At 44.0% G+C, this 71,430-nt stretch overlaps 4 protein-coding genes across 8 annotated transcripts; all 4 read left to right on the top strand.

The window, feature by feature from the left end:
- The first annotated feature begins 22,792 nt into the window (after positions 1 to 22,792).
- Positions 22,793 to 40,020, top strand: LOC121569382. Its single transcript, XM_041880284.2, has 16 exons — positions 22,793 to 22,907; positions 23,109 to 23,205; positions 23,846 to 24,003; positions 25,209 to 25,297; positions 25,452 to 25,522; positions 25,636 to 25,681; positions 25,930 to 25,982; positions 26,476 to 26,530; positions 26,892 to 27,026; positions 27,281 to 27,375; positions 27,473 to 27,521; positions 27,631 to 27,731; positions 28,021 to 28,107; positions 28,240 to 28,341; positions 28,593 to 28,712; positions 39,165 to 40,020. The coding sequence occupies exons 2-16, from the start codon at positions 23,143 to 23,145 to the stop codon at positions 39,213 to 39,215; spliced, it is 1,275 nt and encodes a 424-aa protein (XP_041736218.1). The 5' UTR covers positions 22,793 to 22,907; positions 23,109 to 23,142; the 3' UTR covers positions 39,216 to 40,020.
- Positions 40,021 to 41,032: 1,012 nt separating this feature from the next.
- Positions 41,033 to 48,556, top strand: LOC121569385 (annexin A13). 2 transcript variants are annotated; one of them, XM_041880290.2, is made up of 11 exons: positions 41,033 to 41,150; positions 42,102 to 42,177; positions 42,394 to 42,488; positions 43,106 to 43,279; positions 43,383 to 43,416; positions 45,119 to 45,198; positions 45,496 to 45,564; positions 45,650 to 45,751; positions 45,972 to 46,047; positions 46,321 to 46,433; positions 46,801 to 48,556. In XM_041880290.2, exons 1-11 carry the CDS (start codon positions 41,136 to 41,138, stop codon positions 46,918 to 46,920), a joined length of 954 nt encoding a protein of 317 aa, XP_041736224.1. In that variant the 5' UTR covers positions 41,033 to 41,135; the 3' UTR covers positions 46,921 to 48,556. The 2 variants fall into 2 exon arrangements, with proteins under 2 accessions (XP_041736224.1, XP_041736225.1); XM_041880291.2 differs by having other exon boundaries at positions 41,034 to 41,150; positions 43,109 to 43,279.
- Positions 48,557 to 50,816: 2,260 nt separating this feature from the next.
- LOC121569386 (annexin A13-like) lies at positions 50,817 to 55,461 on the top strand. The gene is made up of 11 exons (XM_041880292.2): positions 50,817 to 50,965; positions 52,241 to 52,316; positions 52,513 to 52,607; positions 52,883 to 53,053; positions 53,153 to 53,186; positions 53,868 to 53,947; positions 54,245 to 54,313; positions 54,400 to 54,501; positions 54,634 to 54,709; positions 54,852 to 54,964; positions 55,308 to 55,461. Exons 1-11 carry the CDS (start codon positions 50,951 to 50,953, stop codon positions 55,425 to 55,427), a joined length of 951 nt encoding a protein of 316 aa, XP_041736226.2. The 5' UTR covers positions 50,817 to 50,950; the 3' UTR covers positions 55,428 to 55,461.
- A 9,289-nt stretch (positions 55,462 to 64,750) lies between these two features.
- Positions 64,751 to 71,039, top strand: LOC121569383 (coiled-coil domain-containing protein 106). 4 transcript variants are annotated; one of them, XM_041880288.2, is made up of 5 exons: positions 64,751 to 65,232; positions 65,883 to 66,097; positions 66,464 to 66,682; positions 66,906 to 67,115; positions 68,176 to 69,038. In XM_041880288.2, the coding sequence occupies exons 2-5, from the start codon at positions 65,890 to 65,892 to the stop codon at positions 68,553 to 68,555; spliced, it is 1,017 nt and encodes a 338-aa protein (XP_041736222.1). In that variant the 5' UTR covers positions 64,751 to 65,232; positions 65,883 to 65,889; the 3' UTR covers positions 68,556 to 69,038. The 4 variants fall into 4 exon arrangements, 3 of the variants coding, with proteins under 3 accessions (XP_041736222.1, XP_041736221.1, XP_041736219.1); XM_041880287.2 differs by having other exon boundaries at positions 64,752 to 65,232; positions 65,886 to 66,097; XR_006001354.2 differs by lacking the exon at positions 64,751 to 65,232 and adding an exon at positions 70,869 to 71,039 and having other exon boundaries at positions 65,260 to 66,097; positions 68,176 to 68,799.
- Positions 71,040 to 71,430: the final 391 nt, after the last annotated feature.

Genomic DNA, 71,430 nt, shown 5'->3' with positions numbered 1-71,430 from the left:
GTCCTTGTTTTCGAAAGAAAAGCAATTTTTTGTCCATTAAAATAACATCAAATTGATCAGAAATACAGTATAGACATTGTTAATGTTGTAAATGGCTATTGTAGCTGGAAACGGCTGATTTGTAATGGAATATCTACATTGGCGGACAGAGGCCCATTATCAGCAACCATCAGTCCTGTGTTCCAATGGCACGTAGTGTTTGCTAATCCAAGTTTATCATTTTAAAAGGCTAATTGATCATTAGAAAACCATTTTGCAATTATGTTAGCACAGCTGAAAACTGCTGCAGAGGATAAGTTCATTAGAGTTACCAGCCTTAGAAATTGCAGCCCAAATAAATGTTTCACAGAGTTCAAGTAACAGACACATCTCAACATCAATTGTTCAGAGGAGACTGTGTGAATCAGGCCTTCATGGTTGAATTGCTGCAAAGAAACCACTACTAAAGGACACCAATAATAAGAAGAGACTTGCTTGGGCCAAGAAACACGAGCAATGGACATTAGACAGGTGGAAATCTGTCCTTTGGTCTGATGAGTCCAAATTGGAGATTTTTGGTTCCAACTGCCATGTCTTTGTGAGACGCAGAGTAGGTGAACGGATGATCTCCGCATGTGTGGTTCCCACCGTAAAGCATGGAGTAAGAGGTGTTATGGTGTGGGGGTGCTTTGCTGGTGACACTGTCTGTGATTTATTTAGAATTCAAGCACACTTAACCAGCATGGGTACCACAGCATTTTGCAGCAATACACCATCCCATCTAGTTTGGGCTTAGTGGGACTATCATTTGTTTTTCAACAGGACAATGACCCAACACACCTCCAGGCTGTGTAAGGGCTATTTGATCAAGAAGGAGAGTGATGGAGTGCTGCATCAGATGACCTGGCCTCCACAATCCCCCTACCTCAACCCAATTGAGATGGTTTGGGATGAGTTGGACCGCAGAGTGAAGGAAAAGCAGCCAACAAGTGCTAAGCATATATTGGAACTCCTTCAAGACTGTTGGAAAAGCATTCCAGGTGAAGCTGGTTGAGAGAATGCCAAGAGTGTGCAAAGCTATCATCAAGGCAAAGGGTGGCTATTTGAAGAATCTCAAATATAAAATGTATTTTGATTTGTTTAACACTTTTCTGGTTACTACATGATTCCATATGTGTTATTTCATAGTTTTGATGTCTTCACTATTATTCTACAATGTAGAAAATAGTAAAAAATTAAGAAAAACCCTTGAATGAGTAGGTTTGTCCAAACCTTTGACTGGTAGAGTACTTTAAAAATATATATATATTTTACATTTTTTCTTTCTAACCCTACCACCCCTCCCCTAATTGGAGTAAACTAGTGAACAACAACGCTTAGGCCTCTACTTCCAGCTTATGCATACTATATACATTTTATGGACAGTCTATTTTACAATAGTTCTATTGTTTTTGTTTTTCATTCCTGTCCTTCCTCTACCCTCAACCTCTCCCATCTATTTCTGATGTCCATCCGGTTTGATTTCTATTTGCCATATCTTTCAAATTGTGCTCTTTCACAACAGTTCTTAACCTATAACCAATATACGTTTTACGGATACAGTATGTTTTACATTAGTTATCTTGTTGTTATTAGTTGTTATTAGTCCCAATCTTCAGCTCCATTCAGCCCCTCCCATCTATCTCTTAATGCCACCATATTGGATTTCTATTTGCCATATATTTTTCAACTGTGCTGTGATGTTTCACAAAAGTTCTGAAGCTTTATATTCTCATTGTTTCTACAGATTGTAAATTGAAAATATTGTTTTTTTGCTAAAAGTATTATTATATTATTGATCGATTAACTATGACTTTTCAGATCACCCAGTATTGCTATTTTCAGCGTTAGCTCCAGGTAAATATTGCAATCCTTCAGCCATTCCTGGACCTGTGACCAAAAACAAGCTACATATGGACAGTACCAAAACAAATGATCTAATGATTCTGTTTCTTCGCAGCAAAATCTGCATAGCTGGGAAGGTTGTATCCCCCATATAAATAACATTCTATTGGTTGCAAGAATTTTGTATAATCATTTAAATTGAACAATTCTAAGTTTTGAATCCGGCGTCGTTTCAGTTCATAAACCATGTGCCATAGAATCGGTACGTCAAAAATCTCTTCCCAACTATTTTGTAATCTATATGGCACGGCTGTCAATTCTTTGGTCCTTAAATGAAACTGGTATACTTTTTTATTTATCACAATTTTCTTTAACCAATTATGGTCTTTAATGCAGAGCCGACAGACAAGTTCCTTACTTTTTCCCCCTTCCACTTTCCTCTTCCATTTTTGCGGTAATGCTGCAATTAGTTGGTTGTAATTTTGGGTAGAGCAGACATTTCCATATGTTTTTGTTAGCTGCATGTGCGACATAACTCCACCAGTCCTAGCTATGACATCATTTACGAAGATTATACATTTTTTTTTAATTTCTTCAAAAAATCATGTTTTTTTAATCAATTAGTATATTTGAGTTTAACCACAATATTTGTTGTATTATTTGTTCTGTCGTTTCTGGTGGATGAAATAGAAATTGCAACCAACTTTCTATGGCTTGTTTTAGAAATAGTGATATTTGGGAGATTATTTCCTTTTCAAATAACTGAAAGTGAGAGGTTGTAATCTGAATAAAGGGAAAAATACCATTCTTGAACATAGGGTGAGACATTCTTACTAATTTGCTAGAGAACCAGTTCGGATTTAACTATAACTTTTGTATGACTGAAGCCTTTAGTGAGAGGTCTAATGCTTTAATTGTAAATAATTACTGCCCTCCGAATTCATATTCATTATATAAATAGTCCCATTTCATTTTGTCTGGCTTGCCATTCCAAATAAAATGGAATATTTTTTTCTCATATAATTAAAAAAACTGTTCGCTAGGTGTAGGCAAGACCATAAGCAAATAGGTAAACTGGGATATTATTAAAGAGTTAATGATTTTTCCACAAATAGAGAGGTATTTACCTTTCCATGGCAGCAAGATCTTATCTATTTTTGGAAAATGTATTGGAGTGAGATCATTTATTTATTTTGGGATATGTATACCGAGTATATCCACATCACCATCAGATCATTTTATTGGTAAACTACACGGTAATGTAAAAGTTGTATTTTTTAGTGATCCAATACGTAATATAGTACACTTATCATAATTTGGTTGTAATCCAGAGAGGTTAGAACATTTATCTAGATCCTCTATGAGAATGTGGAGGGATCCAAGTTGTGGATTGAAGAGAAAACATGTATCATCAGCGTACAATGACACCTTTGTTTTTAAGCCATGGATTTCTGATCCCTTGATATTATTGTTGGATCTGATTTTAATAGCTAACATTTCGATGGCCATAATAATTAGATATGCCGATAGTGGACAGTCTTGTTTTAATCCTCTTAACAGTTGAAAACTTTCTGAGAAATAGCCATTATTTACTATTTTACACCTAGGGTTACTATACATGATTTTAACCCATTTTATAAGAGATTCTCCAAAATTGAAATGTTCCAGGCATTTATATATAAACTCCAGTCATACTTTATCAAAAGCTTTTTCAAAGTCAGCTATGAATAGCAGGCCTGGTTTCCCAGATTTTCCATAGTTGTAAGGGATCGGGGGTTGGCTGGGTCTAGTCAGAGTCTGACACTTCCCCGATCTACAGAGAGGGGGAGTCATCAGACTCGATCTGGTTCACCTGAGTTCTGAGCACACCTGTCAGTAATTAGTGTAGGATTTAAGGTGTGCTCAGAAGTTCAGTCGGTGCGAGGTATTGTTCCATTGTGACTTGCTAAGCGTTTTGTTCCGAGAGAGAGAGAGAGTTTGTTGTTTTTGATTACCCGTGTATCCGACCAGTGCTTTATTGTTTGACTCCCCGTATTGCTTAACCCTCTGCTTGTCTATCTTAGTGATTACCGTACTCTGACCCTGTGCCTGTGCCCTCGACTACGACTACGCCCGCTCCCTTGGTACCTCTGCCTGTCTATGCCTGGCCCGGTTTTGACCACAGCCCGCCCGACCACGATTAAGCTATTCCCTTGTCTGTACTCTAATAAAGCATCGCGATTCTGCGATTGGATCTTACCACTCTGTCCGAGTATTCATTACAGAATACCTCGCCATTACCATGGATCCAGCGGAATTACAGAGGCGATGGGAGATACAGGAGAAACGCATGGATGAACTCCTACAGCTACTCAACGCTGGTGCAGCTGAAGGCACCCCCCCGAGCACGGTCAGTCCTCGTCCTACACCTCCGATTTCTCTACCGACTAGGTACGACGGGGAACCTGGCAAATGTCAGGGGTTTCTACTTCAGACGTCCCCTGTATATGTCGTGATAATCGTACTATGTTTCCCGATGACCGTAGCAGGGTGGATTTCATGATTTCTCTACTAACGGGAAGAGCACTGGATTGGGCTACTGCGCTTTGGGCAGCTGAGGTTCCCGAGTTGAATGCGGAAGTTCAGTTCAAGAGACTGTTCCAGGAGGTGTTCGACCACCCAGTATCTGGGCGTAGTGTGGGAGACCAACTATGCGAACTTCAGCAGGGCCGTCGCACCGTAGCCGACTACGCTTTAGAGTTCCGTACTATAGCAGCCGGTAGCGGATGGAGCGAGACGGCTTTGCTCACCGTTTTCCGAAGAGGGCTGCGCAAAGACGTACAGACTGAGTTGGCTTGTTGAGGAGATATCACTGCGCTACATGAGTTTATCAAAATAGCCATCTCTATTGATAATCTGATAGTGCAACACAAGGTATCCACAGTCCGGGGAGCCCTCGATCACTGGTCCTCAGCAATCGACAGAGCGGAGGAGAGAATCTGAGGAGGAACCTATGCAACTGGGACGGTCACCTCTACAAGGGTCGGGTGAGACAACAACGTCGGCAAGACGGACTATGCCTGTATTGTGGTCAGTTGGGTCATTTCGTTCGTCAATGTCCGGTACGACCCAAACCGTACCCCAGGATATCGCCTCGGAACTGCCAAACCGGTGAGTGAGACTCCAGTTTTGAACATTACATCTAAACAAATGTATGTGCCAGTTACCTTATCTGTCGGAGAGAAAGTGCGCAGGTTGGAAGGACTTATTGATTCCGGAGCGGCTGCCAGCTTTCTGGATATGGGTCTTGCTGAGGAGTTGGGAGTTCAACTTATCCCAATTCAACCTCCCCTGCGAGTCAACGCGCTAGACGGTGAGCCCATGGGCACTGGGTTCATTACGCACCGTACCGAGGAAATCAAATTACAAGTGGGCTCCCTGCACCATGAGAACATCATTCTGTTCGTCATCTCCACTCCACGGGAGCCGCTAGTCCTCGGCCACCCCTGGCTCGTTACCCATGATCCGGTCATCTCCTGGAAATCTGGCGATATCACAGCTTGGAGTGAGGTATGTAGGGCAGAGTGCCTCATTTTAACTTGCAAAACGTCTACTGTGGAGGATGCGAAGGGTGCGGTGTCTACTGTTGTTCCTACAGAGTACCAGGATTACGCGCAGGTGTTCTCCAAGGAGAGGGCTACCGTGTTACCACCGCATCGGGCCTGGGATTGTGCAATTGATCTGCTATCCGGGGCTACACCTCCTCGCGGACGAATCTACCCTTTGTCACAGCCGGAACGGGAATCAATGAGCAAGTATATTGATGAGGCACTACAGCAAGGGGCCATTCGCCCATCTACGTCTCCCGCCGCATCCAGTTTTTTCTTTGTTAAGAAAAAGGATGGCGGACTGCGTCCTTGTATAGACTATCGAGGTTTGAACGATATTACCATTAAAAATCGTTACCCCCCTTCCTTTGATTCCAGCAGCCCTCGAGCAGGTGGGGCAGGCCTCCATCTACAGTAAACTGGACCTCAGGAGTGCGTACAATCTGGTGCGCATTAGAGAAGGGGGATGAATGGAAGACCGCCTTCATCACCCATCGAGGACATTATGAATATTGTGTCATGCCCTATGGACTTACTAACGCGCCCTCTGTGTTCCAGGCATTCATGAATGACATTTTCAGGGACTTGATTGATCGCTTTGTCATAGTGTACATTGATGACATCCTAATCTACTCTAACTCTCTGAGTGAACATGTGTCCCATGTACGACAGGTTCTGGACCGACTCCGACAACACTCTCTGTTCGTGAAGGCCGAAAAGAGTGAATTCCATGTCACGACGATTTCCTTCCTTGGGGCCATACTCACTCCCGACGGGGTAAAACTGGATGAATCCAAGGTGCAAGCTGTACGAGACTGGCCTCAACCACAGACGGTGAAAGAGCTCCAGAGATTCTTAGGGTTCGCCAATTACTATAGACGGTTCGTGCGTAATTTCAGCACAACCGCAGCTCCCCTGTCGGCGATGACCAGCTACAAGGGTCGTGGTCTGAAATGGACGGAGGGGGCAGTGCGGGCTTTTGAGACATTGAAACAACAATTTACCACCGCTCCCATTTTATGTCAGCCGGATCCTACCTTGCCGTTCATCGTGGAGGTGGACGCCTCGGAGGTTGGAGTTGGAGCCGTGCTATCCCAGCGCCAAGGTGAGCCGCCCAAATCACGACCCTGTGCTTCTTTTTCTAAGAAGCTGAATCCGGCCGAGCAGAACTACGACGTGGGAAATCGTGAATTACTGGCGGTGAAGTTAGCACTGGAGGAGTGGAGACATTGGCTGGAGGGAGCAGCTCATCCGTTCCAAGTGCTCACGGACCACCGCAATCTGGAGTATCTTCACAGTGCTAAGCGACTGAACTCCCGACAGGCAAGGTGGTCTTTATTCTTCACCCGTTTCCAATTCACTGTCTCTTATATTCCCGGGTCCAAGAATTGTAAGGCGGGACGCGCTTTCCCGACGGTTCGAGGCGCTGAAAGACCGGTGGAACCAGAACCTATCCTCCCCATGAGTTGCCGTGCTGGTCCTGTGAGGTGGGCTATCGATGACACGATTCAGGAGAGCCTACAAGCGGAACCAGCTCCTCCAGAAACCCCGGTGTCGAAGGTGTTTGTACCAGCTCCGCTTCGACCTCAACTGATGGAATGGTGCCACACGTCGCTGGGATCTGGTCATCCCGGAATCACTCGAACTACACGACTCATCAGCCGAAAATACTGGTGGGATTCCCCTCACAGATGATGTCAGAGACTATGTCTTATCCTGTCCAGTATGTGCTCAGTCCAAGGTACCTCGTGCACTACCGGAGGGTAAGCTGATGCCATTGCCAACTCCTCAACGACCCTGGTCGCACATTGCAATGGACTTTGTTACCGACCTACCAGAATCAGAGGGCCATACTGTAATTCTCGTGGTCATCGATCGTTTCTCCAAGATGTGCCGGTTGGTACCCATGAACCGTTTGCCTAACGCCACTCAGATGGCTGAGACTATGTTTACCCAGGTGTTCCGGCAGTTTGGTGTCCCGGAGGATATTGTTTCCGACCGGGGTCCCCAGTTTGTATCCCGGGTCTGGAAGGCCTTCTGCGAACGCTTGGGCATCTCGGTTAGCCTAACCTCCGGATATCATCCCCAGGCCAATGGGCAGACAGAACGGCTCAACCAGGAAATTGGGAAGTATCTACGGCAACAATGTTCGCGGCAGCCGCAAGAGTGGAGCCGATTCCTTCCTTGGGTAGAGTATGCTCAGAACTCTCTCATTCACACCTCCCTACTTCTAACGCCCTTTCAGTGTGTTCTAGGGTATCAACCACCCCTGTTCCCGTGGGATACCGCACCCGGGATGGTACCGGCGGTGGACGAGTGGTTCCGTCGGAGTGCGCAGGTCTGGGAGACGGCCCATCAACATCTCAGTCAAGCCTCACAACAGCAAAAGACCTACGCCGACCGACGCCGGAGACCTACTCCCACTTATCAACCCGGGCAGCGAGTGTGGCTGTCTACCCGAGACCTGCGGTTCCGACGGAGCTGCAAGAAGCTCCAACCCAGGTACATTGGTCCCTTCAAGATACAGAGACGTATTAACCCTGTCACCTACCGTCTGTTACTCCCTCGACACTACAGGATAAACCCTACGTTCCACGTCTCCCTGTTGAAACCTGTCCATTATAGCCCGATGTACCCACCTATCGCTCAACAACCTACTACACCACCTTTGGAGGATGAACAGGACACCACCTATACAGTCCACGAGATACTGGAGTCAAAACGGAGACGAGGGGGCATCGAATATCTCGTGGACTGGGAGGGATATGGACCGGAGGAACGGTCCTGGGTCCCTGCTAAGGACATACTAGACCCCGCTCTCAAGGCCACTTTTCACGCTGAACACCCAGATCATCCCGGACCCCGACCCAGAGGAAGACCACCCGGTAGAGGTAGAAGGCCGTCAGGAGCCGGCCCTGGGGAGGGGGATACTGTAAGGGATCGGGGGTTGGCTGGGTCTAGTCAGAGTCTGACACTTCCCCCGATCTACAGAGAGGGGGAGTCATCAGACTCGATCTGGTTCACCTGAGTTCTGAGCACACCTGTCAGTAATTAGTGTAGGATTTAAGGTGTGCTCAGAAGTTCAGTCGGTGCGAGGTATTGTTCCATTGTGACTTGCTAAGCGTTTTGTTCCGAGAGAGAGAGAGAGTTTGTTGTTTTTGATTACCCGTGTATCCGACCAGTGCTTTATTGTTTGACTCCCCGTATTGCTTAACCCTCTGCTTGTCTATCTTAGTGATTACCGTACTCTGACCCTGTGCCTGTGCCCTCGACTACGACTACGCCCGCTCCCTTGGTACCTCTGCCTGTCTATGCCTGGCCCGGTTTTGACCACAGCCCGCCCGACCACGATTAAGCTATTCCCTTGTCTGTACTCTAATAAAGCATTGCGATTCTGCGATTGGATCTTACCACTCTGTCCGAGTATTCATTACAATAGTGTTCTATTGTTTCCAGTACTTGCCTTATATTATCTCCAATGTATCGTACATGTAAAAACCTGTCTAATTAGGATGAATAATGTCCGACAATACCTTTTTAATTCTATGCGTTATACACCTCCCTGACCAAGGCCCTTCTCCCCTGATTGCTCAGTTTGGCCGGGCGGCCAGCACTAGGAAGAGTCTTAGTGGTTCCAAACGTATTCTATTTAAGAATGATAGAGGCCACTGTGTTCTTGGGGACCTTCAATGCTGCAGACATTTTTTGGTACCCTTCCCCAGATCTGTGTTTCGACACAATCCTGTCTCGGAGCTCTACGGACAATTCCTTCGACCTTATGGCTTGGTTTTTGCTCTGACATGCACTGTCAACTGTGGGACCTTATATAGACAGGTGTGTGCCTTTCCAAATCATGTCCAATCAATTGAATTTACCACAGGTAGACTCTAATCAAGTTGTAGAAACATCTCAAGGATGATGAATGGAAACAAGATGCACCTGAGCTCAATTTCAACTCATACCCGCTCTCCTCTCCTTTTCCGGTTCAAGCCCTGGATAGTCGTCCTTTAGGATCCGGAACCGTCACCCACATCACTCAACCACTCACCGTGGAGTCCATTCATCAGGAGAACATTCCCTTCTTCATTACCAGTGCACCAGTCCACAAGATCATCCTTGGCCTCTTTTGGCTTCAACGCCACAACCTTTCCATCTCATGGTCGAGAATGAGAATTACAGACTGGTCACCCTAATGCCGGAGGACCTGCTTCCCTGTCCCCTGTGGTTCCACATCGGTTGAGAGTCCTGTGGTTGCCCTTCAGCCCAACATCCCGGAGGTATTCTCCAAGACCCACGCCACCTGTCTTCCTCCTCATCACCCCTGGGACTGTGCCATCGACCTGCTTTCAGGTTCTGCGCCTCCACGCAGATGCATCTACCCTCTGTCGGTGGCTGAGACCCAGGCCATGGAGGATTACATCCAAGAGGCGCTCCAACAAGGTTCCATCCGCACGTCCACTTCCCCTGCATGGGCTGGATTCTTCTTCGTGGCCAAGTAGGATGGAGGGTTACGTCCCTGCATTGACTACACAGGACTCAACGAAATCAGCGCAAAGTGTCGGTACCCTCTCCCATTGGTGCCGTCAGCCATCGAGCAGCTCTGCAGGGCCCGGTTCTTTACCAAACTGGACCTACGGAGTGCATACAATCTCATCCGCATCCGGGAGGGGGATGAGTGGAAGACAGCATTTAGCACGATGTCGGGTCACTACGAGTACTTGGTGATGCCATATGGCTTAGCCAATGCTCCGTCAGTGTTCCAGGCATTCGTTAAATGAGGTGTTTAGGGACATGCTCGGCCGCCAGGTGGTTGTGTATATTGATGACATCCTGATCTACTCGGCTACCCTGGAAGGTCACATCATTCACGTTCGAGCAGTCCTGGAACGCCTCCTCGCCAACCACCTGTCCGTCAAGGCTGAGAAGTGCCAATTTCACCAGAGGACGGTCTCCTTCTTAGGCTACCAAATCAGCCCGCAGGGTGTGAGGATGGACGACAAGAAGGTAGATAGATGCAGTCAGGTCATGGCCAGTTCCAACCACCTTAAAGGGGTTACAACGTTTTTTGGGGTTTGCCAACTTCTACCGTCACTTCATCAGGAACTTCAGCTCTGTCGCCGCTCCTCTCACCTCTCTCCTTAAAGGAGGGCCCCGAAGGTTGGTGTGGAGCCCAGCAGCCGACGAGGCCTTCTGTCTACTCAAAGGACGTTTAACCTCCGCCCCAGTGCTCAAACACCCAGATCCCACGACATCCTTTGTGGTGGAGGTGGACACTTCAGAGGTAGGCATGGGGGCAGTTCTGTCTCAATGACAGGGTAACCCACAGAAGTTGTACCTGTGTGTGTTTTACTCTAAGAAACTGTCCCCTGTAGAGAGGAATTAAGACGTCGGTGATCGTGACCTCCTGGCAGTGAAGTTGGCATCAGAGGGGTGGAGACACTGGCTGGAGGGTGCCAAGGAACCATTCATCATTCTCACCAACCATCGGAACCTGGAGTACATATGGACAGCAAGGAGGCTGAATCCGCGACAAGCAAGGTGGGCCCTTTTCTTCACAATGACCTATCGCCCAGGTTCTAAGAACAACAAGGCCAATGCTCTGTCCCGTCTCTACGATTCAGGGGAGGGTCCTGTCCAGAATGCGCCCATAATTCCATCCTCTCGAGTCATAGCTCCTGTGGTCTGGGACCACAAAAAACAAGTAATGTTGTTTAATCCCTCTTCATGGTCTCCCCACTGCTCTCCAAGTCACTGAGGCACTCTTCCAGCAGGTCTTCCGGCATTATGGTCTTCCGGAGGACATCGTCTCCGACTGTGGCCCCCAATTCACATCACGAGTATGGAGGCCTTCATGGAGAAGCTCGGGGTCACGGTCAGCCTAACTTCCGGGTACCGGCCTCAGTCCAACGGGCAGGTGGAGAGGATGAACCAGGAGCTGGGGAGGTTCCTGAGGAGTCACTGTCAGGACCGGCAGGGTGAGTGGGCACAATTCCTTCCATGGGCAGAGTACGCCAAGAACTCGCTACGTCACTCCTCCACTGGGTTGACCCCCTTCCAGTGTGTTCTGGGTTTTCAGCCGGCCCTGGCTCCGTGGACCCTGGGCCAGACCGAAGCTCCTGCGGTTGATGAGTGGTTCCGTCCATCATCAAAAGGAACAGGCAGACCCCCACTGAAGTGAGACCCCTGTGTTCCACCCTGGGGATAATGTCTGGCTTTCTACCAGGAACCTCCCACTCCGCCTACCCTGCAAGAAACTGAGCCCCCGGTTTGTGGGGCCGTTAAAGGTTCTCCGGAGGGTCAACGAGGTGACATATAGGTTACAGCTGCCCAGTCACTATCGTATTTCACCCTCTTTTCATGTCTCCCTTCTCAGGCCAGTGGTTCCTGGACCCTAGCTGACGCTGCCCCCCACGACACCCCCTCACCTTGTTGTTTTATTAAACGTTTCACCTGCACCTGCTTCTCAACTCAGTGTCATTGTTACAAATACAAGACAAATTGAGAAAAAGAAATCCAGAAAATCACATTGTAGGATTTTTTATGAATTTATTTGCAAATTATGGTGGCATATAAGTATTTGGTCACCTACAAACAAGCAAGATTTCTGGCTCTCACAGACCTGTAACTTCTTCTTTAAGAGGCTCCTCTGTCCTCCACTCGTTACCTCTACATGGTAACTTTTGGCGCAATTATTAGAAAATGGAAGAAGTTCAAGATGACGGTCAATCACCCTCGGTCTGGGGCTCCATGCAAGATCTCACCTCGTGGGGCATCAATGATCATAAGGAATGTGAGGGATCAGCCCAGAACTACACGGCAGGACCTGGTCAATGACCTGAAGAGAGCTGGGACCACAGTCTCAAACAAAGCCATTAGTAACACACTACGCCGTCATGGATTAAAATCCTGCAGCACACGCAAGGTCCTCCTGCTCAACGCATGTCCAGGCCCGTCTGAAGTTTGCCAATGACCATCTGGATGATCCAGAGAAGGAATGGGAGAAGGTCATGTGGTCTGATGAGACAAAAATAGAGCTTTTTGGTCTAAACTCCACTCGCCGTGTTTGGAGGAAGAAGAAGGATGAGTACAACCCCAAGAACACCATCCCAACTGTGAAGCATGGAGGTGGAAACATCATTCTTTGGGGATGCTTTTCTGCAAAGGGGACAGGACGACTGTACCGTATTGAGGGGAGGATGGATTGGGCCATGTATTGCGAGATCTTGGTCAACAACCTCCTTCCCTCAGTAAGAGCATTGAAGATGGGTCGTGGCTGGGTCTTCCAGCATGACAACGACCCGAAACACACAGCCAGGGCAACTAAGGAGTGGCTCCGTAAGAAGCATCTCAAGGTCCTGGAGTGGCCTAGCCAGTCTCCAGACCTGAACCCAATAGAAAATATTTGGAGGGAGCTGAAAGTCCGTATTGCCCAGCGACAGCCCCGAAACCTGAAGGATCTGGAGAAGGTATGGAGGAGTGGGCCAAAAACCCTGCTGTAGTGTGTTCAAACCTGGTCAAGACCTACAGGAAACGTATGATCTCTGTAATTGCAAACAATGGTTTCTGTACCAAATATTAAGTTCTGCTTTTCTGATGTATCAAATACTTATGTCATGCAATACAATGCAAATTAATTACTTAAAAATCATACAATGTGATTTTCTGGATTTTTATATTCCGTCTCTCACAGTTGAAGTGTACCTATGATAAAAATTACAGACCTCTACATGCTTTGTAAGTAGGAAAACCTGCAAAATCGGCAGTGTATCAAATACTTGTTCTCCCCACTGTATATCCACAGTAAAACGAGTCCTATATCGACATAACCTGAAAGGCCGCTCAGCAAAGAAGAAGCCACTGCTCCAAAACCACCATAAAAAAGCCAGACTACGGTTTGCAACTGCACATGGGGACAAAGATCGTACTTCGTACGTCTGATGAAACAAAAATAGAACTGTTTGGCCATAATGACCATTGTTATGTTTGGAGGATAAGGGGGTTGCATGCAAGCTGAAGAACACCATCCCAACCGTCAGGAGCATGGGATGGCAGCATCATGCTGTGGGGGTGCTTTGCTGCAGGAGGGACTGGTGCACTTCACAAAATAGATGACATCAGTCAGGAAGTTAAAGCTTGGTCGCAAATGGGTCTTCCAAATGACCCCAAGCATTCTTCCAAAGTTGTGGCAAAATGGCTTAAGGACAACAAAGTCAAGGTATTGGAGTGGCCATCACAAAGCCCTGACCTCAATCCTATAGAAAATATGTGGGCAGAACTGAAAAAGCGTGTGTGAGCAAGGAGGCCTACAAACCTGACTCAGTTACACCAGCTCTGTCAGGAGGAATGGGCCAAAATTCACCCAACTTATTGTGGGAAGCTTGTGGAAGGCTACCCGAAACGTTTGACCCAGTTGAAGTCGGAAGTTTACATACACCTTAGCCAAATACATTTAAACTCAGTTTTTCACAATTCCTGACATTTAATCCTAGTAAAAATTCCCTGTCTTAGGTCCGTTAGGATCACCATTGTATTTTAAGAATGTGAAATGTCAGAATAATAGTAGAGAGAATGATTTATTTCAGCTTTTATTTCTTTCATCACATTCCCAGTGGGTCAGAAGTTTACATACACTCAATTAGTATTTGGTAGCATTGCCTTTAAATTGTTTAACTTGGGTCAAGCGGTTAGTCTTTATACCTCTGAGGCCCCCAGGTCTCATCTTATAACACGCTACACATGGATCTCTCTCCTCAGGCCTCTCTTCATCTTGATTTCTCTCCCACCTAGAGTGCAACGTCTTGATGGCATTCGCCTGTGCTGAGCCCCACTCCTCCTCTCTGCATCACAGGCCTCCCAATCTTCCTCTTCTGTTGCTTGTGTGTGCTGCATGTGAACACAGCGGTTCAATTGGCCAGTCTGATGGGATGTTGTGTCTTTGTGTGTTGTCTTTATGGGGACACATCATTCTGAATGGCAGGACTTATTTTTAAACCTCAGACGATGATTGGTGTGTCCGGATGAATCATATACCCTTTGTGGTGGGGTGCGTGGGTGGGGGAAGAGAGGGAGAGAAGGAGACAGGGAGTAGGACAGGAGATGGGTGAAAACTGATCGCTAGGCCCAGGCAAGGCTCTGTCACTGACTCATCTTTCTTTTTGTTCGGGTAGCCTTCCACAAGCTTCCCACAATAAGTTGGGTGAATTTTGGCCCATTCCTCCTGACAGAGCTGATGTAACTGAGTCAGGTTTGTAGGCCTCCTTGCTCACACACACTTTTTCAGTTCTGCCCACAAATGTTCTATAGGATTGAGGTCAGGGCTTTGTGATGGCCATTCCAATCCCTTGACTTTGTTGTCCTTAAGCCATTTTGCCACAACTTTGGAAGTGTGCTTGGGGTCATTTGGAAGACCCATTTGCGACCAAGTTTTAACTTCCTGACTGATGTCTTGAGATGTTGCTTCAATATATCCACATAATTTTCCTTCCTCATGATGCCATCTATTTTGTGAAGTGCACCAGTCCCTCCTTTTCTGAGGTCTTGGCTGAGTTCTTTTGATTTTCCCATGATGTCAAGCAAAGAGGCACTGAGTTTGAAGGTAGGCCTTGAAATACATCCACAGGTACACCTCCAATTGACTCAAATGATGTCAATTAGCCTATCAGAAGCTTCTAAAGCCATGACATGATTTTCTGGAATTTTCCAAGCTGTTTAAAGGCACAGTCAATTTAGTGTATGTAAACTTCTGACCCACTGGAATTGTGATACAGTGAATTATAAGTGAAATAATCTGTCTGTAAACAATTGTTGGAAAAATTACTTGTGTCATGCTCAAAGTAGATGTCCTAACCGACTTGCCAAAACTATAGTTTGTTAACAAGAAATTTGTGGAGTGGTTGAAAGAACAAGTTTTAATGACTCCAACCTAAGTGTATGTAAAGTTCCGACTTCAACTGTATATATATAAACAGTGCATTCGGAAAGTATTCAGACCCCTTGACTTTTTCCAGATTTTGTTACATTACAGCATTATTCTAAAATGGATTAAATAAAACATTTTCCTCTTCAATCTACACAATTTATGTTTAATACATTTGGAAAAATTCATAAAAACCTGCTTTCGCTTTGTCGTTATGGGGTCAGTGAAGGGGTCTGAATACCTGCCGAATGCACTGTACCTTGAAAAAAAGGTAGGGGCGTGGATCTGAAAACCAGTCAGTATCTGGTGTGACCACCATTTGCCTCATGCACACCTCTCCTTTGCATAGAGTTGATTGTTGCCTGTGGAATGTTGTTTCACTCCTCTTCAACGGCTGTGCGAAGTTGCTGGATATTGGCGGGAACTGGAACACGCTGTCGTATACGTTGATCCAGAGCATCCCAAACATGCTCAATGGGTGACATGTCTGGTGAGTATGCAGGCCATGGAAGAACTGGGACATTTTCAGCTTCCAGGAATTGTGTACAGATTCTTGTGACATGGGGCTGTGCATTATAATGCTGAAACATGAGGTGATGGCGGTTAACAAATGGCACGGTATCTCTGTGCATTCAAATTGCCATCGATAAAATGCAATTGTGTTCATTGTCCATAGTTTATGCTTGCCCATACCATAATCCAACCGTCACCATGGGACACTCTGTTCACAACGTTGAGCAAACCGCTCGCCCACACAACGCCATACACGTACGTGGTCTGCAGTTGTGTGGCCAGTTGGACGTACTGCCAAATTCTCTAAAACGACGTTGGAGGTGGCTTATGGTAGAGAAATTAACATTAAATTATCTGGCAACAGCTCTGGTGGACATTCCTGCAGTCAGCATGCCAATTGCACACTCCCTCAAAACTTGAGACATCTGTGGCATTGTGTTGCTCACATTTTAGAGTGGCCTTTTATTGTCCCCAGCACAAGGTGCACCTGTGTAATGATCATGCTGTTTAATCAGCTTCTTGATATGCCACACATGTCAGGTGGATGGATTATCTTGGCAAAGGAGAAATGCTCACTAACGGATGTAAACAAATTTCTGCACAAAATTTGAGAGAAATACGCTTTTTGTGCATATGGAAAATGTCTGGGATCTTTTATTTCAGCTCATGAAACATGGGACCAACACTTTACATGTTGTATTTATATTTCAGTTCAGTGTAGCTGACACAGTTCTGTTCTAAGAGCAGCTGCGCTCCCAGCATACTAATGCTGCTCCCAGTACAGCAACATAAAAGATGACACAGTACAATTATGCTCTTAGAGCAGCAGAAGACCCCGTTGACTCAAACTGGTCTTAGAGCAGCAATATCTACTGTGGTTGACACAGTTGTGTTCCAAGAGAAGCAGTGCTCCCTGTTCATTCATGCTGCTACTATAACAGCAACATATTTATCTGGCTAGCTAGCCTTTATGCTTAAATTGGTAACCTAAGGCTAAAACTGTTGAGCTAGCTAGATTGCTAGCTTGGTAACTAAGGATAAACTGTAACAGTTTAGCCTTAGTTACCAAGCTAGCTAGCCCAACAGTTGGCTAGCTAACAACATTAGCTCGAAAAACACTTTTTAGCTAACTAACTTTAGCTTGCATCTCATTTAGTATTTAGTATCAATTATTTAGACTACCTGGAGAGAAAAAAAAGAACAACTTGCTAGCTATATTGAACCCACCCCCCACTGCTCTGTTTGGTATTCCCGCCACCTCTCAATTTTCATTGGTTGCCTGACACAACCAAGCATAATCCTTTCTGCTCTGGGAACATGTTTGAGTAAGTAAAACTCCCATGAGCAACCTGTTCATCCATGTGATTGAGACAGCGAGCGGTGATCTGATTAGTCTTTATACCTCTGAGGCCCCCAGGTCTCATCTTATAACACGCTACACATGGATCTCTCTCCTCAGGCCTCTCTTCATCTTGATTTCTCTCCCACCTAGAGTGCAACGTCTTGAGGGCATTCGCCTGTGCTGAGCCCCACTCCTCCTCTCTGCATCACAGGCCTCCCACTCTTCCTCTCCTGTTGCTTGTGTGTGCTGCATGTGAACACAGCGGTTCAATTGGCCAGACTGGTGGGATGTTGTGTCTCTGTGTGTTGTCTTTATGGGGACACATCATTCTGAATGGCAGGACTTATTTTAAACCTCAGACGATGATTGGTGTGTCCGGATGAATCATATACCCTTTGTGGTGGGGTGCGTGGGAGGGGGAAGAGAGGGAGAGAAGGAGACAGGGAGTAGGACAGGAGATGGGTGAAAACTGATCGCTAGGCCCAGGCAAGGCTCTGTCACTGACTCATCTTTCTTTTTGTGATGGGGGGTGAGCCAGGGTCAATTAGGTCATCACGTCTCATGGCTGGTTCATGACTCATGCGCCTTGGCTCAATGCTTGCATGGCTGGGGCAGCAGGATGGTACACACACACACGTGACATTACTATAACACCCCTACACTCTATGCATGTTGCCCACACACTGGCCTGAGGGAGGTTTTAGTCCTGAATCATAGCTGTCTGTCAAGCAAATAGTTGGAGAAAGTCCCTCCTCTTCTGCAAACAGAGGGAAACTTTTGCATCCTCTAATCAGATGCAACACTTTTCTGCTGGAGGCTAAACATGACATCAGCAGGAGGAGAGTGTACTGTAGACATCCAATCCTAACAGTCTAACAATGACTGTTATGATATCGAAGCTGGACTGTGCTCAAGGTGACTTCCCACTGAGCACATATGTCAGTTGTCTAGTTTTAATTTACATTTGGTTGCGTTTTCAACTAACGTGAATTCAACATGAAATCAACAAAAAAGGTCACCATGTCATTGGATTTAGGTTCAAAGTTGGGTGGAAAAAAATACGAAATGCAGTTTAGTTCATGCCTTTTTGCAAATCCAATCAGTTTTCCACGTTCCATCAAGGTTATCACATAGATGTTTTGGGTTGAAATAATGTGGAAACTTCTGTAACAAACCCCAGTGGGTTTGTTACAGAAGTAAAAGGTCCGGGTCTGATGTTGATTAAACAAACAAGATATATGGCCTAATAGCAGAGATATGAGATTATGACAGCGACCGTCTGGTGCAACCCTTCCACACTCGGCGAATCCCAAGATTAATACAGCTAGCCTGTTGCAGCTATCTTGAATTTTTCAACCCAAACCTTCAGAAGTGTAAATAATTGGGAATGAATCTGCAAGTGATTGAACTATACATTTGCAGTGCCCGTGATTCTTTGAAACTATACGCCTACAGTGCTCAAGGTGATCATGCTCTTCTGATTAACTGCTTGTGTTTTGATAAGGTTTTTTTTTCCTTTGAGGATTTTCTTGCCAATTGGAATCATTTATGGGTAAATCTCATAGTCAATTGGATTATCTATTCAATAAATAGGATTCCAACATCTCTGAGTAATATAATACTTTTATATAAATAATTATAAGAATCAAATCCGTAAAGTATTAACGTAACCAGCACTGCCAGTGCGTAGCCTGCCACCCACAGAGATCTGTAGCTCTTCATTTTATCCTCAACAAATTCCAATTCTGGTCTGGACACCTACACAGCTTTCTCAGCACCGCTGTCATCATTACTAGAGGGTCCCCCGTGTTGCGGAGGGGTTCCATGACTCACCACGCTCCATTGTTGAGCACCCCCGTCCTCCGCCCGCGACTAGACAGCGCCGTTGTTAAAGTAATGAATGTGTAATCTATTTGCCCATTATTTCTCCATGTCAAGGTTTTGCCCGATTGATTGTGTTAAATTGAGATGAACTGCTGGAAATCAGATGCTTTGGGTAATGCCATGTTGAACTGCTATTACGCACATGTAGGTGTTTAGCCTGTGTCACGCTGCAAGGTAAACAAACACATCAAGCAACACATGTGTGGGTATGGGTCATAGTCATATGTATGCTTCACACATCATTGAAATAATTAATTTATCTGCATTGGATGCATCAATCTTCTGGATGTCCTTAACTGTGAGGCCATAATAATGATATGAATGTGTGGTATACAGAAATTAATCAAGATTAGATAATAATTTCAGTGATGTCATGACATAGAAAATGAAATAGGCCTATCATGTAACACAACAGGATATAGGCTATTACCCTACTTAGTACTATCTGGCCTCGTATTATAAACACTGTAACACACCTTTACAATACTGCACATCAAATCAACAAAATGAGGTCCAAGACTTATTGAAATGAATAGACTGGTGCATATTTATTGAGATTTTGAGACCAGCTTATTATGCTTGAATGGTTATTCATAAAACATTGTTGGACACACCTTTTCAGCCAACCACTTTCACTTGTCATCAATAAGCCCCCATTTAAAAGTTGGGATACATTGTATTTTGTGCATGATAATAAGTTATTATCTGAGCGAGATATACAATCTGACATCATCTTTATTTATGTCCATTCTCTGGTGATAATGAAGGACTTTTGCTGAATGCAATTTCCACAAAAGGTACCATGTCTATCTCTGTGTTCAAGAGGCAACAGGTGCAATCTACCAAATGAGTTTAGCAGTTTCAATAACAAAGAATATAATAGGTGAGCTATTGTATAGATTAAATATGATTGTAGACTAATTTACTGTCATTATCAAAATTGTCTGACCAATACAAATGTAAGACTAATGTTATTTATCTATACTGTTTGGGAGGTAATTAAGGGATTGTCATGTTCAAATAAGCAAATGAACATTTGCTGGCCTAGCAAAATTTGTTGGATTCAAAAGATAGCATTGATTCAGGAATTGAGAAAACGTAGAGGTTAGATTGACATACACAGGCCAATGAACTGAACACATACAGTGAGGGAAAAAAGTATTTGATCCCCTGCTGATTTTGTACGTTTGCCCACTGACAAAGACATGATCAGTCTATCATTTTAATGGTAGGTTTATTTGAACAGTGAGAGACAGAATAACAACAAAAGAATCCTGAAAAATGCATGTCAAAAATGTTATAAATGTATTTGCATTTTAATGAGGGAAATAAGTATTTGACCCCTTTGCAAAACATGACTTAGTACTTGGTGGCAAAACCCTTGTTGGCAATCACAGAGGTCAGACGTTTCTTGTAGTTGGCCACCAGGTTTGCACACATCTCAGGAGGGATTTTGTCCCGCTCCTCTTTGCAGATCTTCTCCAAGTCATTAAGGTTTTGAGGCTGACGTTTGGCAACTCGAACCTTCAGCTCCCTCCACAGATTTTCTATGGGATTAAGGTCTGGAGACTGGCTAGGCCATTCCAGGACCTTAATGTGCTTCTTCTTGAGCCACTCCTTTGTTGCCTTGGTCGTGTCTTTTGGGTGATTGTCATGCTGGAATACCCATCCACAACCCATTTTCAATGCCCTGGCTGAGGGAAGGAGGTTCTCACCCAAGATTTGACGGTACATGGCCCCGTCCATCGTCCCTTTGATGCGGTGAAGTTGTCCTGTCCCCTTAGCAGAAAAACACCCCCAAAACATAATGTTTCCACCTCCATGTTTGACGGTGGGGATGGTGTTCTTGGGGTCATAGGCAGCATTCCTCCTCCTCCAAACACGGCGAGTTGAGTTGATGGCAAAGAGCTCGATTTTGGTCTCATCTGACGACAACACTTTCACCCAGTTCTCCTCTGAATCATTCAGATGTTCATTGGCAAACTTCAGACGGGCCTGTATATGTGCTTTCTTGAGCAGGGGGACCTTGCGGGCGCTGCAGGATTTCAGTCCTTCACGGCGTAGTGTGTTACCAATTGTTTTCTTGGTGACTATGGTCCCAGCTGCCATGAGATCATTGACAAGATCCTCCCGTGTAGTTCTGGGCTGATTCCTCACCGTTCTCATGATCATTGCAACTCCACGAGGTGAGATCTTGCATGGAGCCCCAGGCCGAGGGAGATTGACAGTTCTTTTGTGTTTCTTCCATTTGCAAATAATCGCACCAACTGTTGTCACCTTCTCACCAAGCTGCTTGGCGATGGTCTTGTAGCCCATTCCAGCCTTGTGTAGGTCTACAATCTTGTCCCTGACATCCTTGGAGAGCTCTTTGGTCTTGGCCATAGTGGAGAGTTTGGAATCTGATTGATTAATTGCTTCTGTGGACAGGTGTCTTTTATACAGGTAACAAACTGAGATTAGGAGCACTCCCTTTAAGAGTGTGCTCCTAATCTCAGCTTGTTACCTGTATAAAAGACACCTGGGAGCCAGACATCTTTCTGATTGAGAGGGGGTCAAATACTTATTTCCCTCATTAAAATGCAAATCAATTTATAACATTTTTGACATGCGTTTTTCTGGATTTTTTTGTTGTTATTCTGTATCTCACTGTTCAAATAAACCTACCATTAAAATTATAGACTGATCATGTCTTTGTCAGTGGGCAAACAAAATCAGCAGGGGATCAAATACTTTTTTCCCTCACTGTAGTAGTCTATAGACTCCAATTAGAACATGAACCGAAAATGCGGGGTCATGACTTCCTCAGGCCAACCTCAAAAGTCTCCACACTCCTCATTGAATGGTGACTATTTCCCAAATGATCTTTCTTCTCTCTTGTCTTTCTCCTTCACTTTGCTATGATTAACTGCATGCCCCTGTGTCACCTTCCCCCAATTAAAAGCTCCTTTCAGCAGCCTCTTGTCTTGTGTGGAGAGAAGACAATTTCTGTGAGAAATACCTCTGTGTGCACCTGCCAGAAAATACTGTCTGCTCTGTGGAACACCCACAACAGTCTCCACCCGCACCAGTTTTATAATATAATGTAGGGTAAGTTAAGTCTATAGTATGTGTGTGTGTGTGTGTGTGTGTGAGAGAGAGAGAGGGGGGCATTTGGCTTACAGTCAGTTGCCTATTTATTGCTATTAGATTTAAATGGCTTCTATTAGGGTTTTAAATTGATGATTATTTGACATAAGCCATTATTATTAGTAGTTTGGACTTGAATCTTGTAGACGCTTATGACCCTATGCAATCAATACGAATAGGCTATCTGTTTTGCGCTGCAGTAAAGCATTTGAATGTCTGTAGCCTTTAAGCCGCAGTTGGTTATTTTCTATCTATTACACTAGCATCCTCGCTTCAAGAGCGTTGTTTAGTAGGCTATTACACATTCGCCATCGACTTCGCTTGAACGGGTCCTCTACCTGAGGGAAATCAGTGGTTGTGCACTGACCCCTCGTGGATACAACCCGTAGGCTACTGTCACAGAAACGAGGAAAACATGCATGAAAGCAGTGCGCAGTGTAGGTCTACTTGATGATGAAGTCAGTGACGCGCGTTGTCATGGCATTCAGCATTTATGACGTAATGATAAAGTAGATAGCAATGTTCTATATATCAATTTCGTGCATTCGCGACACCATCTTAGTCCCTTTCTCCAAAATCCCACTTTCTGCTTGGTTTCTATCATCTGAGTTTAGTTGAGTCGTCTGTGGTTCAAAATTATTATTTTATGTGCGAGTGTTATATGAGATCAGTTCGTGTAAGTATTGATGGTATGAATTTGAATGATTTTATTTGAGTTGTTTTATCTAATGAATAAGCTCTCACATATGTTTATTATGACCACTATAGTTAAGCAGTCTGCCTGCCTTTTGATTTATTCACATAAATCAAGGATAGATCACCTTGATTAATACTGTAGGCTACTGAATTACTTCTCATGACTGGTTTGTTTCAAAAGTTGGCCTACATCAGATCTACCATCAAGGGAAAGCATGGAGACTCCGGAAAGTGACCAGTTCAACCCTACTCAGGAAATGCAGTGTCCATCAGTGGTGGTGTGTATTTATTCCACATACAAGGGGATTGCATACTGTAGGGCAGGCTATGTTAGAAGGCTCCTTTTATGCTTTCCCTCATTCTTATACTGTAGGAAACCACTTGGAGTGGTTTATGCCATTGTCCATGTTAAATCAGTGGTCACCCTAAATAAAAATTGAATAAAGTTCTGTAAGAGATAACAGACCGACATAATTCATTTCTGGAAATGAAGAGATATTTCCATAGTCATATCTATCACTTGAATTTGGTTGAAAATAAAAGTTCAATTTTTTTAGTTAATTATTTTACACTTAGTGGGTCCATATCATGTTGTAACCACAAGGTTCCATGGTTGAGATGTGTATAGGCTGTGGCTGTGGGGTCCACCCTGGTCACACCCATAACCACGTCCTTGTTTAGAAACGGACTTGAGAATGCTATTTCATTTGTGATTCATAGTCTGATCCTACAGCCTACATGTGAGTACATTTTTGGGGAATTTTGGTTTGATTCTCCATGGCAACTGATTCATTTGTGAATGCACATGAATCCTTACATGACATTTGTGCCCCTCCTTGTTGTTGTTTTTTAAATTAGCGACGTCAGGTAAAGTGCTGCTGACTGACCATTAAAATGTTGTCTGTGCACTGGATGTAGGGCAGGCGAAGTGTGCTGGTGAAAAGTGTCGCGGAGGAGTTCTTCTGTCTCACTGATGAGACGGACCTAGGGAGGGTGAGCGTGTCAACACCGGAAGCCAGCATGAGGAGCAGCAGCACTGCTGGACACGGCAAAGGAAGTGAATCTGTGCTGCTCAGGTGAATACTTCCTGTTGATTGGCACGATAGTTAAGTATAGGTAGCTGCGTCCCGGACTGGTCTCGGAGTAGTGGGCGTGTCGAAAGAAATGGGCAAAATACATTTTGATTGAACAGGGTTGTTGCCAGTGCCACTCAGAGTAGCCTCTTTTGTCCAGTCGCTTTCAGGAAGTGCATGGAGGACGCTAAAGCATTTTTAATCACATACACAACTCAAACTTTTATGAAAGCAAACATGACAAATTGTTACCGTTATACTAAGTGTCATGAACAGTATTGTTCAGTCTCATAATAATTTTCACATACACACCTCAAACTTTTATTAAAGCAATCGTGACGAAACATGAAGATCTGCCACCAGGGTAACCTAATTTTAATCTCCTGATATTATAACGTGCTAGTATCAGACGGGCATCAGCCTAGGCAATTTTCCCGGGCCGTTCGCTTCGTAAATTGGTCGTCATAGGCATGTCAGCAAACTTGCAGGCAGGCACGCAACCCATAGGTCTGCCATTGAGCAAGCTTGCTATCGGTGTTTATAAATAGGACATCGACAAATGTAATAATTACATTGCGCACAGAAGCCTATACAACTGCAATGAAATTTGATAAATGTAAAATGTTTACAACATGAAAGCATGTTAAGATACGTGCATTTACATGCAATGCTAAGTGATTTCACGACACCACAATTCTGAGTTTCCCAAACGTCCTCAAATTCATTTCGATGCCTCTTCCTCCACAGTCATGTTTCCACAAATCTCTGCACTCGCTGGCAAGAACTGACAGAAAGTCAGACCAATACATGTGCGCTTTCGATACGCCTACTTTCTTTCGACACCCCTATTTCTTTTGACACACCCAGTCTCCGGCCGCCATATTTGCTGCAGCTATCCCTTCTCATGCTAGTACTTACAGTGATTGGCCAACATAGGACATGTACTTATGCTTTCAAGACAACTGGGAACTCGGAGAAAACGATGTCAAATCATGACGTCAGTGATCTTCAGGTCGGAAAGTCAGAGCTCGAGAAAGCTACCCGAGTTCCCGACTTGGAAAACCTAGTTGGATTGTTCAAAACGATTTATCCCAGTCGGAGCTAGTATTTTCCGGAGTTCCCACTTGTCTTGAACGCTCAGAAGTCGGAGAATTCCGAGTTCCCAGTTGTTTTGAACGCAGCATAACTAATCAAGAGACTTCTTTCAGGACTGTGACCTTTGATTATAATGATGGTGATGACTATGATGACGCAGAGGGAATCCCTGAACATACACCAAAACCAGAAGTCACAGAAGGTAAAAATTATTTCACTCTGTACACTACAACTAGCATAACAGATAATAGGCAGTGGAAATAATGTATCAGTTATTAACACTGCTCCCAGTCTGCTCCCAGTCTGTTTGCTTGTGTGTTTAGAATGGAAATCAGTCTGTTTGCTTGTGTGTTTAGAATGGAAATCAGTCATGGGGGCAAAACTCCCAGAGTTACCAGTTCATAAAAAGGAGGAGACCTCAAGAACGGTAAGCAAGAACAAGAACCTCCCATGATGCAGACACAGAGATATAGAATACATTTAATGGAAAAAATAAATAAATATATATATATATATAAATATAATTGATTTGAATTTCAGAAATGTGAGTCACCAAAAGAATATATCCAGCTCCAAAGTGATAAAGGTACAGTGTACAACGTAGACATAATTATGTTTTTCTGTTACATCAACAACTACCTATTATCTCTCATGCCAACTAAGTAAGAACTACCTAAGTAGACTGTTTTGTTTTCAGTCAAAGAAAGAAATAGCTTATGTCCTCAGAATGTTAGTCTGCACTACTTGGCCTATAACTTTTACAATTTGAACTGCTCTCATACAGTATACTGTAAATGTTGGCATTTGAAAAAGCATGACATTTTATTTTATTAGGGATGAGTGTACCAGAAACACAGACAAGGATGAAAGATCAGGCCAAGATACCGGTGAGTCACAACGTACCAGAGGAGGCTGGTGGGGGGAGCTATAGGAGGACTGGCTTATTGGAATGGCTGGAATGGAGTGGATGGAATGGAGTCAAACATGTGGTTTCCATGTGTTTCCAGATGTGTTTGATACCGTTCCGTATATTCCATTGCAGCCATTACAATGCGCCGTCCTCCTATAGCTCCTCCCACCAGCCTCCTCTGCAATGCACTGTCTGACTCAAGGACAAGTGCCCATAATTCCCACCCATACATCATTATACACTCTTTTCCCTTGTATTTACTCTGACATTTCAGCATGAACGTTGTATGTTATAATACGTTTAAAAAAACTTGCTTGTTACCTAAGGTCATGCCATACTCTCTGTTTCATGTATTTGCTTGATGTAGATAGGCTCTAGCCAAGTACTGTAGTTGAGATTTCTCAAACCTACTGAAAGCCCTTGCTGTTAGGGCCACTGTGGTTCACAATGTTCACGCTATCTGCTTTCAGTTACCACTAAAGCCTTTCAGTGAGGGATATGAGGCAGCATTCCTCAGGGACAGAAGTGAGATCATTCAGTCATTATTATTGGTCATTTAAACAATACTATTAAAAATGTAGGTATGCGTTATCATAAATCACATTGATGACATAGCTTAGTTTCAAGAGATCTGAGTCTCAAACAGTAATGATAAAGGATGAAGATAGATCATCCCCAGGTTGGTGTCGTTTAATCAGTATAATTACAAATAACATCCTTTATCATAGATCATCCTTTTTATGAAATATCTGCCTCACATTCAGTCATCCCAAGATGTCTGTGCTTTGGTACTATCATGATGATGGAGTGTCTTAATGGAGGTTTCCTCTGTGAAGCCACCTGGTTTGTGTCATCATGGTCCTCTGTCACGTCCTTTGTTTTGCAGTGCGAAGGCTCTGCAGAAGGTCAGGACCTCCCTTATCGCTGTCCTCCCCTACAGAAAGCCTGGGGGACATACTGTACAGGAAAACCAAGCATGTGTTTGACTACACAGTCACAGACATGAAAGACAAAAAGCCTGGTGAGTCAGCCTGATAGTGGGATTTGGAAATATAAGTTATTGAACGCTACAACAAAGAGATGGATAGGATAGCATCTCTTGGAAAGGCCTGGGGCCCTATTCAGTCATAATCGGTCACAGGCGTTCAGGATTAATACCAGAAAATATATTTGTCTTGTGTTTCAAAAGCATGTTTAAAGTATAGTAGTATGATCTTTTTTATTTCACATGCTTTGTACTATAGATGAAATTAATCCAATTATGCCATGTTTCAGATGTTTCAAGGTGCGGTTCCAATCTAAGCCAATGTGTTAGACCAGCCCTTCCATTACATAAGGGCTTCACTATATCCACATCTAGGTACAGCCAGGTGAGTAAAATATTGTAATTGAGATTATGTTCACACGCACACACACACAAACACACACAATGGTACAGTGGTAACCTGTATTTACCTTATTTTTCAGAGAAGGGAACAATCACTTTATCAGATGACAGAGATCAGGAAAGATCATGGTAAGATCCTATACTAATTCCCTATGTTGTTAATGTACAAAGAAACACATGCACAACTGGACATACCCAATTGTAAACTGTAACTTTTGTGTTCTTGTTCCCACTTTAGTCGGTAGGCCTTTACTGATGCTGAAAGGCAATGCAGGTCTAACCAGCAGTGATAGCAGCAACAACACGGATTCATCTGCTTATTCATCCAGACTCACAAAGGTATCAGAACCCTTTATTGATATTATGTTGGTATTGATATAGTAAGAAAGTCAGTAACATTTTACAGTCCTGAATAAACTAAGCAACATTTACATAGCCATTGCCTTCTTTGTTTTATGACCTATTTAATAATGAGCCAGTAGTGGTACATTTACTAGCTTCAATTAAACCCAGGAGGTTAGTGTTGCTCTACATTTGACTCAACCATCCAACATGCCAAGCTTATTCACATGTGGAACACATAGGATAGGCTCTACCATAACAAAATATATTGATATGTTTAATCTAGGGAAAACCATCAACATCTTCTCAGCCAGGACCTGACATCAAGATCCCACCAGTAGTAACCAGGAATCATTCTGACATCATCAGAGAGGTAATCACTTTATTATCTGTTGTGCCCCCGCAAAATAAGCTTTTGTCCATGTTTAAAGAGCAGATCATGCTGATTTAGTCATTTGTTTATGTTGACCCATACTCCATGACCAATATACTGTGTAACTTATAGGAGAGAAAGAGGCACTACTACAAAGACCTGTATCAGCAGGTGGAGGAGAAGAGACAACAGAAAGAGAGGGAGAGGAGGAGGATTACCACCGCCGAACAAACTGTGAGTCATCGCATGCATAATTATTCTATGTTACCCATACCTTTTATATAGAGATAGGACAGGAACTTGTCACCTTTTTTAGTCACATGATCCTCATTATACCCTACCTCAAAGTAGTCCAACGGATCCTAAAGCATTTTGTTCTTGAGTGTTTGGAATAATTATACACAACAATGGTCACTGATAGTGATTGACTCAATTGTAAGGACTGACATTGACAGATTGCACTTCAATCTCCTTGTCATTGGCAGCACAATGAGACAATGCAGCTCTGCACCTGGGGGATGCCAGGGAGCGGAGCCCCAAACTACCACCTGGACTCTGTGAGAAGGAACAAGTTCAGTTCTACAGGAATGATACCCCAGGATCAGGTAACATATCAACCTGACATTTATGTTTAGTAGGGGAGACCGGTGAACAAAGTAACAGTTTTAGGCTTTTGCTTAGTATGAAAATAATATGGGTTAGGATCAGGGTTAGGATTAGAATTTTAGGTAAGGGTTTAATTGTAATATTACAACTCTATTCCGAGTCTATTATAAGTATTATTATATTTATATTTTAATTAATTAATTAATTAATTTATATTATAAGTATTGTCTTAATAATTATTATACCAATCAAAAGACCTCTTCTTATTGATACAAATTATATATGATTAGATACATGGGGAATGTTCCGCAGGTCAATAATAAAAAAACTGAGGCAGCAAGAATATTTAGAATTCGGCCTGAAATTATTTTTTGGGTCAATAAAATAATTATTTATGGATTTAAGCAAAATTTCCTAGGCAGGTACTGTAGATACACTAACCAAACATTTGCACATTGTGGCGTGTGATTTGGACAGAGTCAGGCGCAGGAGGGTAAATCACAGAATAAAGGTTTATTCCGTATGTAAGTCGATACAAAGTACAAGGAGCTCCACCGAGCTCATATAACCTCCACAATAAACAATCACACACAAAGACAAGGGGGCAGAGGGAACACTTATACAGGTACTGATGAGGGGAATTGAAACCAGGTGTGTGTAATAATCAAGACAAAACAAATGGAATGATGAGATTAGGAGCGGCAGTGGCTAGAAGGCCGGTGACGACGAACGGCGAAACCTGCCCGAACAAGGAGAGGAGGCAGCTTCGGAGGAAGTCGTGACAGAACTTCTGGCTCGGTCTGGCTCGGATACCACGGTGCCAGAACCGGCTGATAACCTAAGACACATTGAAAGGGAGTTAGGTTAGTGGAGGAGTGGCAAAGAGAGTTCTGGGCATATTCGGCCCATGGCAAGAACACCGACCACTCCCCCGGCCGGTCCTGGCAGTAGGACCGCAGGAACCTACCCACATCTTGATTCACCCGTTCCACCTGCCCATTAGACTCAGGGTCAAACCCAGAGATCAGGCTGACCGAGACCCCTAAACGTTCCATGAACTCCTTCCAGACCCTGGATGTGAACTGGGGACCCCGGTCAGACACTATGTCCTCTGGCACCCCGTAGTGCCGGAAGACGTGAGTAAACAGGGCCTCCGCTGTCTGCAGGGCCATTGGGAGACCGGGCAGAGGAAGGAGGCGGCAGGCTTTTGAAAAGCGGTCCACAACGACCAGGATAGTGGTGTTACCCTGAGAGAAGGAAGATCAGTTAGAAAGTCAATACACAGGTGGGACCATGGCCGTTGTGGAACTGGTAAGGGCTGTAACTTACCCGCTGGGAGGTGCCTAGGTGCCTTACTCTAGGTGCACACCGAGCAGGAGGAGACATACACCCTCACGTCCTTAGCCAAGGTAGGCCACCAGTACTTTCCGGTCAGGCAGCGCACTGTACGACCGATACCTGGGTGACCAGAGGAGGGAGACGTGTGGGCCCAATATATCAGACGGTCATGGACAAGAGACGGCACGTACTGCAGCCCAGCTGGACACTGAGGTGGAGATGGCTCCGTGTGTACCGCCCGCTCTATGTCCGCGTCCATCGCCCATACTACCGGCGCCACAATGCAGGAGGCCGGGAGTATGGGGGTGTTGTCTATGGGCCTCTCCTCTGTGTCGTACAGTCGTGGCAGCGCGTCTGCCTTCATGTTCTTCGTACCCGGGATGTATGACAGAGTAAACTCAAACCGGGTAAGAATAGGGCCCACCTGGCCTGGCGAGGGTTCAGCCTCCTCGCTGCCCGGATGTACTCCAGGTTACGGTGGTCCGTCCAGACGAGGAAAGGGTGTTTCGCCCCCTCGAACCAGTGCCTCCACACTGTCAGGGCTCTGACTACAGCCAACAGCTCCCGATCACCAACGTCGTAGTTCTGCTCCGCCGGGCTGAGCTTCTTGGAGAAGAAGGCACAGTTGCGGAGCTTGGGTGGTGTGCCCGAGCGTTGAGACAGGACAGTGACTATCCCTACCTCGGACGCATCCACCTCCACTACGAACGGTAGTGATGGATCGGGATGGGCCAGTACCGGGGCTGAGGTGAACAGAACCCTCAGGTTACTGAAGGCCCTGTCAGTCTCAGCAGACCAGCGGAGCCGGGACGGCCCACCCTTCAACAGAGATGTGATGGGAGCTGCGACCTTGCCAAAGCCCCGGATAAACCTCCAATAGTAGTTGGCAAAGCCAATAAAGCGCTGCACCTCCTTTACCGTGGTTGGAGTCGGCCAATTACGCATGGCTGAAATGTGATATCCCTCCATCTCCACACCTGAGGTGCTAATGCGGTATCCAAGGAAGGAGACGGACTGCTGGAAAAACAGACACTTCTCTGCCTTGGCATAAAGGTAATTTTCCAACAGTCGGCCCAGCACTTTGCGAACCAGGGACACATGCTCAGCGCGCGTAGTGGAATACACCAGAATGTAATCGATGTAGACCACTACACCGTGACCAAGCATGTCCCGAAACATCTCGTTCAAAAAGGACTGGAAAACGGATGGAGCATTCATCAAACCGCACGGCATCACCGGGTATTCGTAATGCCCCGTGGTTGTACTGAATGCTGTCTTCCATTCGTCCCCCTCTCGGACACGCACCAGGTTATACGCACTCCGGAGATCTAATTTTGTGAAAAAGCGCGCCCCATGCATTGACTCGATCACAGCTGGGATGAGGGGCAGAGGATAACTATAACGTATTGTCCCCTTGTTCAATGCTCGGTAATCAATGCACGGGCACAGACCTCCGTCTTTCTTCTTCACAAAAAATAAACTCGAGGAGGCGGGCGAAGTGGAGGGACGTATGAACCCCTGGCGCAGGGACTTGGAGACATATGTCTCCATCGCCTCCATTTCAGCCTACGACAGGGGATATACATGACTCCTGGGAGGCACAGCGTCTACTCGTAGGTTTATCACGCAATCCCCCCTGCCCCGATGAGGTGGTAATTTGGTCGCCTGCGTTTTGGAAAACGCGTGCGCCAAATCGAGGTATTCGGGGGGGATGCGCACGGTGGAGGAAGTGTCTGGACTTTCCACTGTGGTTGTACCAACGGAAACAGCTAGGCACCTACCCTGACACTCTCGCGGCCACCCCGTGAGAACCCTCTGCGGCCATGAAAAGGTGGGGTTGTGTAGTGCTAACCAGGGGAGACCCAACACAACAGGGAAATAGGGGGACAAAATAATAAAAAATGTGACGTGCTCTCTATGAGTCCTTTGGGTAACCATCGTGACTGGTGCTGTAACTTCCCTAACGAACCCTGACCCTAATGGTCGACTGTCAAGTGCTTTGATGGGCAGTGGAGTGGATAGGGGAACCAATGGAATACCTAGACTTAGAGCTAACGACCTGTCCATAAAGATCCCAGCTGCGCCTGAATCGACCAGCGCCTTACACTGGGAAACTATGGGATAGTCAGGGAAGGTGACGTGTATGGTACAGTGTGTAGCAGAGAGCTCTGACCGATTGTGGGTTTGCGCTACCTGGGGTGATGCGAGAGTGCCCTGCCTGCCGCCTCCAGACCCGGAAGAACCCTGACGACAGCGTGCAGTATAATGTCCTCTTCTGCCACAAGAGTGACACTGAAGCTGTCCTCCTCCGTTCTCCCGGATCACTGCCCCACCCAGCTCCATCGGAACGGACTCCGAGTTGGTAGGGGTGGGTGAAACGGACAGGCCACTCCCAGGACGTCCTCTAGCAGCCAGCAGGTTGTCCAACCGGATGGCCATGTCCACCAGCTGGTCGAAGGTTAACATGGCATCCCGGCAGGCTAGCTCCCTTCGGACATCCTCTCGCAGGCTGCACCGGAATCTGTCGATCAGGGCCCGCTCGTTCCACCCGGTCCCAGCCGCTAGGGTCCGAAACGCCAGGGCGAAGTCCTGCGCGGTCCTCGTCCGCTGCCTTGTCATTATGGGTATTGTGTGTAGATTGATGAGGGGGAAAAAAACTATTTAATCAATTTTAGAGTAAGGCTGTAACGTAAGAAAATGTAGAAAAAGTCAAGGGGTCTGAATACTTTCCCAATCCACTTTTTCTACATTTTCTTACGTTACAGCCTTACTCTAAAATTGATTAAATAGTTTTTTTCCCCCTCATCAATCTACACACAATACCCATAATGACAAAGCAAAAACAGGTTTTAGTATATATTTGCAAATGTATAAAAAAATAATAAATGAAATATCACATTTACATAAGTATTCAGACCCTTTACTCAGTACTATGTGGAAGCACCTTTGGCAGCGATTACAGCCTTGAGTCTTCTTGGGTATGATGCTACAAGCTTGGCACATAATGTTGCTGCTACCGTCTCTTATGACCGAAAAGAGCTTCTGGACATCAGAACAGCGATTACTCACCTTAACTGGACAAATAATATTTATTCAATGAGTCAGACGAGAGGGATTTGCTCCAGACACCCGACAGGGCCCTCATCCCCATCATTCGCAGTAGAAAGAAAATAAGATATTGCGGAAGGAGATCGGGGTGCCTAGTAAGGAGCCGGCGACAAGTGGCTAATCTGCCTTTGCCATCGATACTATTGGCCAACGTACAATCGCTTGATAATAAGTGGACGAACTAGAAGCACGTATATCCTACCAACGGGACATTAGAAACTGTAATATCTTAGGTTTCACCGAGTCGTGGCTGAACGACGACATGAATAACATACAGCTGGCATGTTATACACTGTATCTGCAGGATAGAACAGCAGCCTCTGGTAAGACAAGGGGTGGCGGTCTATGTATATTTGGAAACAACAGCTGGTGCACGATATCTAAGGAGGTCTCTAGGTTTTGCTCGCCTGAGGTGAAGTATCTCATGATAAGCTGTAGACCACACTATCTACCAAGAGAGTTTTCATCTATATTCTTCGTAGCTGTCTATTTACCACCACAAACCGATGCTGGCACTAAGACCGCTCTCAATGAACTGTATACAGCCATAAGCAAACAGGAAAACGCTCATCCAGAGGCGGCGCTCCTAGTGGCCGGGGACTTTAATGCAGGGAAACTTAAATCCGTTTTACCTCATTTCTACCAGCATGTTAAATGTGCAACCAGAGGGGAAAAAACTAGACCACCTTTACTCCACACACAGAGACGGGTACAAAGCTCTCCCTCGCCCTCCATTTGGCAAATCTGACCATAATTCTATCAAGCAAAAACTAAAGCAGGACGCACCAGTGACTCGGTCAATAAAAAAGTGGTCAGATGAAGCAGATGCTAAGCTACAGGACTGTTTTGCTAGCACAGACTGGAATATGTTCTGGGATTTTTCCGATGGCATTGAAGAGTACACCACATCAGTCACTGGCTTCATCAATAAGTGCATCGATGACGTCGTCCCCACAGTGACTGTACGTACATACCCCAACCAGAAGCCATGGATTACAGGCAACATCCGCACTGAGCTAAAGGGTAGAGCTGCCGCTTTCAAGGAGTGGGACTCTAACACGGAAGTTTATAAGAAATCCCGCTATGCCCTCCGACGAACCATCAAACAGGCAAAACATCAATACAGGACTAAGATCAAATCGTACTACACCGGCTCCGACGCTCGTCGGATGTGGCAGGGCTTGCAAACTATTACAGACTACAAAGGGAAGCACAGCCGCGAGCTGCCCAGTGACACAAGCCTAGCAGACGAGCTAAATTACTTAAATGCTCGCTTCGAGGAAAGTAATACTAAAACATTCATGAGAGCATCAGCTGTTCCGGACGACTGTGTGATCACGCTCTCCGTAGCCATGTGAGTAAGACCTTTACACAGGTCAACATTCACAAGGCCGCAGGGCCAGATGGATTACCAGGACGTGTACTCCGAGCATGCGCTGACCAACTGGCAAGTGTCTTCACTGACATTTTCAACCTCTCCCTGTCTGTCTGTAATACCAACATGTTTCAAGCAGACCACCATAGTCCCTGTGCCCAAGAACACTAAGGTAACCTTCCAAAATGACTTCCGACACGTAGCACTTACGTCTGTAGCCATGAAGTGCTTTGAAAGGCTGGTCATGGCTCACATCGACACCATTATCCCAGAAACTCTAGACCCACTCCAATATGCATACCGCCCCAACAGATCCACAGATGATGCAATCTCTATTGCGCTCCACACTGCCCTTTCACACCTGGACAAAAGGAACACCTGTGAGAATGCTATTCATTGACTACAGCTCAGCGTTCAACACAATAGTGCCCTCAAAGCTCATCACTAAGCTAAGGACCCTGGGACTAAACACCTCCCTCTGCAACTGGATCCTGGACTTCCTGACAGGCCGCCCCCAGGTGGTAAGGGTAGGTAACAACACATCTGCCACGCTGATCCTCAACACGGGGTCCCCTCAGGGGTGCGTGCTCTGTTCCCTCCTGTACTTCCTGTTCACTCATGACTTCATGGCCAGGCACGACTCCAACACCATCATTAAGTTTGCCGATGACACAAAAGTGGTAGGCCTGATCACCGACATCGACGAGACAGCCTATAGGGAGGAGGTCAGAGAACTGGCCGTGTGGTGCCAGGACAACAACCTCTCCCTCAACGTGATCAAGACAAAGGAGATGATTGTGGACAACAGGAAAAAGAAGAGGACCGAGCACGCCCCCATTCTCATCGACTGGGCTTTAGTGGAGCACGTTGAGAGCTTCAGGTTCCTTGGTGTCCACATCACCAACAAACTAACATGGTCCAAGCACACCAAGACAGTCGTGAAGAGGGCACGACAAAAGCTATTCCCCCTAAGGAGACTGAAAAGATTTGGCATGGGTCCTCAGATCCTCAAAAGGTTCTACAGCTGCATCATCGAAAGCATCCTGACTGGTTGCATCACTGCCTGGTATGGCAACTGCTCGGCCTCCGACCGCAAGGCACTACAGAGGGTAGTGTGTACGGCCCATTTCATCACTGGGGCCAAGCTTCCTGCCATCCAGGACCTCTATACGGTACCGGTACCGGAGCGCCAAGTCTAGGTCCAAGAGGCTTCTAAACAGTTTCTACCCCCAAGCCATAAGACTCCTGAACATCTAATCAAATGGCTACCCAGACTATTTGCATTGCCCCCCCCCTTATGCTGCTGCTACTCTCTGTTTATTATCTATGCATAGTCACTTTAATAACGCTATCTACATGTATCTATTACCTCAATTACCTCGACTCACCGGTGCCCCCGCGCATTGACTCGGTACCGGTACCCCCAGTATATAGCGTCGCTATTGTTATTTTACTGCTGCTCTTTAATTATTTGTTACTTTTATTACTTATAATTTGTTGTATTCTTTCTTAAAATGGCGTTGTTGGTTAAGGGCTTGTAAGTAAGCATTTCACTGTTGTATTCAGCGCATGTGACAAATACAATTTGATTTGTATTTGGGGAGTTTTTCCCATTCTTCTCTGCAGATCCTCTCAAACTCTGTCAGGTTGGATGGGGAGCGTCGCTTCACAGCTATTTCCAGGTCTCTCCAGAGATGTTCGATCAGGTTCAAGTCCGGGCTCTGGCTGGGCCACTCAAGGACATTCAGAGACTTGTCCCGAAGCCACTCCTGCGTTGTCTTGGCTGTGTGCTTAGGGTCGTTATCCTGTTGGAAGGTGAACCTTCGCCCCAGTCTGAGGTCCTGTGCGCTCTGGAGCAGGTTTTCATCTAGGTCTCTCTGTACTTTGCTCCGTTCATCTTTCCCTTGATCCTGAGTAGTCTCCCATTCCCTGCCGCTGAAAAACATCCCCACAGCATGATGCTGTCACCACCACGCTTCACCGTAGGGATGGTGCCAGGTTTCCTCCAGACGTGACACTTGGCTTTCAGGCCAAAGAGTTCAATCTTGGTTTCATCAAACCAGAAAATCTTGTTTCTCATGGTCTCAGAGTCCTTTAGGTGCCTTTTGGCAAACTCCAAGCGGGCTGTCATGTGCCTTTTACTGAGTAGTGGCTTCCGTCTGGCCGCTCTACCATAAAGGCCTGATTGGTGGAGTGCTGCAGAAATGGTTGTCCTTCTGGAAGGTTCTCCCATCTCCACAGAGGAACTCTGGAGCTCTGTCAGAGTGACCATTGGGTTCTTGGTCACCTCCCTGACCAAGGCCCTTCTCCCCCGATGGCTCAGTTTGGCCGGGTGGCCAGCTCTAGGAAGAGTCTTGGTGGTTTCAAACTTCTTCCATTTAAGAATGATGGAGGCCACTGTGTTCTTGGGGACCTTCAGAATTTTTTTTGTACCCTTCCCCAGATCTGTGCCTCCACACAATCCTGTCTCGGCGCTCTGCGGACAATTCCTTCGACCTCATGGCTTAGTTTTAGTTATGACATGCACTGTCAACTGTGGGACCTCATGTAGACAGGTGTGTGCCTTTCCAAATCATGTCCAATCAATGAATTTACCACAGGTGGACTCCAATTAAGTTGTAGAAATATCTCAAGGATGATCAAAGGAAACTGGATGCACCTGAGCTCAATTTCGAATCTCATACCAAAGGGTCTGAAAACGTATGTAAATAATGTATTTCTGTTTTTAAAAAAATTGTTTATGTGCAAACATTTATAAAAAGCTGTTTTCGCTTCGTCATTATGGGGTATTGTGTGTAGATTGCAGTAAAAAAAAATCCATTTTAGAATAAGGCTGTAACATAACAAAATGTGGAAAAGGTCAAGGGGTCTGAATACTTTCCGAAGGCACTATATGTCACTGAATATTGACTATTCACAATCACTATTATGGGGTATTGTGTGTAGACTGATGAGGAAAAAAATTAACTTCAAAAGGTCAAGGGGTCTGAATACTTTCCCGAATGCACTGTATAACTGTGCCTTGAAAATAATCCCTCAATTTAAGCAGCATCCGCCTGTCGGCCTTCCGCATCTGCGGTGGAAGGTTGCCGAACTACAGCGGAGTTTGTCAGACCATGAGACATCCCGAATATTGGTCTTCTCACGAAAACCTCTTTAGGGTCCGAATGGTTTGGCCTACGGTTTGACCTTTCCACTCTATGGACAGGGGAGACTCTCACGAACATGATGGTGACTCGTCAGAAGTCGGTAACGCTGATGTGCCAACTTTATTCTGTAGTGTCCGAACCATTTGAGCTACAAACTAATATGACCCCACTAGTATCAAAACCTTATTCCTCATTATTTATTTTTTGACTGTCTTTTTTGCCATTTATGAATGTGTTACTCAATGCATTTCTATGGGCTATAGTAGTAAAGGCCAAATTCAATATTTTATCAAATAATTGTATTTATCATTTGATACCTAAAGGAGTCCTAAAATTCTAAATCAAATAGCTAAATGATCCGTGGTATGACCATCTCAAAACAATTCCACAATCCCTCCCCCTTAGACTTTTAGAGGGTTAAAGATGCCATTGAAATGTGACACTTTGATTATATTTGATTATAGGTCATTTGAAAAAGAAAAGGAGAGCTGCACACTCAGTTGCAAATAATAACAGACAAGCTGTCTTCATCAGGGTATAATGACAAACACTGCGGGTCACAAGTTTATATAGTTTCAAAGGACACACAGGTATCTGTAATCATGGCTGGGTGTAGCTTGATTTCATTGGTTAATTTACAGATATAAATAGAACATATAAAAAGCATGAATGGATAACATACGATCATAGATACAATTTGGCTACATAGGCCTACAAACAGCAAAATCACAAGAATGGCTTCAGATCAAAGTCTACGTTGAGACCGAAGGGAGCAAGGGTCTTTAAATTAAAGATCCAGGCAGCCTCTTGTTTTAACAATAAATTGTCAAGGTCACCCCCTCTCCTAGGGAGGGTGACATGTTCGATGCCAATATAACGAAGGGACGAAATAGAGTGGTTTGCTTCCAAAATGTGGGCCGCATCTGGGTATGTCGAGTTTTTGCACCTAATGGTGCTACGATGCTCCGAGATTCTTACTTTTTAATTCGTGCTTCGTTTTACCTATATAATTTTTACCACAATGACAAGTTATAAGATAAATAACTGCCTTAGTGGAGCACGTGATAACACCTTTGATTGGGATCTGTTTCCCTGTCAGGGGGGTTTGAAGGATCTACATTTGTAAGTGCCATTGCATTGAGCACAGCCATTACACTTGTAGTTTCCATCCGGTAGAGGCGCAAATAGACGTTGTGCAGGGGTATTTTGGGGTGGTAAATCAGAGTTTACCAATTGATCTCTGAGATTTCTGCCCCGCGAGAATACAACCAAGGGAGGGTCCGAAAACACATTACCAATACTGTCATCAGATCTTAGAATGTGCCAATGTTTGTGAACGATTCCCTTAATTTGTTCAGAGCACTTTGAGTAGCGTGTTGTCTGAGGTTATAACATAGTCTGGATGCTGGTTCATAGTGCCCATTAAACCCTGTTTTGGTTGATAGGTTGACCTCTGAATGTTGTCTTTGTTCTGTCCTCAGCTTCGCTGTAAAGGCTTCAGCGGGATCCCTTTTCATCTGCATGTCAAATGACGGCCATTTTATGGTCCCCAACCCAGACGATTGATGCTCAGCTCAGACAACTGATAAACCAATTAAACTAACACAGTAGTAGGCCAAACACTGCGCTCTGCTGACTTTTGTCCCATAGGTAGTAGATAAGTCATATATTAGCTGGATTTCAGCACTCCTTGGCACTTGTATCCATTGATTAACTTACTGTTTCAAACACGAACAATTCTGGATCTAAGGTTTTACACATCGTGATGGTGTTCAAATCAGTTGTAATGGTAGTGATGTACATAAACAGACATCTACACACACACACACACACACACACATAAAAGGCTACAGTGGTAATTGACAGATCGATAGCATGGTGAGATAATGAATAGAAACAGTGGCTCACTAAAGGTAAGAAAGACTGTACACAAAAACCTCCTAACTGGTCGGGATGCGATAAGAAAAAATACATGTGTTTTTTAAATATATATTTTTTACCATTTTATATGAGTAATGTTTGATATATTTTGAAGCCAGAGTAGTAGTGAAATAAAACTCTCCTGAACAGCTAAAGAGAGTGGGTGTAAATAATTTAGAAAGTCTTAATGTCAATGCTTTGTAGGTGATGTGATGTGGAAGTCTATCCTCTGATATCATCCTGATATTTGCCTAATTCTATTTGGGTTGAATTATTCACAAAGTAACAATGGGTAGTGTAACTATAGTATTTACAAAAAGCTTTTCAACAGTAGGACCTATGCACAAAGAAGCACTGATACAGTAAGCTTCTCTCCAGGTGGCCACTAAAATATACAATGTACTACAATATAATATATAATATACAATGATGACATAACATGTGACTATAGGTATTTTTGTCTGTATAAAATAGAGCTGATTGACCATTGTCTAATACATATGAAATGTATGTTCTCTTGTTCTAATGGCTTATTGTCATCTGTAAACTTCCTTTAAGGGTAATTAATTAAGGGAAAGTTGATGACATTGTATAGGTTGTTCCTGTAGGTGCTGTCAGGTTGGCTGGCACATTAAAATATGAGAGGGTGAGTCACTCTAATTGCACTGTTCTGTTGCTGTGGCATTGGGATATTTAATTGGTTGGTAATATTATGTCAGTTGGTTTTTTAGGCCATGTGGGTTTCATTTCAGTAGGGACAGCATTGTTTTCCTCCAATGGGTGGCTAATTCACATAGAGACAATTCTGAAATGCAGGGAAGAAGCTGTGATTAAGCTGTAGGCTACCAGGGTTTGTAATTTCAATGAACAGCAGCCTGCCTCATCAACATGAGAGGTGGCTGTGAATATGTGTCTACTTAAACATAAATCCTGATCTTACTGTCTTCGTTAATGTGGGTGGGCATGCACACACATCTATAATGTCAACAGGATGAATTTGATTCAATCAGCATTTTCTTTGGAACGTTTTAGTAGGTCTAGGGCCAATTCGCTTTGCGCTCATAGCTATTAGGCTACTTGATTTACTTGGGTATATTCTTAGTGATCAATTAAAATGTTTATTGATAGCGCTATATTTACTACTATTATAGACAATTGGAGCACAACGTTCATATCTTTATTATTCTGAGTAGCATATGCATCAATGTAGTCTTGGAATGATCTAGGAGTATAAAATGGTTTGGAGAATAATAATCTATGTTTAATAATATCCCCATAGTAATCGTAAATTTACTTTTGTGTTCATAACATTTAAAATTTAAGGATGGAGATCATACAGGCGCCTCTCGAGTCGCTCTCTCCGATGTAAGTAAATGGTTAACTGAAGGAGGCGCTTTCAATTCCGTTATATTTCTGCGCGATGACGTCGCACATTGGTTTCACTCGCCAGTCGCCAGGACTTCCACAACTACGGTTAATCCGAGTCTCACCAGCAGCCAAAGCCTCTCAACAGCGGGACAAACATCTCGAGAATGGGCAACTGTCAAGTGAGTACCATCCTTTAAAAAAAATATTTGTATCATTTTACGCACCAAACGTAGGCCTATGCGCATGTTGAAGTTGCTGCGAGAAATGCGAATTAAAATGTTAAAGTTTAGGCCCCAATGGTCAGATTTTTTTATTTTTTTTTATGTGAAAAACGTAGTAAAACGAGGCAGATCTATTGGAAAGTTTAGGCCTATATGTTGAATATGTTTTTACAATTTCTGTGTAAATGTTTCATTGTAAGGGATATTGTAATGTCAAAACGACATTCCACACTAATCTCAAATACAATCTCGCGTCATTTGGTCAATTGAGTGCAGAATCTGTCCACGGGAGATTACACTATACCACAATTGAATGTGGGGTTATGGATACGATCACTTTGACTGAGATTGACATTTTTCAAATCCACGTAGCCCTTGACATTTTTCTATGGGTTTTTCAAATCCACATAGCCCTTGACAGTGAGGCCGGGGAAAACGCAGAGGAAGTGGCCACTGCGGAATTCGTCACAATCCGGTTAGATGAATGTAGGCCTAAACAATGAGTGAATTCGAGAGGAATGGTACCGATAGGAGTAGGGGGATGAGGGTGTTTCCACAGTCATCTCAATTTCGGCTATGGGGCCTCTACTTTGTTTGGTTAACACACAGCAGCGGCCAAATTCCTGAGCCGGTGCATTTCATGCCATTGCAGTTCATTGCATTGTCCCACATGTCATGTTACATTCTAATAGGCCAACTACAGTTTTATTACATATCTGAACAATTGATTCAAAACTTTTATAAAGCTATTCAGATGTCCAATCTTTTGTTGATTGGTGGCACCTACTATGTGTGTCTTTTTAATTCCCAACACAACAATGAGATACAATGGTGGTAGTTGTGTTGTGTTGATATTAGCATTTTATTGTCTTGTTTATGTCATAACAACTACTTTTATGTTAATTTAAGCCCACTATCGTGCCATATGAGGAGTTTGATGTTATGGCTGATATAAAGGCCATACGCAAAGCCTGTAAAGGCTTGGGTAAGTTGCAATATTTTTAGTTAATTTATAACTATGGCATTCCAGGGAAGCTTATGCTCAATGAGTGAGAGATTGTTTGGAAAGGTCTGTCAATGTGGATTTACTTATAATTAACATATAATAATATGCCATTTAGCTGTGCAATTGCTGTTTAAAGGTTCAGTGTGGCACCATAGTCCAATTGTTTTAATTGTATGATTGTGTTCTGTTGTGCAGGCACTGATGAACAAGCCATCATTGACATACTGGCTAACCGCTGTGCAGCCCAGCGGATGGAAATTAAACAAGCCTATTTTGATAAGTATGATGATGTGAGTATCAAACACATTCTATTAGAAGTAGAAGAATCTGACCATAGCACCGGTTCCAATCCAAGTGCCAATGCCGTTTAGCAAACTCCAGTCGGTGCTATGGTCAGATTACATGAAAATAAAGCTCTTTGGCCACGCATACAAGTCGTGGGTTTGGCGTCGAAAAACGGATGCATATGCAGAAAAGAGCCTCATACCTACTGTAAAATATGGTGGTGGATATTTGATGTTATGGGGCTATTTTGCTTCCATTTGTCCTGAGGCCTATGTTAAGGTCTAAGACATTTAAAGTACTAGGACATGTTAGCGCAAAACCTGGTTGCCTCTACCAGGAGGCTGAAACTTTGCTGCAAGTGGATCTTCCAGCAAGACAATCACCCCAAGCACACATCAAAATCCACAAAGAAATTGTTAATTGACCACAAAATCAACATTTTGTCATGGTCTTGGACTTGAACCCCATTGAAAACCTGTGGTTTGAATTGAAGAGGGCAGTCCATAAGCGCAGACGAAGGATATCAAGGATCTGGAAAGTTTCTGTATGAAAGAATGGTCAAAGATCCCTCCCAATGTGTTCTACAATCTCTCTCTCTCTCTCTTTCTCTCTTTCTCTGGAGAAGGAGTTGGTGGATGTGCTGAAGAGTGAACTGGGGGGGAACTTTGAGAATGCCGTCCTGGCCATGCTGGACCCTCCAGTCGTCTATGCAGTGAAGGAGCTCAGGAGGGCCATGAAGGGAGCAGGCACTGATGAGGATACTCTGGTGGAGATTCTGTGCACTGCCACAAATGATGTACGTTTCAGTTTCATTCTGAGTAGAATCATATAAGTCATTGGAAATAGAACATTTGAAACATAATGGTCTGATTAATTTTTCTATCTTTCTTTCCCAACAGGATATTCACATGTTCAAAGAATGCTACTTTCAGGGTAAGTACCAATGCCACCCCTCCCTCAATCAAGTTGTCTTTTTACATAATTATGTTGTGAACGAAGGAGGAAACTCATTGGGCTCGAGTTAATAGTTGGCATAACTTGAGAGACCCATAAGGCTTTGCAGCATACAGGTCACCTTATCAAAATAAAATGTATTGGTCGTGTACACAGATTTGCAGATGTTTTCGCAGGTGCAGTGAAATGCTTGTGTTTCTAGCTCCAACAGTGCAGTAATACTTATCAATAAAAAAACAATACACACATAATCCCCTCCCCCCCAAAAAAATATTAATATTTGCATGAGACATGACTAGAATACAGTATATACATACATATATATACATATAAAGTGGGTGAAACAGTATGTAAACATTGTTAAAGTGACCCATGTTTAATGACTCTATGTACACAGGGCAGCAGTCTCTAAGGTGCAGGGAAGAGTACCGGGTGGTAGCCGGCTAGAACAGTGACCTAAGGTTCAGGGCAGGGTACTGGGCGGAGTCCGGCTAGTGGTGACTATTTAACAGTCTGATGGCCTGGAGATAGAAGCTGTTTCTCAATCTCTCGGTCGCAGCTTTGATGCACCTGTACTGTCTCCGCCTTCTAGATGGTAGCAGGGGGAACAGGCCGTGGCTCGGTGGCTGAGGTCCTAGATGATCTTCTTGGCCTTCCTGTGACACTGGGTGCTGTAGATTTCCTGGTGAGCAGGCAGTACCAGGCGGTACCTGCTGTACCAGGCGGTGATACTGTAGAAGTTGGTGAGGCCAAGCCGAATTTCTGTTTGTGCCTTCTTCACCACTCTGTCTATGTGAATGGACCATTTCAGGTTGCCAGTGATGTGCATGCCGAGGAACTTGAAGCTTTTGACCCTCTCCACTCCACTGCGGCCCCTTCGATGTGGATGGGGGCGTGCTCTCTCTTTTGTCTCCAGTAGTCCATGATCAGCTCCTTTGTTTTGTTGAGGGAGAGGTTATTCTCCTGCCACCACTCCGTCGGAGCTCTCACCTCCTCCCTGTAGGCTGTCTCTTCAGGCCTACCACTGTTGTCAGCCAACTTGATGATTGAGTTGGAGACGTGCGTAGCCACGCAGTCATAGGTGAACAGGGAGTACAGGAGTGGGCTGAGCACGCACCCCTGTGCGGTCCCCGTGTTGCGGATCAGCGCCCGTCAGGAAGTTCAGGACCTAGTTGCACAGGGAGGGTTTCAGTCCCAGTTTACCTAGCTTAGTGATGGGCTTTGAGGTCACTAATGGTGTTGAAGGCTGAGCTGTAATCCATGAACAGCATTCGCAAATGCTGCCATCTATCCATGGTTTTTGGTTTGGATAAATTCTAACTGAACCAGTGTCATTCTGTTTCGATTCTGCCCATCCTGTTATTGTTTTCTGTACTGCTGATTCACTTTTGATTAGGGTTGCGATTAAAAAACGCATCTTGTTTTCATGACACCCATAATAACAAGATATATTTTTTAGCCACAATCTTGAATCAAAAGCGAATCAGCAGTACAGAAAACAACAACAGGATGGGAATAATCTTAACAGAATGACACCGGCTTTCCACCATGCCTTCCCCATTTGCTCAAATAGAATAATGACATCAGCAGTTATAAATAACAAGGGAACACCCATTCCTCTGCCCTTAATCTCATATTAACTCTCTCTCTCTTTCTCTTTGTTTCTCTGTGAATTCTCTAGTGCATGAACGGGACCTGGAATCAGATGTCGAAGGGGACACTAGTGGAGATGTGAGAAACCTGCTCACTGCTCTTTTACAGGTAAGTGGCCCCATGGTTTCACTCTTGGACTCTTGCCATGTAACACAATTCCCTTCCGTGTCTTTGGACTGAAATCAAGCTCCCTCTGCCTGGCCTCTCTCTTAACCCCAAGTGTCTCTCTCTCTTTCTATCTCACTCACTCACTCACACACACACAAACACTGGCTGGTTGGCTGTCTGCCTGCTTTTCCGATTTCCTTTCATTAGTAAAATGGTGGCCAGATACAATATCCTGAGCCAGACAGAAAGGCTACATTTCATCTCACCACAGAAGTCAGTGAAAGCTTTCTGTTCTAGGGCACCAGAGATGAGAGTTACGATGTGGATGAGGGTCTGGCTGAAGCAGATGCCACCGCCCTGTTTGAGGTATGGCATAGAGAAGTGCATTCAAGAAACAATAGTATCAAGAAGTGGATTTACCTGTTTAATTGAAATCATATTTACTATTTAGGCTGGTGAGGGATGTTTTGGAACGGATGAATCCACTTTCAGCTTCGTCCTGGCCAACAGAAACTACCTTCAGCTTCAGGCCACCTTCAAGGTGTATGAGCAGGTGGGTCCACTATTAGCAGCCTATGTCTGTTCACACAAGCTGAAATGAGTGCCTTGAATATTTATAGATATAAATAATAATATATGGTTATACTTCAATGTAGTTTATTTAGAACCTGTGGTAAGTCTATTTAATTGGAAGCACATCAGGCTCCATTTGTTGTAGCTATCCTCTGTACAAGTGTGTATGCTTCTATTCATTCCCTCCCTGCTTTCCCCAGCTCTCTGGAACAGAAATACTGGATGCCATTGATAATGAGGTCTCTGGGACACTGAAGGACTGCTACATCACACTTGGTATGTATACAACTTGGCTTGTGTGTGTTTGCGTGTGTGTGCGTGCAGAGATCATCTGAGGGCAGAGATGCCGAAGGGATGCATGTGACTCGAGTAAAGCGGGTATTACTCAGTATTTAGTTGGTTGTGTGGGTGACTGTTCAGAATTTCCTCTACCTAGCTTGCCTTTGTTCAAAATGTGAAATGGTGTTTTACGATACAGGCCTATTAACCAGTAACAAATTAGAAGTAACTGACAGTATATTTCAATGCCTTTTGATTTTCTCTTTTCAGTGAGGGTTGCTAAGAACCCTCAGTTGTATTTCGCCCGGCGACTGAATGAAGCCATGAAAGGAGCAGGCACTGATGAGGACACCCTCATCCGCATCCTTGTATGCCGCTCTGAGGTACAGTAACACATGGATCCAAACTCTCTGACAGAAACTTAGCATTGTGCTTGGCTCTATCAGACACCAAATCATTTGTGACCACTGACTACATTGTGATTACATACATCTAATTGATTTGGAATACTTTCTGTTATGGACACTTGATCATTTCTCCATAGCACATTTATAAACCATGCAAAATATGAAAACCGGGGGAGGCTATGCTATACTAACTTTGTGGACTATCATGGCAACACTTGAAGGCATTATACATGGCTCAGGGAATTGTGTGATCATTAAGAAAATGCCCCTTTTAGACTACTTGACATGGAATCTAAAAGCAGACAAACGTCAGCTAATGAGATAAGTGTTTTCTGTTCAACAGTATGATCTGGAGACCATTAAAGACATGTACCTGGAGAAGTACGACATGTCCCTGAAGGATGCCATCAAATCTGAGTGTGGTGGGGACTTCAAACGTCTCCTGCTGGCTATCTGCCATTGAGAGAGAAAGATTGAGAGGGGAAAGACAAAGCTGATAGAGAGCAGAGTGCATAAAAGGGACAGAGGGTGCTGCTGCTCACTCCTAGTCAAACTAACACTACTTACAATCGGTCCTACTGTCCTCAAACATGTGACATTCTCGGATAGGGCAGGGGGTGGTACTGGAGATAGCTCAAATCCAGCTGGTTCTGTTCTCCTGATTTGGCATTGAAGTCTAGGTTCCCTACAAAGTGTTATCATCAATATGTGGCTGCTATATTTGATCTACTTATCTAAAGGCAGTTGGATGCTTATAACATACCATGTGATGTGATTGGTTTTGATCGAGAGAAGTGCTAGGACTAGAGACTTACCGTAGACCAGCAATCCACATTACCAGTGAAACTTAGTAGCCCTAGTCCTTGAAATTCTGTTTACTGTGTACAGTTGTGTGACTAGATCTCAAATTCCTAAATTCTCTTTTCTGCAGTCAAATTGGCTAAGTGAAGTTCAGTAGGATCAGGTGTTTCACTGCTTGGTAGGAAGGTCAGTCTGCACACAAAAGGGCATTTGTAGGAACTGGGACTGGGTGTAGCTGGAAGATTACGGTTATAGCATTGTATTGGACCGACATAATAGCTCAAATATGTGATGGCTCACATTTTTGGGCTTGCATTTAAAATGATCTGCAAACATTTGGTCCATGCTTAGTGAGACACCAAATGGATTTGATCTATCCAGTGCCAGTATCTTCCACCCCAAACTCCATCTTCAGTATTAACGAGTGTTTAGAACTGTTAGCTAGCTAGTTATATGCAATCTGTCCATCTACCTTGAAGTTACAACTTAAATGAAGGAGAAATGAAAGTGTCCTTATGAAGCGATGGTATTTTATATGACAAGAAGAAGGATATGAATCAATGCACATATAATTGGATTTTGTTTTTAAATAATCAACACTCCCACTCCAAAGATAACTGCAGTGTAATTATACTGACTGATTAATCTTCATGTTGTCAGTCGAAAACAGTTATTTAATCAAATAAAGTAACTATGCATTGACTTCATGCTTCAATATGTTGCAAGCAAGGGAAACTGCCATGACAAATCTTCAAACACCTCATAAAATGTTTGTATTGCAAGACTAACACTTAAGATGTGTATTAAAACGATTAACTGTATTAAGACTGCAGCATTATATATCATACACGTGTTTAAATATTTACTGTATACACAAGAAGGTATTTGAAAAGGTCTCGGAAGGTATTTGAGAAAAAGATTTAGAGTTGTAAGTATGAAGTATCTAAACTCTTTGAATAGCATGATCTAAAATGTTATGACACTAACTGTCAATTCTGTGTCCCATAACGGCAGCAGTATTTTTAACATATTCCTATATTAGGAATTAGGTCATATTATAAAGTCCTGTAATCTCATATGAATAACTTGAGATATTTGTAACAATTTATAATGCTGGCTAGGCTACTGTGAATTCCATGCAAGAGAGGAAATGTTAACAGGGTTCAGACCATGCTCACCTGCCCTTATGGAAATATATGGAATAGGGACCAATATTTGCCTTTGTATCAGCTAAAGAATGTGTTTGGTAACAAATAAATACATGCAAATTACAGAATAAAATCGATGTTCTAAAATTATTTTTTTGTGTCTTTTTTTTGTGAACATAGGTCTGTTTTTTTGTGTGTTTTTTGTGTTTTATTTAACCTATATTTAACTAGGCAAGTGTTTATATAATCACATTTTACTGTACCTATTCAATAAGTTTATTGGCCTATATAAAGGCCTACATATATAAATATTATTATAAATATAATTAGTGTAGAAGGGGACATTTTACACTCAAACTGCAAGGTGCTCATGTTTCAAAGTTGAAGCTCATTTACTGCATTTCTACACCATCTTTTAACTGTAAAATGCTGTTTGGAGAGCTGCTGTAGCTTCCTTCACCTCAGTCGATAGGGGACTAAGTATTCCGTCATACAGCAATGGACAGCTGGGACACTTTTTTCGGCTATGAATGAACCCAGTGTGAAACGACAGGAATTCGCCCATCGGTTGATGCAATTCATAGACTGCACAGGAGAAGACAAACTTAATATTCAACCATCTGTCCTTATAATGAAGTTTGTTGCATGCTCTCTGTGATGAGTCTTTGGTCGTGCTACCCTGCTTAGATGTTGCATGCATCAACCAATGGTTACATGCCACCTCATTGACTGTTCTGTCAGGGACCAGATTGCAATAACGTGGGTCGTGTTCCTCTGCTCAGACCAATGACTGTAAATGAATGGACAAAGCCATCGATCACGTGAAACCATTCATTCCTATGTAGAGACTGAATAGCGCATTGAAGCCAAATGAAGTCGGTTAAGATGGCGTCTCATGGAGACATGAAATGCTCAGTTTAAGATACTCTAGGAAGTGACGTTGCAGGCTAGCTCAGTGCTGCTCCCTCTCATTGAGTAACTCAAATTGAAGGCTGACCTGGGTACTGCAGACTGCCATTAGCAACTACATTATCCATAATTATTATTCTGGGTGCGATTTTAAAATAATCGGTTCAAGGACATACATCTGGTGTGTTAGAAGCAATTATTGTTACCATGATTTTCTTAAATTTTGTATTTATTTATGCAAAGACTGACCACGAAGATTGCCATTTTTCCATTCACTATAATGGGGATCCTGTTTTCTGCTAACAATGCCTGCAGTACCGAGGTCGGCCTTGAACTTCTGGGGCTTCAATGAGAGGGGGCAGTCCTTCTCCCCTGGGTGCAATGATACTGGCCCTGGGCCAGAGGTACTGGATATAATGACGACATATCTATGTCTCCACTCTAACAATGGAATTCGTTGTCCACATAGCGGAACGGTGGGCTGTCAAGCTCCTGCCTATTCATCTATTTCAACACTTTTTTGAATATTCGATGATGTGTGTTGACGTCAACCGCCTGTATTCAATGGAGCATGAGATGCTATGCTAGCCTCATGAATATGCATAGACCGTCTCGAATTTCAACAGGGACAACTCCAATATAAAATGTTTTTCTCAAAGTTGCCGGGATGTCACGTGCATTACACTTATATCAGTAAACTCGTAACAACCTAAGTATTAAGAAACGTATATTAGCTCAAATAAACCTCACGTATCAAAATAGCAATTCCTTTTTATCTTGACTAACTTTGATGCTCCCTCATTGCCCCCCATACTAAAACGCCTCACTTGCTTAATAATTAATGATCTGCTTAACGTGGACAGATTTTGGGGCAGAGTAAACCCTCTTGCTTCGCCTCTTCCGCTCTGCCTGGGCTTAGAGCAGGGGTGTCAAACTAATTCCATGGAGGGCCTAGAGTCTGCTGGGTTGTTTTTTGTCCTTTAAATTAAGACCTAGACAACCAGGTGAGGGGAGTCCCTTACTAATTAGTAACCTAAATTCGTTATCATCGAAAACCCGGACACATTCGGCCCTCCGTGGAATGAGTTTTGCAACTTGGCTTAGAGTTTTAGCAAAGATAAGTTTAGAAACTCTGTGGTTTTAGCTAGAGACGGAAGAGGAAGCGAGACACTCCACACACTGTTCTTTTCTGGTTCAATGAAAGTAAATTAACTAAATCATATTTAACTTAGGGCCCCCAAAGGGCTAGGGCCAGCTCTGACTGCATGTGTGGGTATGGATGTGGGTAGGTAGACCTGTGAGCCACTGCGGCCCCTCATGATGAGTTCAGATTTTTTTGTGGCCCCCACCACAATCAAAGTTGCACATCCTTGAACTAAGTAGACTAGGCCCAGCTGCTATTTCATTGGTGTCTATGGGAGCCACACACAGTTAAGTAGACCGGAACTGACACATTTATTTCAAATATAAACGGCATGAGTGAACTATCTTCATTTATCCACCATCTTTGGTGTTTGCCTTGCAAGCCGCCTGATCTCGTGAGTTTACATGAATGTTCGCTACCACGTCTGGTAAGTACGAGGAATCGACTACATTCCACAGTGATCTCAACACAGCGGGACAAATATCTATAAAATGGGAAACTGCCAAGTAAGTACCGAAACCTACCATCCTTTTATAATTTTACAAAGATGTGATAAAACTAAGTAAAACCGAGGAAGGTCGATTGAAAATGATAGGCATTTGTGAATATTATCTAGGCTACTGTGTAGGCCAATACGTTTTTTATTTGTTGATTAATTATCATTGTAAGGGGTGGATTACAACGTTATAACGGCATCAGAAAACTATTTTGATTTTGTAGCCGACATTCCACACTATACCGCAATTTAATGTGGGATTATAATAGATGATGCCATTTTTATTCAGATTGACACATTGTGTAAAATCTGTCACCGTGATTTTTTAAATCCACATGCCCTACAAATTACACACTAGCGCATGTGACAGGGCTGAAGAAACGCAGAGGAAGCAATCCTGTTAAAATTAACCTAAATAATGAACAAGTGAATCAGAGAGGAAGTGTACGGATGGGAGCAGAGGATGAGGGTGGTTCATAGAGATAGATAGAGGACTCATCTTTGTATCTTTGCTAATATGGAGTCTGCGACAGCATGGGCAACGCCATTGCTATCTCCATTTTAAAGTGGTCAAAATTATTATTATTTTGTGTTTGAAAAAAGCATAACGCTAATATTGGGGATTGAACCAAATCTTGTGCGTCATTAAGTTATTGTGGCCACTAGATGGCAGTGATATACCAGTAGCTTTAAGCCATTTACCAACCATAGGCAACTCAATTTGAAGAAGAACGCAATGCTCTGATCGTTGGCTGATCACTCCCAACCCATAGGAATACCCACCCAGTTGACTACTATAAAATGTTGAAAGCCCTCAATGGGACTGTCCATGCTAAAACGGTTATATCCATCTAGAGTCCTCTATCTATTTCTATGGGGTGTTTCCATTGTCATGTCTCAATTTCGGCTATGGGGCGCTGCACCCATATACTTTGTTTGATAAACACACATCAGCTGCCAAATTCCTGAGCCAGTGTATTTCTTGTCATTTCAGCTCAATCTGTTCTCCCCTCCCCATGTCATGTTACATTGTTTCTAATACTACAGTGTTATTACATAATACATATGTGAAAGGCCTATTGATTTAAATGTTTTTAAACTATTGTGATGTTAAATAGTTAATTTTTTACTAGGATTGGAAGGGATGGTAGACTAGTACAGTCTACTATATAAGGCAAAGTATGCATCAAACTGCTCCCAAAACGTTTGTATTATGGTGTTTTTTTGTGTGGATATTAGCTCTTATGTAGAGCATGTCATAACAATTATCTTTATGTTAATTTAGCCCACAATCATGCCATGTGAGGACTTTGATGTTGCGGCTGACATAAAGGCCTTACGCAAAGCCTGCAAAGGCTTGGGTAAGTTGCAATTTTTTTTGTTAATTTGTAACATTCCAAGGATGTCTCTGCTCAATGAGTGAGATATGTATGGGTTTACCTACAATGAACAAATAGCTGTGCCTATGCTATTTAATGGTACAAGGTTGTGCCATAGTCCAAATAGGACCTAAGCGTGGTACTTGTGTTTTGTTTATGATTGTATTTTGTTGCACAGGCACTGATGAACAGGTCATCATTGACATACTTACTAACCGCTGTGCAGCCCAGCGCATGGAAATTAAACAGGCCTATTTTGACAACTATGAGAATGTGAGTATCATACTCATTCATTTAAAAGTAGAGGAATTATGTACATCTTATACCGCACCAAGAAATATGTAGTTTTGCATAACCGAAATGTGTGGCTAATTTGAGGAAACCAGCTAACCACACCCATACTCTCTCTCTCTCTCTCTCTCTCTCTCTCTCTCTCTCTCTCTCTCTCTCTCTCTCTCTCTCTCTCTCTCTCTCTCTCTCTCTCTCTCTCTCTCTCTCTCTCTCTCTCTCTCTCTCTCGCTCTCTCTCTCTCTCTCTCTCTGGAGAAGGAGTTGGTGGATGTGCTGAAGAGCGAGCTGGGGGGGAACTTTGAGAATGCCGTCGTGGCCATGCTGGACCCTCCAGTCGTCTATGCAGTGAAAGAGCTGAGGAAGGCCATGAAGGGAGCAGGCACTGATGAGGATACTCTGGTGGAGATTCTGTGCACTGCCACAAATGCTGTACGTTTCAACCTGTCCTGAGTAGAATCATAAGTATTATGGGCAATAGAAACGTTTTCAAGATTAGACGCAAACAGTCTTCTCTTTCTTTCCCAACAGGATATTCACATGTTAAAAGAATGCTACTTTCAGGGTAAGTATCAATGCCACCCTCACACTGCACCTTAAAGCTGGAATCCTTAATGGTGAAACAGCCACATCCAATTGCGATGTTACATCAACAAAGAAATGACTGCAAACAACAAACACGTTTTTTAAATCTGGGACATCATTGCAGGTGCGATAGAAGAGCACAATATGTACTGCACATTTTTTGTTACCATGCTGTGCAACGCTCCTCAGCTCGGGAACAAAAACAATAACAACAGTGGTTGGGCGGCCAGTGGCGCTGTTTCTCCCCTTTAACTTAATCTAGTTGTGTTTTTGCATAATTAATAAAGGAAGAAGCCCTGAAGTGAACCTAACTCATTTGGCTAGTTTAGGGCAAGAGTTCATAGTTTGCATGACCAGTAAAGTCCATAGGCTTGCAATCTCAACCACACTGGTCACCTTATTCTGCTCATCCTGTTGTTTTCTGTACTTCTGAATCTGTTCTGATTTGGGATTGTGATTAAAATACATATCTTGTTGTTATGGGTGGCTTTCCAACATGCCTTTTTCCCATTGGCTTAGATAGAATAATGATATCAGTGGTCATAACAACAAGGGAACACCTATTCCTCTGTGCCTCTCAATGTTACATCTGCCTTTAATTATATATTCCTTATTTTTACATTGCGTTCTCTCTCTCTTTGTTTCGCTGTGACTTCTCTAGTGCATGAACGGGACCTGGAATCAGATGTCGAAGGGGACACTAGTGGAGATGTGAGAAACCTGCTCACTGCTCTTTTACAGGTAAGTGGCCCCATGGTTTCACTCTTGGACTCTTGCCATGTAACACAATTCCCTTCCGTGTCTTTGGACTGAAATCAAGCTCCCTCTGCCTGGCCTCTCTCTTAACCCCAAGTGTCTCTCTCTCTTTCTATCTCACTCACTCACTCACACACACACAAACACTGGCTGGTTGGCTGTCTGCCTGCTTTTCCGATTTCCTTTCATTAGTAAAATGGAGGCCAGATACAATATCCTGAGCCAGACAGAAAGGCTACATTTCATCTCACCACAGAAGTCAGTGAAAGCTTTCTGTTCTAGGGCACCAGAGATGAGAGTTACGATGTGGATGAGGGTCTGGCTGAAGCAGATGCCACCGCCCTGTTTGAGGTATGGCATAGAGAAGTGCATTCAAGAAACAATAGTATCAAGAGGTCGATTTTACCTGTTTAATTTCAACCATATTTACTATTTAGGCTGGTGAGGGATGTTTTGGAACGGATGAATCCACGTTCAACTTTATTCTGGCCAAAAGAAACTATCTGCAACTTCAGGCCACCTTCAAGGTGTATGAGCAGGTGGGTCCACTATTAGCAGCCAAGTCTGTTGTCAGTCAATGTGTTTTTTACACACTGCAGGCTCCTTGTGATGTGTCCTCTGTACTGCTGTGTATGCTAAGTGTTATGCTAACCCTTTTTCCTTTGTCCCAGCTCTCTGGAACAGAAATCCTGGATGCCATTGAGAATGAGGTCTCTGGGACACTGAAGGGCTGCTACATCACACTTGGTGTGTACACAACTTAAAAGCACTACATTAAACTAGATTAAAAAGTAACTCACTTGAATGCGATGTGTCAGGTGCCTTCCAAATACCCATTTTTATTTTGGTTGAGAAAATCAGTGTATTTTAAGGCATTTTCTCTTTTCAGTGAGGGTTGCTAAGAACCCTCAGCTTTATTTCGCCCGGCGACTGAATGAAGCCATGAAAGGAGCAGGCACTGATGAGGACACCCTCATCCGCATCATCATATGCCGCTCTGAGGTAATATATGGACTTACACTCTCTGACAGAGTCTTAGGATCGTGCTTTTCTCTATCAAAGACACCAAATAAGTTTGTGACTACTGACTACATGCATCGAATTGATATTAAATACTTTATTTTATGGTAACATTTGTATGATATGAAAATAGGTTTGGGTTGTGTCATCCAGAGAGGCTATGCTAACCTTGTGGACTACCTCAGCAACAATTGCAAAGGCATTATACTGTACATGGCTCCGGGAAATCATTAAGAAAATGCCCCTTTTAGACTACCTGACTCGGTTGATGAATCTAAAAGCAGACAAAGGTCAGCTGATGAGATAAGTGTTTTCTGTTCAACAGTATGATCTGGAGACCATTAAAGACATGTACCTGGAGAAGTATGACATGTCCCTGAAGGATGCCATCAAATCTGAGTGTGGTGGGGACTTCAAACGTCTCCTGCTGGCTGTCTGCCATTGAGAGAGGGAGAGAGAGCGAGAGAGAGGGGGAAGGAGGGAGGGAGGGAGGGAGGGAGGGAGGAAGAGAGGGGGAGGGAGGGAGGGAGGGAGAGGGGGAGGGAGGGAGGGGGAGAGAGAGAGAGAGAGAGAGAGAGAGAGAGAGATCACAGAGTGCCTGAAACCAAGGGACCAAGGGTGCTGCTGCTCACTCCTGGTCAAACTAACACTACTTACAATCGGTCCTACTGTCCTCAAACATGTGACATTCTCGGATAGGGCAGGGGGTGGAACTGGAGATAGCAAAAAATCCAGCTGGTTCTGTTCTCCCGATTTGGCATTGAAGTCTAGGGGTCCCTACAAAAGTGGCATGAGTATACTAAAGGCAGTTGTGTGCATGTGACACGATTTGTTTTGATGGAGAGGAGTGCTAGGACTAGTATAGAGACTTAACATACTGTACCTTAGACCAACAATCCATATTACAGATTGGAACTTATAGTGGCTCTAGTCCTTGAAGTTATGTCTAGATATCACATTCCCAACATTCTCTTTTCTGCAGTCAAATTGGCTAAGTGAAGTTCAGTAGGATCAGGTGGTTCAGTGCTTGGCTGGAAGGTCAGTCTGCACACAAAAAGGCATTTGTAGAACCTGGAACAGGGTGTAGCTGGAAAATTACAGTATAGCATTGTATTGAACTTATCAGTCTTATACATATAAGACCAATGTCCAAAGCAGCATGTACATTTGATTTGACCTGTAATGCACAAATATGTAGCAGTTTATAAATCATTTATATTTCAACATTACATGCATTGCTGATAGAACTGCATTGCATAGAGCGGTGATAACGAATATTTGGACCCACCTGGTAGCTTGTGTACAAATATGTGATGGTTCATATTTTTAGGCTTGCATTTTAAATGAGCAGCAAAAATTTAGTCCATGTTTAATGAGATGCCATATAGATTTGATCTATCCAGTGCCAGTATCTTCCACCCCAAACTCCATCTTCAGTATTAACAAGTGTTTAGAACTGTTAGCTAGGGTATTAAAATATTACCTTTATTTAGACTACTGTATTATATATTACATGAATGTGTTTACAGATATAGACACAAAAAGGTGTTGGGGAAGGTATTTGAGACGATGTCAGAAGGTCTGAAAATGTTCTTATGACACTAAGAATAGTCAATTGTGCGTCGCATAACAGCAGCTGTATTTCTAACATATATTAGGCATTTGGTCATATTAGAAAGTCCTGTAATCTCAGCTGAATAACTTGGGATACCTGTATTTGTAACAATTTATAATGCTGACTACTAATGTGAATTCCATGTAAGAGAGGAAATGTTAACAGGGTTCAGACCATGCTCACCTGCCCTTATGGAAATATATGGAATAGGGACCATATTTGCCTTTGTATCAGACAAAGAATGTGTTTGGTAACAAATACATACATGACAATTACAGAATAAAATGTATGTTTATTAACACTTTTCTGTTTTTGTGTGTGTTTATGTCTTTGTAAACATAGGCCTAATATAATCACATTTCCAATAATATTATAGGCATACAGTGGGGGAAAAAAGTATTTAGTCAGCCACCAATTGTGCATGTTCTCCCACTTAAAAAGATGAGAGAGGCCTGTAATTTTCATCATAGGTACACGTCAACTATGACAGACAAATTGAGAAAACAAAATCCAGAAAATCACATTGTAGGATTTTTAATGAATTTATTTGCAAATTATGGTGGAAAATAAGTATTTGGTCACCTACAAACAAGCAAGATTTCTGGCTCTCACAGACCTGTAACTTCTTCTTTAAGAGGCTCCTCTGTCCTCCACTCGTTACCTGTATTAATGGCACCTTGTTATCAGTATAAAAGACACCTGTCCACAACCTCAAACAGTCACACTCCAAACTCCACTATGGCCAAGACCAAAGAGCTGTCAAAGGACACCAGAAACAAAATTGTAGACCTGCACCAGGCTGGGAAGATTGAATCTGCAATAGGTAAGCAGCTTGGTTTGAAGAAATCAACTGTGGGAGCAATTATTAGGAAATGGAAGACATACAAGACCACTAATAATCTCCCTCGATCTGGGGCTCCACGCAAGATCTCACCCCGTGGGGTCAAAATGATCACAAGAACGGTGAGCAAAAATCCCAGAACCACACGGGGGGACCTAGTGAATGACCTGCAGAGAGCAGGGACCAAAGTAACAAAGCCTACCATCAGTAACACACTACGCCGCCAGGGACTCAAATCCTGCAGTGCCAGACGTGTCCCCCTGCTTAAGCCAGTACGACTGATCCGTGTAAAGGAAAAAATGAATGGGGCCATGTATCGTGAGATTTTGAGTGAAAACCTCCTTCCATCAGCACGGGCATTGAAGATGAAACGTGGCTGGGTCTTTCAGCATGACAATGATCCCAAACACACCGCCCGGGCAACGAAGGAATGGCAGGCAGGGATGTAGCTCAGTTGATAGAGCATGGCGTTTGCAACGCCAGGGTTGTGGGTTCGATTCCCACGGGGGGCCAGTATAAAAAAAATAAAAAATAAAAAAAATGTATTCACTGGATAAGAGCGTCTGCTAAATGACTAAAATGTAAATGTAAAACGTTTGACCTGTGTCATTGCCAACAAAGGGTATATAACAAAGTATTGAGAAACTTTTGTTATTGACCAAATACTTATTTTCCACCATAATTTGCAAATAAATTCATTAAAAATCCTACAATGTGATTTTCTGGATTTTTTTTTCTCATTTTGTCTGTCATAGTTGACGTGTACCTATGATGAAAATTACAGGCCTCTCTCATCTTTTTAAGTGGGAGAACTTGCACAATTGGTGGCTGACTAAATACTTTTTTCCCCCACTGTATATACACTACCATTCAAAAGTCTGGGGTCACTTAGAAATGTCCTTGTTTTCCATGAAAACATACATGAAATGAGTTTGAATAGGAAATATAGCAAAATGCATAGGAAATGTAGTCATTGACAAGGTTAGAAATAATGATTTTTAATAGAAATAATAATTGTGTCCTTCAAACTTTGCTTTCGTCAAAGAATCCTCAATTTGCAGCAATTACAGCCTTGCAGACCTTTGGCATTCTAGTTGTCAATTTGTTGAGGTAATCTGAAGAGATTTCACCCCATGCTTCCTGAAGCACCTCCCACAAACTGGATTGGCTTGATGGGCACTTCTTACGTACCATATGGTCAAGCTGCTCCCACAACAGCTCAATAGGGTTGAGATCCGGTGACTGTGCTGGCCACTCCATTATAGACAGAATACCAGCTGACTGCTTCTTCCCTAAATAGTTCTTTCATAGATTGGAGCTGTGCTTTGGGTCATTGTCCTGTTGTAGGAGGAAATTGGCTCAAATCGAGCTGCTCCCACAACAGCTCAATAGGGTTGAGATCCGGTAACTGTGCTGGCCACTCCATTATAGACAGAATACCAGCTGACTGCTTCTTCCCTAAATAGTTATTGCATAGTTTGGAGCTGTGCTTTGGGTCATTGTCCTGTTGTAGGAGGAAATTGGCTCCAATCAAGCGCCGTAAACAGGGTATGGCATGGCGTTGCAAAATGGAGTGATAGCCTTCCTTCTTCAAGATCCCTTTTACCCTGTACAAATCTCCCACTTTACCACCACCAAAGCACCCCCAGACCATCACATTGCCTCCATCATGCTTGACAGATGGCATCAAGCACTCCTCCAGCATCTTTTCATTTGGTCTGCGTCTCACAAATGTTCTTCTTTGTGATCCGAACACCTCAAACTTAGATTAGTCTGTCCATAACACTTTTTTCCAATCTTCCTCTGTCCAGTGTCTGTGTTCTTTTGCCCATCATCATCTTTTATTTTTATTGGCCAGTCTGAGATATGGTTTTCTAATGATCAATTAGCCTTTTAACATGATAAACTTGGATTAGCAAACACAACGTGCCATTGGAACACAGGACTGATGGTTGCTGATAATGGGCCTCTGTACGCCTATGTAGATATTCCATTAAATATCAGCCATTTCCATTTCCAGCTACAATAGCCATTTACAACATTAACAAAGTCTATACTGTATTTCTGATCAATTTGATGTTATTTTAATGGACAAAGAAATGGCTTTTCTTTCGAAAACAAGGACATTTCTAAGTGACCCCAAACTTTTGAACGGTAGTGTATATATACACTGCTCAAACACTTAAACAACACATCCTAGATCTGAATGAATGAAATAATCTTATTAAATACTTCTTTCTTTACATAGTTGAATGTGCTGACAACAAAATCACACAAAAATTATCAATGGAAATCAAATTTATCAACCCATGGAGGTCTGGATTTGGAGTCACCCTCAAAATTAAAGTGGAAAACCACACTACAGGCTGATCCAACTTTGATGTAATGTCCTTAAAACAAATCAAAATGAGGCTCAGTAGTGTGTGTGGCCTCCACGTGCCTGTATGACCTCCCTACAACATCTGGGCATGCTCCTGATGAGGTGGCGGATGGTCTCCTGAGTGATCTCCTCCTAGACCTGGAGTAAAGCATCCGCCAACTCCTGGACAGTCTGTGGTGCAACGTGGCGTTGGTGGATGGAGCGAGACATGATGTCCCAGATGTGCTCAGTTGGATTCAGGTCTGGGGAACGGACGGGCCAGTCCATAGCATCAATGCCTTCCTCTTGCAGGAACTGCTGACCCACTCCAGCCACATGAGGTCTAGCATTGTCTAGGGGTCTGAGGATCTCATCTCGGTACCTAATGGCAGTCAGGCTACCTCTGGTGAGCACATGGAGGGCTGTGCGGCCCCCCAAAGAAATGCCACCCCACACCATGACTGACCCACCGCCAAACCGGTCATGCTGGAGGATGTTGCAGGCAGCAGAACATTCTCCACGGTGTCTCCAGACTGTCATGTCTGTCACATGTGCTCAGTGTGAACCTGCTTTCATCTGTGAAGAGCACAGGGCGCCAGTGGCGAATTTGCCAATCCTGGTGTTCTCTGGCAAATGCCAAACGTCCTGCACGGTGTTGGGCTGTAAGCACAACCCCCACCTGTGGACGTCGAGCCCTCATACCACCCTCATGGAGTCTGTTTCTGACCGTTTGAGCAGACACATGCACATTTGTGGCCTGCTGGAGGTCATTTTGCAGGGCTCTGGCAGTGCTCCTCCTGCTCCTCCTTGCACAAAGGCGGAGGTAGCGGTCCTGCTGCTGGGTTGTTGCCCTCCTACGGCCTCCTCTACGTCTCCTGATGTACTGGTCTGTCTCCTGGTAGCGCATCCATGCTCTGGACACTACGCTGACAGACACAGCAAACCTTCTTGCCACAGCTCGCATTGATGTGCCATCCTGGATGAGCTGCACTACCTGAGCCACTTGTGTGGGTTGTAGACTCCATCTCATGCTACCACTAGAGTGAAAGCACCGCCAGCATTCAAAAGTGACCAAAACATCAGCCACGAAGCATAGGAACTGAGAAGTGGTCTGTGGTCACCACCTGCAGAACCACTTTTTTATTGGGGGTGTCTTGCTAATTGCCTATAATTTCCACCTGTTGTCTATTCCATTTGCACAACAGCATGTGAACTTTATTGTGAATCAGTGTTGCTTCCTAAGTGGACAGTTTGATTTCACAGAAGTGTGATTGACTTGGAGTTACATTGTGTTGTTTAAGTGTTCCCTTTATTTTTTTGAGCAGTGTATATACAGTGGGGAGAACAAGTATTTGATACACTGCCGATTTTGCAGGTTTTCCTAGTTACAAAGCATGTAGAGGTCTGTAATTTTTATCATAGGTACACTTCAACTGTGAGAGACGGAATCTAAAACAAAAATCCAGAAAATCACATTGTATGATTTTTAAGTAATTCATTTTCATTTTATTGCATGACATAAGTATTTGATACATCAGAAAAGCAGAACTTAATATTTGGTACAGAAACCTTTGTTTGCAATTACAGAGATCATACGTTTCCTGTAGGTCTTGACCAGGTTTGCACACACTGCAGCAGGGATTTTGGCCCACTCCTCCATACAGACCTTCTCCAGATCCTTCAGATTTCGGGGCTGTCGCTGGGCAATACGGACTTTCAGCTCCCTCCAAAGATTTTCTATTGGGTTCTGGCTAGGCCACTCCAGGACCTTGAGATGCTTCTTACGGAGCCACTCCTTAGTTGCCCTGGCTGTGTGTTTCGGGTCATTGTCATGCTGGAAGACCCAGCCACGACCCATCTTCAATGCTCTTACTGAGGGAAGGAGGTTGTTGGCCAAGATCTCGCGATACATGGCCCCATCCATCCTCCCCTCAATTCGGTGCAGTCGTCCTGTCCCCTTTGCAGAAAAGCATCCCCAAAGAATGATGTTTCCACCTCCATGCTTCACGGTTGAGATGGTGTTCTTGGGGTTGTACTCATCCTTCTTCTTCCTCCAAACACGGCGAGTGGAGTTTAGACCAAAAAGCTCTATTTTTGTCTCATCAGACCACATGACCTTCTCCCATTCCTCCTCTGGATCATCCAGATGGTCATTGGCAAACTTCAGACGGGCCTGGACATGCGCTGGCTTGAGCAGGGGGACCTTGCGTGAGCTGCAGGATTTTAATCCATGACGGCGTAGTGTGTTACTAATGGTTTTATTTGAGACTGTGGTCCCAGCTCTCTTCAGGTCATTGACCAGGTCCTGCCGTGTAGTTCTGGGCTGATCCCTCACCTTCCTCATGATCATTGATGCCCCACAAGGTGAGATCTTGCATGGCGCCCCAGACCGAGGGTGATTGACCGTCATCTTGAACTTCTTCCATTTTCTAATAATTGCGCCAACAGTTGTTGCCTTCTCACCAAGCTGCTTGCCTATTGTCCTGTAGCCCATCCCAGCCTTGTGCAGGTCTACAATTTTATCCCTGATGTCCTTACACAGCTCTCTGGTCTTGGCCATTGTGGAGAGGTTGAAGTCTGTTCGATTGAGTGTGTGGACAGGTGTCTTTTATACAGGTAACGAGTTCAAACAGGTGCAGTTAATACAGGTAATGAGTGGAGAACAGGATGGCTTCTTAAAGAAAAACTAACAGGTCTGTGAGAGCCGGAATTCTTACTGGTTGGTAGGTGATCAAATACTTATGTCATGCAATAAAATGCAAATTAATTACTTAAAAATCATACAATGTGAATTTCTGGATTTTTGTTTTAGATTCCGTCTCTCACAGTTGAAGTGTACCTATAATAAAAATTACAGACCTCTAGATGCTTTGTAAGTAGGAAAACCTGCAAAATCGGCAGTGTATCAAATACTTGTTCTCCCCACTGTATATATATATATATATATATATATATATATATGCACTACCGGTCAAACGTTTTAGAACAGGGTTTTTCTTTATCTTTACAATTTTCTACATTGTAGAATAGTAGTGAAGACATCAAAACTATGAAATAACACATATGGAACAAAAAAGTGATAAACAAATAAAAATATATTTTATATTTGAGATTCTTCAAAGTAGCCACCCTTTGACTTGATGACAGCTTTGCACACTCTTGGCATTCTCTCAACCAGCTTCATGAGGTAGTCACCTGGAATGCATTTCAATTCACAGGTGTGCCTTGTTAAAAGTTAATTTGTGGAATTTCTTTCCTTCTTAATGCGTTTGAGCCAATCAGTTGTGTTGTGACAAGGTAGGGTTGGTATACAGAAGATAGCCCTATTTGGTAAAAGACCAAGTCCATATTATGGCAAGAACAGCTCAAATAAGTAAAGAGAAACGACAGTCCATCATTACTTTAAGATATGAAGGTCAGTCAATCTGGAAAATTTCAAGAACTTTGAAAATGTCTTCAAGTGCAGTCGCAAAAACCATCAAGCACTATGATCAAATCAAATCAAATCAAATCACATTTTATTTGCCACATGCGCCGAATACAACAGGTGTATACATTACCGTGAAATGCTTACTTACAGCCCTTAACCAACAATGCATTTATTTTTTAATAAAAAAGTTAAATAAAACAACTACAACAAAAAAGTGTTGAGAAAGAAAGAGCAGAAGTAAAATAAAATAACAATAGGGAGGCTATATACAGGGGGGTACCGGTGCAGAGTCAATATGCGGGGGCACCAGCTAGTTGAGGTAGTTGAGGTAATATGTACATGTGGGTAGAGTTAAAGTGACTATGCATAAATTATTAACAGAGTAGCAGCAGCATAAAAAGATGGGGGGGGCAGTGCAAATAGACCGGGTAGCCATGATTAGCTGTTCAGGAGTCTTATGGCTTGGGGGTAGAAGCTGTTGAGAAGCCTTTTGGACCTAGACTAGATGAAACTGGCTCTCATGAGGACCGCCACAGGAATGGAATACCCAGAGTTACCTCTGCTGCAGAGGATAAGTTCATTAGAGTTACCAGCTTCAGAAATTGCAGCCCAAATAAATACTTCACAGAGTTCAAGTAACAGACACATCTCAACATCAACTGTTCAGAGGAGACTGGGTGAATCAGGCCTTCATGGTCGAATTGCTGCAAAGAAACCACTACTAAAGGACACCAATAAGAAGAAGAGACTTGCTTGGGCCAAGAAACACGAGCAATGGACATTAGACCGGTGGAAATCTGTCCTTTGGTCTGGAGTTTCTTTTGGGGGGGGGTTCCAACTGTCATGTCTTTGTGAGACGTAGAGTAGGTGAATGGATGATATCCACATGTGTGGTTCCTACTGTGAAGCATAGAGGACGAGGTGTGATGGTGTGGTGGTGCTTTGCTGGTGACACTGTCTGTGATTTATTTAGAATTCAAGGCCCACTTAACCAGCATGGCTACCACAGCATTCTGCAGTGATACGCCATCCCAACTGGTTTGCGCTTAGTTGGACTATCATTTGTTTTTCAACAAGACAATGACCCAACACACCTCCAGGCTGTGTAAGGGCTATTTGACCAAGAAGGAGAGTGGATGGAGTGCTGCATCAGATGACCTGGCCTCCACAATCAGCCGACCTCAACCCAACTGAGATGGTTTGGGATTGAGTTGGACCGCAGAGTTAAGGAAAAACAGCCAACAAGTGCTCAGCATATATGGGAACTACTTCAAGACTGTTGGAAAAGCATTCCAGGTGAAGTTGGTTGAGAGAATGCCAAGAGTTTGCAAAGCTGTCATCAAGGCAAAGGGTGGCTACTTTGAAGAATATAAAATATAAAATATATCTTGATTTTTTTAACACTTTTTTGGTTACTACATGATTCCATATGTGTTATTTCATAGTTTTGATGTCTTCAATATTAATCTACAATGTAGAAAATAGTAAAAATAAAGAAAAACCCTTGAATGAGTAGGTGTGTCCAAACTTTTGACTGGTACTGTATGTATCATTAGTGTAGACTTGGCAATTTTACACTCAAACTCCCTAGGTGCTCACGTTTGTCATTGTCACAGGTCAAAGAGCATTTTTCTGACATCACCCCATTGAAGTTAGGGTTAAGGTTAGGGTTAAGTAATGGTTAGGGTTAGGTAAGGGTTAGGGTAGTGAAGTTCCAAGGATCCCGGATAGCACTATAACCTTCTCCTCGCCCCTGACACCAACTACAAAGAGACAGCGGCCTCACGCGTCACCTCGGATAGCGGATCGGTCAAAAAAACGGTTAAATAGCGACAACAAGCGGCTATACAGGCTAGGCTACTACGAAGGATGCTCTTATCTGCTGAGACGCATGCATAGGACACCTGCATGACAGAACGACTATTTTGGAAAGAAGTAACCTGCAAACTGCCAAACCTCTGTTTGTAGTGTTAAAATATCTAGAAGTAAAAGTTTTTTCAAGACGGTAAGGTCACAAAGGCTCATTAGTGGCTCTATTTTGCTGCCTAGTTTTCATCCATTTGCATCCATCTTGAAAGGTTAATTATGGCTGGCAAAGAAATGGTAGCATATTATAATGCATTGACACAATACAACTAACGGTTTAAAGTCAGATTGTTGCGCTAAAACATAGTCATTTGACGGATTTGTTTATATTAAAAACGACTACGTAATGAATATACTGCTATAGTAAGTAAATGATTACTGAAAGATAAAATGCATTGTCCTTTGTACTGCACTTTCATTTGGAATAATTAACAGGGTAACTAATGAATAGTTAATTATTAATAATGACTCACTGACTGTATTGTAAAATACTATATTTTTACTGGATTTACTGCTGTTATGAGCATCTGAGTAAATTTGACAAATCTCTAGGTAGGTGTATGGGTAGACATCTCCATGGAAACCTCGTGTGTGTGTGTGTGTGTGTGTGTGTGTGTGTGAGTGTGTGTGTGTGTGTGTGTGTGTGTGTGGGCACCAGACACATGCCTGGGGTCGAGGTTAGTGGAGGTTTAAAGTTGTTACTCAGAGGGCATTTATGTTCAGAAAGTTATACCAAACAGTGCTTTGCAACACTGACCATGCCTTCCTCTTCCCTATCTCCCACCCAAGTAGAGAGATGTCCTCTGTGTGGCAACAGGAGCCTATAGTGTACTCCCCCAGTGTAGAGATCGATTCCAGCACCATGAGGAGGAAGGCCAGGGTGGGTTCCTCACAGCACTGGCTTAAGCAGGAGCATGACCTGGAAGTTGTCAAGTGGGAGAGCATGACCTCTGGGGCAACTAGCGATGTGGAGCAGGACAACACACCCAGCAGTGCTGTGTCCAGTAAGAACTGCATACTCAATATAGAGGTCTAGAAAAATGCATTAACCAAGACACCTTAAGATGACTTCATAACCCAAAATCCATGTATTTTCTTGACATTTTGTTTTAATTATTATGATATGCTAATGTTTTACCGGTACGGCGTACCGGCAAAATACATAGTGGGGGTATACCAGTAAAACATGAGCATATCATAATAATTCAAACAAAATGTCAAGAAAACTGTACACTATTACACCACTTTTTATCATTACCGCATGTCAGAGGCATGACAAATTTACGAATGGACTTGAAAACTAGTGGTATAGCCTACACTCCAAAATGCGGACCGTACCACCTTATTTTCACCCCTGGGTGTTCCTCCAGCGGCCTCCCAGCCTGAGGGCAGCCTGCCTCCCCGGGTCATGCTGACCATCACCAAGCTGCAGTGCATGCTGGAAAGTAAACAGGAGCGCATCGTTGCCCTGGAGAGACAGGTTGAGGACCTGCAGCAGGACAGGAAGTTCCTCAGAAGCCAGATCGAGAACCTGACCAGCCAGCGCTCCGTCCCAACCTTCACTACCACTGCCACCTCAGCCTCTGAAGGTCAGTGCCCCCAGTCCTGAATGGTGCTGTTGTTGCAGAGGACTGGACAGTGGAATCTGTATGTATAATTTAAATGGGGATTTGTATGTTATCATAAGGACATAATTCTGTCTTAATTACTAATATACCTCTATTTTGTACTGTATCTCCATATCATGTAAGAAATCAGTGAAAGATGGTTGGAGGGAATAAAAGCGGATCACTCTGTCTTGTCTCTTCACAGCACCTAAAGCGGGGAAGTCACTGTATTCCGAACCCAAACCACGGAAGAGAGAGAGGGTTGCATCATCCAGCTCTTCCTTCAGTAATGAAAGCGGCTCAGAAATGTCTGTCTCCACCGTGATGTCCGGAGCCTCGAGCGACCACAAGAAGCGGAGACACCACAAGGAGAAGAGGAGAGGAAAGAAAGGGAAAGACTACAGCAGGAAGAGAGGTATGCTAAAAAGGGTATTCTTATTTTTTTATTTTTTTATTTTTTTATTTCACCTTTATTTAACCAGGTAAGCCAGTTGAGAACAGGTTCTCATTTACAACTGCGACCTGGCCAAGATAAAGCAAAGCAGTGCAATAAAAACAACACAGAGTTACATATGGGGTAAAAAAACATAAAGTCAAAAATACAACAGAAAATATATATACAGTGTGTGCAAATGTAGCAAGTTATGGAGGTAAGGCAATAAATAGGCTATAGTGCAAAAATAATTACAATAGTATTAACACTGGAATGCTAGATGTGCAAGAGATTATGTGCAAATAGAGATACTGGGGTGCAAAAGAGCAAAATAAATAACAATATAGGGATGAGGTAGTTGGGTGGGCTAATTTCAGATGGGCTGTGTACAGGTGCAGTGATCGGTAAGGTGCTCTGACAACTGATGCTTAAAGTTAGTGAGGGAGATAAGAGTCTCCAGCTTCAGAGATTTTTGCAATTCGTTCCAGTCATTGGCAGCAGAGAACTGGAAGGAATGGCGGCCAAAGGAGGTGTTGGCTTTGGGGATGACCAGTGAGATATACCTGCTGGAGCGCAGACTACGGGTGGGTACTGCTATGGTGACCAATGAGCTAAGATAAGGCGGGGATTTGCCTAGCAGTGATTTATAGATGGCCTGGAGCCAGTGGGTTTGACGACGAACATGTAGTGAGGACCAGCCAACAAGAGCGTACAGGTCACAGTGGTGGGTAGTGTATGGGGCTTTGGAGACAAAACAGATGGCACTGTGATAGACTACATCCAATTTGCTGAGTAGAGTGTTGGAGGCTATTTTGTAAAATGAGGAAATGATTTGACTGGATCCACGGAGACTGCATGCAATACCTAATTTCTTCAAGACAAAAGGGTAAGTTCTCTTCCTCAACATTGAACAATTTTTCAACACTTCAATCCCAACATTCCAAACCTTTGTAGTGGTTGAGTCAGTTTTCATACAGTTCAGCACTCCTAGCACTGACATACCATCCTCCCCTTCATCACCGTTTCTGTCTCTTCTACTCAGCCACTGGTGTCCAGTACGTGATCCACCGCTACAAACAAGTCCTCTCGGCCTTCATCAAGAAGAAGAGCATGAGTGGCGCTTTCCGTCACTACGGCATCGACAGGAACACCATTGCCAACACGGCGTCCATCGCCGAGCTCTACCTGGCAGCCAAGGAGACCCTGCCGCTCGTGGGGATGTTCCGCCCGCGAGAGGAGACCCTGGTGAGCTACGCCCAGAAGTGCGCCCTGGTCATTGAGACTGATGTGGCGCTAGCCAGGAAGATTGAGCAGATGAAAGCCACAGGGGAGCTCCTGCCCATCACGGTGAAAAAGGCCAGGGTCATGCACTCTGCTCACCAACAGCTAGGGGGCACCGCTGAAAGCCTGTTAATGGGCTGATGATGTAGCTAGGGGGTTTTGAGGGGTGAGTTGGACTAGAAGTGGAGAACACTTGTGTTGATGGTTGGAGAGATATTTAACTTAAAATCTGGGTCCTGGGTTGATATAATCACAAAGGAAGGATTTCTCTGCCTCTCTTTATTTATTGCAGTGTATCTATTAGTGTATCTATAATGCCTTCTTTAAAAGTAATTATTGTTTTTCTATAGTTTTTTTTATATCGTATGAATACAATATTCAACAGGTTTAAGCGGGGACACTTTACACATGTTCCCAGAAGACCATTTCTGTTTGCTTATGAATTTCCTCACTCAATAATTGTCATTCATTCATAGTGGTCTGTGCTGAACAAACACGGTACTGAACAAACACGGTATTGAACAAACACGGTAGCAGCTAGCCATGGCCACAGAATGAGTTTGCCCTGTAGCATACATGACTTACACCAGTAAAAGTAGTCACTTTTGTTTGACAGTGCTTTTCCCTGGAAGTGTCCCTCTTTATTTGACTTAATGTTGATAATAACTGATCTGAAGATCCAATATAGCTGCCCTTTCCCTTGCAGACCCAAGGACAAATATACAGTAAACTCATTGTGAAATGAGAAAATGAGACCAGAAATATGTGAAGACAACTTCCACAAGATGGCACTGCACTCACTTCAATGGACGTTTACACTATTATTTCAGTAATCCTGAGTACATTTTCCAGTAGTATTTTTCCAAAATGGTGGACACTTTATGTCTGCTTCCAGAGAGCACTTTGATATTATTTTATTTTATTTTGATATTTTTAAAATCAGACAGTTGGTCCATGTATACTGATGCATTTGGAACATTCTGCTGTTTTTAGAGCTGGGACTTATATGCTGTAATTTATACATTGACTAAGTTTAGTATAATCTTGCGGTTTTTAGGTGTTTAACTCACAACCTTCAGATTATAGAATTTAGGAGAATAAAATAGAATACATGCTAATAATTGATGGTGTGAACAGGTGTTGAACTAGTCCTAACTAGTGTCACGATCGTCAGGGAGAGACCAAGGCGCAGCGCTGAATGCGAACATTATATATTTATTTAGAATGATCACACGATCAAAACAACAACGATAACGTGACGTCTACAGTATAACACAAATCAGAACAAGAAACCACAAACACAAAGTGAAAGACAGACAGTTAAATATGGCTCCCAATCAGAGACAACCAGCTGACACTCGTTGCCTCTGATTGGGAGTCACTCAGGCCAACATAGATAGACAACGACTAGAACCTAAACAAAATAAACACCCTGGCTCAACATACGAGAGTCCCCAGAGCCAGGGCGTGACAGTACCCCCCCCCAAAGGCGCGGACTCCGACCGCGCCAACCAACCACAACAGGGGAGGGACCGGGTGGGCACTCCGCCTCGGCGGCGGATCCGGCTCCGGACATGACCCAGGCACGGGTTGTGCTGGACTGACGACGCGCACCCCTGGCTTGGTGCGTGGAGGAGGAACGGGCCTTACCAGGCTGACGACGCACACCGTAGGCTTGGTGCGTGGAGCAGGGACAGGCCGGACTGGGCTGACGAAGCACACCACTGACTTGGTGCGGGGAGCAGGAACGGGCCGAGCCGGGCTGACGGCGCACCACTGCCTTGGTGCGGGGAGCAGGAATGGGCCGGACCGGGCTGGACGGGCGCACCCCTGACTTGGTGCGGGGAGCAGGAATGGGCCGGACCGGGCTGACGACGCCGCACCACTGACTTGGTGCGGGGAGCAGGAATGGGCCGGACCGGGCTGACGACGCGCACCACTGACTTGGTGCGGGGAGCAGGAATGGGCCGGACCGGGCTGACGACGCGCACCACTGACTTGGTGCGGGGAGCAGGAACGGGCCGCGCCGGGCTGACGAAACGCACCACTGACTTGGTGGGAGTGGCAGGAACAGGCCGGACCGTACTGGGAACACACACCACTGGCCCTACGTGGGGATCAGGAACAGGCCGGACCGGACTGGCAACACACGCCAGTACCTCTCGCCGTGCCTCTACAACCTCCTTCCCCCTGGTGACCAGTGACTCCCGTAACCTGGTGGCCTCCTCTGCCAACCCGCTGGACCGCTCTATCGCGGCCTCCTGCTGCCCCGACGTCGTGAGCCCCCCCCTAAAAATGTTCTGGGGGTCTCTCCTCCCCGTGGGCCAGGCCTCCATCGTTCTCGCCCAACTCTCGCTCTTCTGTCTCCAACTCCCGCCATTCAGCTCCTCAATGGGCTTGACCCAGTCGAAGCTCTTCCTCAACTGGTCCCAAGTCCACCCTCTCATTCAACAGGTTTAAGCGGGGACACTTTACACATGTTCCCAGAAGACCATTTCTGTTTGCTTATGAATTTCCTCACTCAATAATTGTCATTCAAGCCCTCACTAGGCTTGTCCCAGTCGAGGTTGCCACGGAGATCTGCTAGCGATGGCTCCTGGACACGCTGCTTGGTCTGGTTTTGGTTGTTTCTTCTGTCACGATCGTCAGGGAGAGACCAAGGCGCAGCGCTGAATGCGAACATTATATATTTATTTAGAATGATCACACGATCAAAACAACAACGATAACGTGACGTCTACAGTATAACACAAATCAGAACAAGAAACCACAAACACAAAATGAAAGACAGACAGTTAAATATGGCTCCCAATCAGAGACAACCAGCTGACACTCGTTGCCTCTGATTGGGAGTCACTCAGGCCAACATAGATAGACAACGACTAGAACCTAAACAAAATAAACACCCTGGCTCAACATACGAGAGTCCCCAGAGCCAGGGCGTGACAACTAGTTTATATCCAATGGACTGTTGTGATTGATAATTGCTAATATGGACAATTCTGTTGTTGACACT

The sequence above is a fragment of the Coregonus clupeaformis genome, chromosome 7, assembly GCF_020615455.1.
Source record: "Coregonus clupeaformis isolate EN_2021a chromosome 7, ASM2061545v1, whole genome shotgun sequence".
Classification (NCBI taxonomy): Eukaryota; Metazoa; Chordata; class Actinopteri; order Salmoniformes; family Salmonidae; genus Coregonus; species Coregonus clupeaformis.
This window is presented reverse-complemented; position numbering and strand designations above follow the sequence as displayed.

Coding starts and splice junctions, on each gene's coding strand:
- LOC121569386 (XM_041880292.2), top strand. Junction 54,502..54,633: donor CCTTCAAGGTGTATGAGCAG/GTGGGTCCACTA, acceptor CCTTTGTCCCAG/CTCTCTGGAACAGAAATCCT. Junction 54,710..54,851: donor GGGCTGCTACATCACACTTG/GTGTGTACACAA, acceptor TTCTCTTTTCAG/TGAGGGTTGCTAAGAACCCT.
- LOC121569383 (XM_041880285.2), top strand. CDS start 65,809: ATGTTCAGAAAGTTATACCAAACAGTGCTTTGCAACACTGACCATGCC. Junction 66,098..66,463: donor ACCCAGCAGTGCTGTGTCCA/GTAAGAACTGCA, acceptor GTGTTCCTCCAG/CGGCCTCCCAGCCTGAGGGC. Junction 66,683..66,905: donor TGCCACCTCAGCCTCTGAAG/GTCAGTGCCCCC, acceptor GTCTCTTCACAG/CACCTAAAGCGGGGAAGTCA.
- LOC121569382 (XM_041880284.2), top strand. CDS start 23,143: ATGGAGACTCCGGAAAGTGACCAGTTCAACCCTACTCAGGAAATGCAG. Junction 25,523..25,635: donor AGGAGGAGACCTCAAGAACG/GTAAGCAAGAAC, acceptor TTTGAATTTCAG/AAATGTGAGTCACCAAAAGA. Junction 27,376..27,472: donor CCACATCTAGGTACAGCCAG/GTGAGTAAAATA, acceptor CTTATTTTTCAG/AGAAGGGAACAATCACTTTA.
- LOC121569385 (XM_041880290.2), top strand. Junction 43,280..43,382: donor TGTGCACTGCCACAAATGAT/GTACGTTTCAGT, acceptor CTTTCCCAACAG/GATATTCACATGTTCAAAGA. Junction 43,417..45,118: donor CAAAGAATGCTACTTTCAGG/GTAAGTACCAAT, acceptor TGAATTCTCTAG/TGCATGAACGGGACCTGGAA.